Genomic DNA, 72,089 nt, shown 5'->3' on the forward strand with positions numbered 1-72,089 from the left:
GTGGGTAAACTCTTCTCGGGATTCAACAAAATTTATCCCTGATGATGAGCCCCGAGTCGGAGCTTGAAACGTTTGCCATAATAGAGAAATTAACCCGGTGGGAATCCCGAGAAGAGTTTACTCACACAGCAAGGGATGTTGGAATTATGCTTGTAGCAGAGGGATGATGCCTCCTTTTTGGACGTTATTCACGTGGTACCATCGCATTAAAATCCTTTTTAATTTTGTGTATCTAATTTTCACTCGGAAAGGAATCGAAAATCGCAGATTTTATAACTTTTGCTTATCCTCCGACGGGGGAGGCAAACCGCCAAAAGTGGGACCCTGTTTCTTCAACTAACACTACACATTCCCCTCTAAACTTGGATTGATAAGTCCTCTTGCCTTTTTTCATCTGACAAAAGTATAGTCTTTCATTCCATCAAAATGTAGCCCTTTGATACCTCTCTTTTCGTATTCACAATAATTATCATGTTAAAATAATTCTTGGAGTGCAGTTCAATGTATGTTATGCAAAAAAGTTTTAGCCAACGTTTCTGTTTATTTTAAACTATCATCAGGGCTATGAAAGAAAACATAAGAACAATATAAAATACAAACGAGGTCAAGAAAAGGGAAAAAATAATAATTAGTATCTTTTTCTGTCTATGTAAGTAATAGGGAACTTGCATATATTTAAGATATAATCAATAGCCCCAAAATTATATAAAAATATATGTTTGCATACCTCGGTGAAAGTTTTTTAAATTATTTTATGACGTGGTTTGCGATATTTAATGCATCAAAGTTCACGAGAATTTTCAAATGCAAGTGAGAAGCGAAAACGCCCGATGATTGGCTGGTAGAAAAGTGACGTCATAGTTCAGTACGAGGAGGCACGGCGGCACGGCCATAGTACTTGAATTGAATACATGCGACGGCGTGGTTATGATTCATTTATTGAAGTGCAGACGTATCGGAGTTGTTCATTGTGACTTCAGGGCTATTATTTGATCTATTTCTCCTCCATTGAAAGCGATAGATTGCGTAAAGATGAAGGAATATGGTTATTCTTAGGCTGATCCAATCAAGCTTCCTGTTACTGATTCCATCATGATAACAGGGTATTTTAGTGAAACTGTAGACTTCGTCGGCGCGGAAAGTCGATGCCGAGAAATGGAAAGGTAGCTGATGTGCATCTGAAATGTTTTATAGTTCATAACAAAGTGAGACTTGCGTATAATATTGACGAAAGCGTATACTCATGTAAAATGTGTATTCTTTTGGCAGTCCGGTAGAGAGTCTTATGGTGAACTTATTTCCACCTCGAAGCTGTCGATGATACTTTCAACTTAAAAATACCTTGCCTGGAGGGCGACAGGAAGCTCTGAGGAAGCCAGACTATTAATGTTTCAATTTAGTAGCGATAATATAGACGAACTTCCAACACAATCTACCATCTTGTGACTCAAAACCCTTAAGCCACTTCCTATTCTGCAGAAAGAATCGGTCAATCGCACTTCGATCAATATAATAAACACAACGTCTTCAGGTGTTACGAAGTTATGTTTGTAATGAAAGCCTTCCTAAAGTAGCATTAAAATGTTAATATTTTCCAAACAGAGTCTTTAATACATTTTGGGAGCTTTTCTCACGATATATCTGAAACCTACCCTCAAGACGAGCTCATCGCATTGCGATCGTTGTCACTTAAAAATTCCGTATCTGAAATCCTGGAGGGATAAGCTTCACCTGCACTCTCACTATCACTGGAATCCGTGGTGAAAATATCATCCCAACCCAATTTCTATTTGGTTTTAAGTGGGGAAAGAGCAACATATGAGAGATGCACATTCTTTGGGCAACTTTGGGTTTGACTTTCCCTCAAACACCCCATTTCCCCTGTGGTGCACATCAGTCCTATCTTTATACGATGGCCTGACAACCTTTAAATGGATCCTTGGTTTATCCTGACAACCAACTAAATGGAAATTGCTGAGCCACACGTCTTCCTCTATCTCCACAGTTTCCAAATCAAGGGCCGCGGAACATTCCTCTTGTGACTCAACTTTTTCTGAAAAGCAAGCAACGGCGTAGAATAAAATCAAAGAATGCTGCGATTCATTTTTTGTGACCACCTCTGGATTCCATTCTTTTTCCATCTACAACTTCCTTTATCTTTCGGGGTAAACTATGGGACAAGATAATTTTTAAATATTTTCATTAATTTATAACAAAATATAAGTTCTAAAAATACCCAAAAGCCATTTTATTAATCCGCACTGATGAGTGTAAATTAATGTGGAAGATGAATGCTGTAGACGTAGTAGTTTTCCTTAGGTTGAGTTGCAAAGTTCATGAAGTTGACGAAACGGCTAATTTTTCGGTGCGCGGAGTCATTTATTGCACTGGCCGTGTCTACATTTTTCAATTTTTTTGTAATCAAATAAATCAGAATTTAGGATAAAATTTCCTTTAAAATGACGTATAGTTCATTATTATAGCATGCAGTGATGCCAGGATATAAATTTGCAAAGTACAGCGGCACATCATTTTGACGCCGACAGTAGAAGAAAACGCTGTCTTCTTGGCTGGCACTGGAATGCATGAGGATCAAAGTTGCTCTATATTTTCATATTTCCTCCCTTGATTTTAAATATCATGGAATTTTCTATGTCCTTCCGTAATTGAAATTTAACAAGTGCCATAAATAATTTGAGTCCATCGTAACCATCGATAAACACCTATCTCGATTTTTGATTGTGAAGTTGAGTTTTTATTCTACGGCGGCCGAATTATCGAAAAATCTCAGTTTCAAGTTATTCAGTCAATGAAATATGGAAATATTATTTATATTAAAGTTATCTTCGCTCACATAGCACACGGGTTTATCATTCCGTTTATTATACTCTTATTTTTCCGTAACGCTCATCCCGACAGACGGCATGCATCGAGGCTTTTCTTCTAATTTCCTCCGTGGGAATGCAGACGAAAATTTTTTCTGGGGTGTTATTGCACAGAGGAACAATGCACCACTTGTAATTTTTCCTTATTTCACCCATGTTCTCCTTTAAACGCAACGTGGCTCTTCCAAACCTGCAGTTTGGGCTTGGATCTTGGACTCCTACTGAACTATGACGTCACGGCCAAAGATTAGTGGGGGCGGTATGTTTTTGCCCGCGAAACTCGGGAGACTTTTGGGAGTCATTTTCTAGTGTATAAACTGAATTTTAAGCGAAAAAAAGTATATTGCGGTACTAAGTGTTTACTGTAGTATATCAGCATACTGTTTATAAAAAGTATGCAATTTCCCTATTCTGGTACACTACCTTGGATGTATCTTACGGAGTCACTAGTAACTCGGCAAAATCTATAGGGAATGACCATAAAATACTATATTTCTCGACCCTCCCGACCTAAATCTGCTGAGCAGAAGATCTGTTGTTTGATTCCCGGTCAAAGTGATATTTTTTCCGTACATGTTTTTTTTTGACCGTCATTCCATCTCCTCACTGCCGCAGTATCCGCATCATGTGTTTGTGTTTCTATCTCTTAGTTTCACCTTCTTTGTACATTTCTAATTTTGGTATACATACGTAATAACATTTTTGTGGTAACAGGCCTGTTTTTGTTTGAAATTCTCTATTTTCTTGTAGAACCCTGATCCAAGCTCTAGTCATTTACATAAAATTTTGAACTAATTGGCAAATAAGAATGGCTTCCTCTACCTTTTGTTTTATTACGAGGTTGTTAATTAAGGTTAACTAATCTTCTTATCCCCCTAACAAACATCGGTGATGTTTGATTCGTAAGTGAAATACTTCATTAGTTATAGTAATTTATTTAACAGGATACTGAAGCCTTTTGCAGTCAGTCTCTACTATTTCAGCAAATTTGTTGGATATCTGTGACAATGTACTCTTGAAATAAAATAAACATGATCTATGTAAATCACAAAGACAGTATGGAAGGAGCATATTATAGTACGTACCAAGGAGGAAGAAAAGTCAAAATGACATCACTATGACCTCAAAATGACCCACGAAAAGTCACTATTCAGTCGATCATGACTGTGAAGGTGACTTTTTTCGGGTCATACTGATGTCAAAGTGACGTCATTTTGACTTTGAATTCATTCGTACAAGTCTTCACTAAAAGTGAGAACCTATAAAAAAAATGTCAAATATTGTCTACGTTACTCACTCTCCCCGCATTCCAACCTGAAGGTTGGTTTGGAAAGGTGAGGGTAGAGATGACCCCTGACAATCACACAACCGCGCATGCGAATATCACACCTTAAGGAGGGGGACCAGTTCCTTTCTTTGGGCTAGTTCTACAGATAATTATTAATTTTGGGGAGCCCAAAGCTTCACCCCAGGTTTGAATTCCTAGGACCCATCTGCCAATAGCCAGTGGCTACATCTAATAGGTCACTCAGTGGCATAGCCAGGTTTTAGATCTAATTTTAAAAGGCCCTTAAAATTCTCCCCTCCTTCCCTTCCCCTATTGGTACCCCAAGATGTGACTGTGCCACTTTAATCTACCAATTCGATCGATGGATTTTTCTTCCTCATAGGAAAATCTACTAGAATTGGTAGAAAATTAATCGCGTATGCTTGGTTTCGCTCTTTAGTGGGCCCTTTTCGCTTCTATAGCGTTGAGGTGTTTTTCCCCGTCCCCTCCCTTCCGCTCCTATCCCCTCCCAGAGGCGTCGGCGGGCTCCCATCGCGGCGGCACCTCTATCCTTTTTCCTACCTCTCCAGCCCCTCCCCGGGTGATCGGGCATATAAGCCACGGGCTTGGTTCCCGGCCCCGGTGTGTTGTATCCTTAAGAGGGTTCACCTAGAACCCTCATAGTTCTTGTGCCACTTGCCCTGGGCGATATATATCGTGAAATATCGCGATAATTAATTATATCGGGAATACTAATTTGAGTTTTGTACATTATCGATAAATGATTGTCCGATAAGTAGGACCCAATAAAAGTATCGGGACCGATAGAATATCGGAACCGATAAAATATCACGATATATCGTCCAATAAAAATATCGGGTGCGATAAATTAACTGAGTCATTAAAAATATCGGAATCGTTAAAAATAGTCTTCCGATAAAATACTACGGAATTACTATTATTAGGTAGAAATATCCTTTCTATAAAATATAAAGATGTATCATCCGATAACAAATATTGGGCCTGATAAAAATCGCCATCTGATAAAATACTACGCTTGATAATCCGATAAAAAATCGCCACTGCAAAAATATCACCCAATAAAAATTGCTGCTCGAATAAAATATCACGATTTATCGTCTCCTAAAAGCCGCAGCCGCAATGAAACATTGTGATTTATCACCCGATCGCGTCGTCGCGCGCGATAAATTATCATGTTTTGGCATCGGGAAATTAGTTTGGGAAAATACAGCTATGTATAGGGTTGGCCTTCGTTTATGCTAGACCATAAATCAGTGCTTTAAAAACTTACTAATGTATGGTGCATCACGATATTAAATAGGAGGCATTTTTTCATCGAATTATATAACGTGATATATTTTATCTGAAGGCAAATTTTCATCGGGCTGGAGATTTTTTTATGAAATGATACATCGTGGTGTTTTATCGATAGACGATTTTTATGGGCCCCGATATTTGTATTGGATGATATTTATCGTTATATTTTATTGGATAGCGATTTTTTTGGTCTCGATATTTTTATCGATTTTCGTCTGAGATTTAATGATGTTATATGATACATAATTGTTCCTTGAAAATGGTCTTTTATTCGCTTTTACCGCAAGAAAGTCCCCGGGAACGAGCCTATTTCGCCAAAATATTTCGAAGGAAATCCGTGACGCGCCATTTCTAAACTAGAATGCGCCGCGGTTTTTTTAAATAACTCATCCTCGCTGATTGCTATATTTGCGTAAGAAATAATTAAGCTTCTCCTCGTTTTCAATTATATTTTCGGTGAGAGCTCGTACGTGCGTCACTACGGGAATAATAGCCAATAATAAATATCGGTCTTCATTTCAAATCAACAATGGAGCGTTTCTTTCACTGTAATCTGCGATTTCTCGGATTATTTACGCTTGTTTTTACAAACGAGACAAGAGATTGCAGCCATACAGGAGAGGAAAAGGAAATGAAAATTTGCTTTATATCGCTCCAGAAGATGAGATGTTTGAAGCAGCTAATATGCCAAAACTTCTCTGGATGATGAGAAGGATTTAAACAACTTTGAAGAGCTCCTAGAAACCTCATCTCTCTTCAAATCATTTGTGAGTAAATTGACAGTTATCTGCTCTACATCATCCATCACAATTCTATCAAGCCCTTTCTATTTTCCCTTCTTGTGCCATATGTTAAAGCTAAAATTTATTTTGGTTTCCTCTCTCAGGTTTAATATCTTAGACAAATTGCAGTTGATCATATATGTACTGATGAGATGGAGTTTTCAGCCTATGTGACCAGAAATATGTGTACAAATGAATTTGCTCGCTGCATCAATTGTGATGGAGAGCTTGGAAAGATTATTTTCAACAAAACCTACATCAATAAGGCTATTTGCAGTTAGTATCAATTTTTCTATTTAATGTATAATGAAAATTAGAAACTTTCAGCTTCTTGATGTTATTTTTTCCTTTGTTTGTAGTCCCACAATGGAAGAATTTCCCTCAGGGTAAAGTAATGAAGACGAAGGCAAAGATTCAGCGGTGATTCAACAAAATTGCCTAAGCAATTAGAGGCAACTGAAGGGAAAGGAAATCTACAGAATCAACTGAAATGGCCAATGTAGATGATTTTTCTCGATTTGTATTTGAAGAGGGAGAAAAGGAACATTAAAAGGAAAATTATAAACAAATCCTGAGGAAATTCTTCTTGTAAAATCTGTTTTTTGTTGCAATAAATCCTAATAAAGGTTGAGTTTCATATCTGAAGTTTTTAATTTATCCCTAAATAACAATCTAAATACAGAAATTATAGTATGAATTGTCATTAGAAGAACAAATAGGTTTGGTCACAAACAGTCAAAGTTAGGTCAAAATGATAGGTAGTCATTTAAAGGTCATATTTACATCATCATGAGTCACGAAGGATGTCATTTCAAGGGACCATTTTGAGGTCACTGTGACTACCAAGCCATGACTTGAAAATGACATCAAGATTATGTCATAATGACTTTTCATTCCTCCTCGGGGTGTTTGCTGGTAATATATTAAGTGAGGATCCACGAGTGCATTCCCAGCCAATTACTCTCCATTCCTGCTTGTGGATCTGAATGTGTTTTTGTCTCTCTGGCCTCCTTATACTGCTTTTTCCACTGGGCTGTGCATGTTTATATTCCCCCCAACCAACCTAGCTTCCAGCTGATTTTAGTGACACTGTAAATGAAGATGATGTAGATGAATAAGCTAGTACACTTAGTTCAAAATGCTACCTACATGCTTATATTTATAAGATGCACTGTTTCTACTGATGTATTGCTTTCTCTGTATTCCGGAGAGTTTTACTCTCTCATGGTATATGGTATTTTGTTTTGGGGTTCTTTATCTTTGCTACTGCAATATTTAACCTGCAAAATAAAGCTGTTAGACTAATGTTAAATGCTCCTATCACTGCACCGTGTCGACCTTTTTTCAAGGCATTATAAGATTACTGCCTTTTCCTTGTGTTTGTATATATTATGTTTTAATGTATGTACTGACCAATATTTCTGAATTTCATAAAAACTCCAATGTACATTATTACTCAATGAGATTGAGGAATAACTTACATATTTCATTTGTCAGGACTAGTAATACTTCCCTTGGTCCCAGAGCTATGGGGATTCTTCTCTTTAATAAACTTCCAACAAAGTACAAAGAAATTAAAAAAATAATATTTTAAAGTAAAAATTAAAATTATGCTACAAGAAAAACTGTATTACTCACTTAATGAATACCTCCTAGATGAGGAATTGTGATGGTATACTGTACAGTTTAAATGTGAATGTGCTTAACTGATGTGTCTCATATAATGTAAAAAGATCCTTTGGCAAAAATAAATATGAAGATGAATATGAAAGTTATTACTGCCCATTGCTTTTCTGAAAATGTTTTACTACTGGGTGATTTCAACTTAACTTAAGGGATGCAATTTTGATGCTATATTTCATGCAATTCAAAATATCTACTACCCACGTACTGCTGGAACCAACATCAGATGTCGAGAAATATTTTAATGATTCTGCACAAATTTAAGTCATCTTGTAAGGGAGTTTACACCAATCAAAAGAATCCATTCATCTTCTTTTCCGATGTGGTTTTCGAAGTAATTATGAAAAAATTTGCTCACAAAAAGTTTAAATCTACTGGTCTTCCTTCTTACCTACAATATTTTCGTGACCTGAGAAAACAGTTCAAGGATCTAGCTGAAGAGTGTCTACAAGTTTACATTAGGAAATTTGAAAATACCATTCCTCATGACATCAAATCCTTCTGGTCACATGTCAATAGCCTTAAAAAATCTCCTGCCATTCCATCCCATCTCATCTTCGACTCATGAGAGGCTATGACTGCAGATGAAAAATGTTAGTTTTTCTCTGAGTACTTCTCATCAGTATTCCTGAATTCGATTTTGGCTGGAGCATGTCTATCTCCAACTGTGTCATCACTCTGGGAAATGTTCAACGTAGACAACAATCTCTTGATCCCAAGAAAGAACCTGGAACTGATGACATCCCTCCAGTAGTGCTGAAGTACTGTGCACCTGTCCTGGATTATCATCTTCCTGTTTTATTTTCATCTCTGCTCAAGGAATTTTCCCTTTGTCACTCAACAATGACTATGTAATTCCTGACTTCAAGTCCGACGATCTTGGCAGTGTATGTAACCACAGACTGACTGTCATCCAATCATCCATTGCCAAGGTCTATGAAAGTATTATTTTAGACCATCTCTACTTCAACCTGCATTAGGTGCATCTCCCCATCTCAACATGGCTTCCTCGTACACCGTTCAACTATTTCAAACCTGCCTGAGTTTCTTAACCCTCTCCTTCCTAAACCGCCCGAAACCGGCCGTAAACATTTACCTGTCACGCACGAAGTTTAAATACCCATTTGCCCCACTGGTAGACCTATTTTTCTCGGCGATGAGGAACTGACGCAGGTTTCTTCAATTAACTTACAATAACTTGAAAGATATTTAAGTGTTTTATTTTAAAATTTGTATACGTTCTAAGAATATATTGACTTATTGATAGAAGTTTGCCTTACCTTATATTGAATTTAATTCCCTCCTTCAACTCTATTTTCTTGGTGATATTGATGATAACATCCTAATTTGCAAACAGGTAAATCGCATCCTATGAATTTCCATGACGTTTCTATGCTCCGACCAGTAGGAGTTTTTCTTTTCTTGGAGCTGCAATAGGCACACACTTTTTTTCTCCCCACGAACTTTGCAAGAGAGTGTTGCTGTCTCTGTGAAAATGTGCCCATCGGAAGGAGTCTTTTACGTCCTACTACTTTACGGGAGGAGAATTTACCTATCTGCTGCCTGTAAAGTGCTAAGTGGAAATTTCTACTCTCTCCTCTTTGGAGTCTAAGTTTTTTTTGGATATTTTAATTCCTCAGGCCATTCTTTACTAGATGATCTTGTAGTAGCACATGCGTATGTGTTATTCGTAAGTAGTAATGTCATGAGCGTCACACTTGAAAAAAGCTATCAAAGTAAACGTGATGATTTTTCTCTAAATAGTTTTTCATTAAATTCATTACAACTTGCGTCCCAAGAAACATTTCACGGTTTCTTATATCTTTTTTTCCTAGGTACACATTTCCCTGCAGAACGTAGCCATGGGAGCTTGCTAAAACCCAAACTTTAAATCCCCACTTCCTTGGATGTATTGTTTCGTGTATTGACATCCTTTAAAAGCAACCATCTCCTCGTCAACACTTAATTCCCTACCTGGTTTATACTTCTGATGAAAAGTTTCCATTACATCAAGAACCGGCCTAATTTTATTCAATACATCAAAACCCTCCTCTCCCTGTTTTTTTCTTGAGTTATATCACTAATATGAAAATATTTTGAAATTTTTTAGTATCCTCCAAAGGTCATACAGCCACGAACAATTGAGATGTCAATATCATAGCTATGCCAGTAATCCCTGCTTTCAGGCAAATCGAATATTCCCATGTATACAAGCACTCCAATGTATGCCACCGTTTCATCGCACGTAACATCTACCCAGTCTTCGTCAGCCTTTCCTGAGGAATGTTGAAGATGCTCTGCATATTTGTTTGTGCTATTGACAATGTTGTGAAAAAAATCTTTGCCCCCTAGCATATATTTCAGGAAGGAAAATTCATTATCACCTATCGCCAAATTATGAATAGGCCCTCTCTCTTCTTTGAACTCCGACGGTTCTTCAAAAATCAGGGTGTCCTTCCAATAGTCATGCTCCTGAATATCACCTTTTAAATCACTCGAACTTGGGGTAACGTCATCCTTAAGTTCTACTTCACTTGATTTGTCACTATAACTGTATCCTTCTTCTCCATTCAAACAACTAGAACTATCTGAATCACTCGAAAATTCACTTCTGTTCACTTCTTCTGCAATAGCATCCTCACTTAAATAAGCCATGGTCAGAACTGAGGGGCATTAGGTTTCTTTTCATTTGAGCTGAGCTTCGCCTCTTCGCCATATGAGATAGGAAAAGTGTGAGAGTGCGTGTGACCACCCACAAACAGAACTGAGGGGGATTAATTTTCTTTTCATTTGAGCTGAGCTTCGCCTCCTTGCCATGTGAGATAGGAAAAGCGTGAGCTTGTGTGACCACACACAAAGAAATATCGCCATTAGATATGACAGTCACTCTAAATAACACAGGGCAGGCCTAGGGTTTTCGTATCACACCATTTCAAAACTGGCCTTCCTAAAAATCCCATCGTAATAGCTTAAAAATATTCTCTCACTACTTCCCAGCTAATGTGCCACGCTGGAACAAAGCACCTTATTGTATCGGGATTTTAGCTCATGGTGACGACGTTCTGCTTCTTCTTAATGAAACGAGAGATAGGAAGGATGCTTGTGCTAGCAAAGATAAACACTCTCAAGATAAAACAGATGCCTATGAAGCTCAAAAGGCTGTCCCAAACAGAGCAGGACAGGCCGGGCAGATTCGGCCGGTTTATGAAGGAGCGACTTAAATGGCGGCGGCCGGTTTTGGCCGGGTTAGGACGGAGCGGAGAATGAGGCATTTAAACTTCAATAGGGAGAGGGTTAAGTACACCCTACCTGCTACCAGTGATTCCGGCCAGGTTGATTGCATATACTTAGAGCTTTCCAAACCCTTTGATATGGTTCATCATAGCCTTATAATAACTAAGTTGGCAGGATATGGTGTGCATGGTTCCTTGTTGGCATGGCTGAATAGCTACTTGTGTGACAGGACACTGACAGTTAAATGTGATGGATCACCATCTAAGCCATTTCACATTTTATCTGGCATGCCCCAGGGATCACATCTAGGCCCTCTTCTTTTCAATTTATTCATTAATGATATGTATTGATAAAGCAGTTAACTCACACTTCCTCATGTTTACTGATGACATCAAAATATTTAGTAATGTCTCCTCACCCTCAGAACGCAGTATGTAATCTGCAACTGTCCCTCACTAACATTGCCAATTGATGTGACATTAATGCAATGGAACTTAATGCTCAGAAATGTGTCGTAATGTCTTGACTACACTGTGTATGCCACTGTTTTGAAAAGAGTTAATAAGTTTAAGGATCTTGGGGTCCTTATATCACCTTCACTCAGTCCCTCTGACCACATTTCTCTTATTGTTGCACATTCCAGCTCTCTTCTGGGATTCACATTTAGATCCGTGGTAAACTTTCAGCATTCCTTTCCCCATGATCAAGCTGTACAAGCCCTTGGTATGCCCGATACTGGAGTATGGGTCTGTCATCTGGTCTCCTTACCAGCTCAACAACACTCGTCAGCTTCAAGACCTACAAAAGACATTCGTAAGAACGCTTGGTGTCCGACTTGGCTATACCTTCTGTACTACACGAGTCAGCGATTTGGAGAGCCATTTTTATCTCCTCCTCCTTCAGCTGTGATGCCAACATGCTGACGTAATTCTGTTTAAATTGGTGAATGGCCTCATCGACAGTCTGGTACTCCAGGGTGGTATTGACTTGTCAGTGCCAAGGGGTCTTTGTTCAATGACCATCTTTCGCCGACGGTTCTCTTCTATGTACGAGGGACTTTTTTTTTTAACCTCCGATAGCTCATCAAAAACACCATACAAGCGACAGGCAGATACTGTGCACATGGCGACTGCACATCCTATGCACTACACGCTCAAGTCATTTCTGACCGTAAGTTGTTAGTTTAAGGTTGGTTGCAATGTCATCAACAACACTGCCTCAGTTGGTTCTCCCGCCAAGTGTGCCCTGCGATGCGACAGCCAGAAAACTTGCCGAACGTCTTCAGCATTGACATGTCTTCACCTTTATACTGATTAAAGAGGATTTTTAATGCACTGTGGCTAGAGTGTAAAGCAGTGTGAAACATTATGCCCATTCCCATTCAAAATAACAGACATGCTGACTTCTGGAAGTGTTCTGATCCATGACAAATCCTGTCATCTTAGTGCTGATGCAGCGCAACTGCTCTTTGAGCAATTTCAATGGGACGTTTTTGATCACCCCCTGTGCAATGCCGACCTAATGCCGTGTGACTTCCATGTTTGCGCTGAAATGAAGATGTGGCTTGGACGAAAGCGTTTTCAAACGGGCGATGAGCTTCAGGAAAAAGGTAACATTTTGGCGGCAACATCCTATGATGAAGGTATAGTAAAGCTTGTCCACAGGCACGACCAAATCCTCAATCGCCTAGGCAATTATGTCGAAAGGAAACCACTAGTGTTCTCAAGATTCACCTATGAAATTATTTTTAATCAATCTTTTCATCTTGTGTTCATGGCCCATTGGAGGTTGAAAAAAAAACTTCCCTCGTACTATGCCTGTCACTGTGGGCACTAGTGCTGCTGCTACATACTTGGATTTCTTTAACGAATCTCCAGCTTCAATCAGAAGTAAAGTTGGGATGTTTTCAGAGTTTGGTCCACATTTGCTTGGAGTTATTTGATTTTGTATACATATTTTTTAATAATTACTTGTTGTGCACTTAATTTTTTTTCTAGTTGTTGTTACTTTCTTAATCAGGTGAATATTGTAAAATGTTGTTATCCGTGGAGATTAGTATACAAGTGACCCTTATCGTAATTCTCTCTCCTGCATGTTCCATGCATTGTGAAAGAAAAATGGTGGAAGATGCTCATGTATAAGTTTTCGGTAACGGCAAATTTATGAAAACAATACGAGACAAAAATGAAAATTTATTCTAACCCAAACAACAAAGGTTACTCGAAGAAATTAATTATGAATTTTTAACATGATCATGTAGTTTTGGAGAGAATATTTTGTTACAACAGAATTTTTTAAATTGCCGTCATCTCTGAGCACAGGTGACAGAATACATTTTCTGCGTCCATGAAAGATAAAATATATCGGTAGATATAATTCCTCAGTTATATCACCTGTTAAACATTGTGAATATGCAACCAGTGATTGATTTGAAATCAACATTACAAATTGTGATCTAGGAAATGTTGCATTTTAAATTTTCAATCAGAAATCCCCCCTCACCACCTTCCCTTCTTCCCCTTCCTTCCACTCCCCTCCCCTCAACCAATAAAATACTTTGTTGAGTCGCACTGTGCAAGTGGCTCTCTGGCGTGTGTTGTGAATGGTCTGGCAGCTCCACAAAAAGAGTCGTTTATGCCATCACTAGTTTGAAATCATTATACAGAGGAGGTTGACCTGGCAGTACATAATTCTGTCACTAGTTAATTTTGGGAATATTTAGAAGTTATGTCAATAATTAATTTTTTTCTGTTTATGAACATCACTTTCATAAATCTTTCTTGATCATGCACATAAGTTTTGCAATCTTTTTGGACATATTTTACAATCTTATCGAAATATACACTTAAGTACTATTCCATAGTTTTCTCTAAAAGTAATTGTTACACAAATGGCATTGCACAGAAGCCATGGGGCTCCTCAAAAACACTGCAGTGGAAGGGAAAAGAGGGGAAATTTCTCAGGGTCCCTCTTGGGCAGTCGCCACAAGGGGCTGCTACTAATTTGGGGGGAGGGGGGGGGGTTTGGAGCCCCCAACTGGCTGTCTGCATTAATATTGTTTTCTTGGCTCTCACGGTGCTTTTATTGTCTTAGGATGACAGTTTCTCTTGCAATCGCACCAACATCTTCTAGTGAGAAGTGGATTCCCCCTATGCTAGTAAAACAATCATCCTCAGACTGCAAAAAATATGGTGCAAGTCTGGGAAACATTTACAGAAGTCAGCGTTTTGAACTGTTATTGCATAACATATAAAGGAAAATTTGACCCAAATTAGGTAGAAATAGGTGTTTCCCAGGGAAATATTCTATCATCAAGGTCAATCTCTTTAGATTAAAAATAAATGATGATATCCTCAATCATCTAATGAGGTCTCATTTCCAAATACGTATCACCAAACACAAATATAAATTGACCTTTAAGAGCCCTTTAGCTATGGGCTTAAAATCGTACGTGCCTAACTCTTTCCAGTGGCGGATACAGATGGGAGGCACAGGGGGCGCGCGCCCCCCCCCCTTGCGGGTCCGCTTGTAATGCCGAACATTGCAAAACCACAATTGTTACTTTTTTATATCATAAGATGGCATTGTCTTTTACATGTTTATAATCACTTTAAATAAAATTTTCATATACTTTGCCTGTGACTTGATCATCTTTTATTACGATAAAAGTAAAGACAACTCAAGATAAGTTGCGCCCCCCCCTTGAGTTTTTTCTGTATCCGCCACTGACTCTTTCCCCCATGAATTAATGTTTACTTCAATAAACGGGTTCAAAGATGGCCTAAAAAAGTATCTAGTGAACAGTTGTTTCTATTGCCTACAAGGATTCTTCTACACAGCCCCAAAAATCTCTACAGTAAGAAGTATTATTTATTTTTATGTAATCACTATATATGTATGGTGTATTGTCGGTAAGATTTGAATGTGTGTGCATCATTCCTTATTGATCAAATAACCTAGGTTGAGCTCGATGTGTCCGATATCTATGTACATACATATTATGTTCCCACTGTAACATAAGATGTCTGGACAAATGATTTGTATTATTATTATACAAAGCAATGGAAAATTTAATTTTCTGACTCTTATTTTACCTTTCCCATAAATGTAAATCATTCATATTAATTTTATCTCCTCCTCTTAAAACTTTCTTTTACAAGAATTTTCTGTCATCATAGTTGTTTGATATTGTTCAATTATTGTAATGCATACTGCTCACATTTATATACTAATTAGTAGAACTGTTGTGTTCTGGATTTCAGGTTAGGTCACTGCTTATATCTAGGGTGCCTTGTGTTGTTAAAATCACTGTCATATTTACATTTAAGGTAGGCATCTTTCGGAGAAGGTAGCAAAGTGGGTCTGTCCTAGTATGATGTGCATATGTATAAAGGTCAAGATTGTGATAATGGCTGTGCTGTTTTTTTTTCACAAGTGCCAATATGGATATGCAAAGTGAAGTGAAATAGAATATGTAGATAGATACTTGAACCTAATATAGGGATGACTGGTATGTGTACATAAGTTTCTATCATCTCTTATGTTACTAACAGCATTTTATTGAAATGATATATCATAGTTATAACTATCTCATGGTCTGTAATTTTTACCCCATGCAGCCAAATATACATATTAAAGACCCATGGGTAGCACCCAGGAAAAAGTACATAATTCCACCAAAGAAACCTTGAAATCTATGGGAATATTTAAATTATGACACAGTGGACACCAAGGTAATTTTTACCATCGATGTACTTCAAATCACACTTGAGTGGTCTTAAGCGAAATTTTAAGTACTTAAGAGCATTGAATAAGTAAATGTGTCAAGGCCAAATTTTTGGGGGGATAAGAGGGTTCATTTGAGAGGAGATTTGCAGGAATTTATAAGACCATGCCTCCCTAAAATTATGGGGATTGGACCCCCTGAACCTCCCTGCTCACCATATGTAGTCTTAGCTTCATTAAATATTCTGAGCAGAGTTTAATAATGCTAACTCACTCATCTTCTTGATGTGGAATGTTGTGAGAACTTAAAAAGGTTCAGGAGATGCATTAATTGTTTCAATATTAATGTTTAGCTATTTTTATGTACAAAGTGTTTTGGATTATATATTTTTTGTATCTCTAGCTTTTACGTGAATTGTCTTCATTAGATCAGCAGGCATAATGAGGAGAGAAAGCCTTTCCCTTCCCATTTCTGTGAAATTATGTTGAGTAATACCAAACTCAAGGAAAAGAAAGTCTATTAAATACAAGATATGAGCTAGCAACGACTTGTCAAAGTCTGGATACAGTATCATCACGAATGTAAGGAAGCCTATCTTGGTAAGTATGATACATTTTAAGCAACATAAATTTTTTATTTCCCAACATATATCCTATATAGTCTCTGTAAATGTCCACAGTTCCTTTTTCCCAAACCTCTGCACAATTAAACCAAACCATTGAGCAAAAATATTATGGCCCCAATTTTCTTCCAGTAGGGTAGTTTCCTTCATCAATGAAAATGAAAGGCATTGATGGCGATTCGTTACCCAACATTAATATATTCATAATATACAAATTACTTAGTTTTAGAAATCCCAGTTTAGACAAATGGCAGTGGTTAATTTTAACCGCATTTGAAAACTGCCATATTGGCACCCATGCAATGCCACTTCATGTGACGGCACAGGGATCCAGATGCTATACGAGTAGTCAGGAGTTTTACATCGTCTGAGATTACCAATGCATGTATGAGGCACAGAGCTCAGGGAAACATCTCTTTATAATCACTTATTAAATTTGTCGAAGGTCGGAAAGTTTCCTTTGTTTGATAGGGTATTAATAGTCCTTATTTAAGCCAAGCGATACCTGCTAGCAGCCTGCATCATAGTGGCGCTCACAGCCTCGCACCCAGGTAGCCTCACACAGCAGTGTTTGTATGTCATCTCTCATGGCATATTTCTCTCACAGTTTTTCTTAATTAACCACTAATTAAACTTCTGGGAGCCAACAACAACTATCAACTGATCATCAGCTCAAGTAACAAACTTGAAAATCTGACCACTGATTCAATGCCAGTACTGTAATGACTAATTGCAAGGACCCGAGTTAAGTCAGAGTGATTAATCATAAAGCCTCTATATCTTAATAGTCAAGATCTTTGTGCAACATTTTTATTTGCTGCATTTTGCAAATAGTGTATGCCATTAAAGCAGCCCATTTTCTGAATAAATATTGAAGGAGCATAGACTATTTGGATAGGCTACGTTTGCATCAGCTATATTTAAGTTTGATGTTGATAGCATGACAACAAAGGCATGATTGCAAAAACTAAATTAGGAAGGTAGCAAACTTCCTTTTTAGCACGAGATTTGGAAGATGACTTCAAAATTGTTATCACTGAAATTGTACAAAATATTTAGATGTGTTAACTGTACTATGGAGTTTTGAATCAATTTTTTTGCCATTCCTTCCGAAAGTTGTGCAAGTAACCTATTATTACAAGGATTGAAGAATCATTTCCATGGCCATCAAAACAAAACAGTAATGACAAAACCATTGCCTTTGTCATATATGGATGACTCACTGTGATTGGCAATAAATAGTTATAAATATGCAATAATTAACATTATTAGCCCAGGGTAACAAACTCTGATACCAATAAACAACGCCATTTTGACTGGGTCAAAAATATATATATCAGAATGAACAAATGGTAAGCAATCATAAAAAGAAAATGGAAAAATTGCAGAATGGAAAATTAGTTTTAAGTTAAACAGAAAGACTTGGAATTTTTTGGAAGGAAATGTATACATTATCCAACATTACTCCATATCTCATTGACTAAAAATCTAAATGTAAGAAACATGTTCACAAAGCAAATATAAATACTAGGTTTTGATGTAACATTTATTTAACTTTTTCCATATATTTCAGAATTTTACATGGAATGTTGGTTATTTCACCACATAAATGCTTCTGCCAGGCTTTGCAAAAAGTAAAATTCTGCTTTCAAAAGCTAAAGCATTCAGCAGAGCTACATACAACAAGTGGAGCATAAGAAATATACTCTCAAATTTTACTCCCTAGTGCTGAAGCTGAAATGCAAAACTGCGCCAATTTAAAGACAATTTGTACTCGAGCTTTAGCTTTGAAAATTTATTTGCACACAGCCATTTGATATTTTAAATGCCACAGAATATTCAAATACCTCAACTCCCAAAAATAAAAAAAAATTATTGTCAGAGTATAGATTTCAAAATAAGGAGTGGGAAAAAGTCTTTGAAAAAAAGAAAATGGAATGCACATAAGAAAAAATTCATGCTACAAATAATTTCAGTGAGTTGATTGCCATCTTCTTTGTTGCCCAGGACTATGTTTTCCATTTAATCAAAGTAGTCCACGTGATCACCTGACTTGTAGTTTCCTTTCTCCAGGAGATTAAACAATTTGCCTACAGTTTGCTCGCATGTTAAAACAGTTTTTTTCTCTTTCATCTCCGAAAAGACTTTGTGCTGATCATTGTCTGATACATTTTCAATAATTTCATGAAACATATCAGTTTCGACCGGACCAGGCGAGTAGTTCAATACTGTAATTCTTCCCTCTTCTTCAGTCGCTAACACCTGTAAAAATTTAAATTCAGATGAAAAATTACTTGCACCACACTTATTGATCATATTTATTTTTCAATTGGCGTGTCATCACATACTTAGCAGTGATAAATATTTCTAGGTCTAATAAGTTATCCACTGAAGATATGTGGATCTAGTGACTTATCCACACATCTTTGGTCTGATTTATTATGTTTACTTCGTAAAACTGCATATCATGAATTTCTTTGCAAGCAAGGCTTATTTTTTATTCATGATAAAAACATTTGAATAAAACATTACAATTCTATCCCTTCACTGAATAATAAGCAATATTTCTCGCCACTTCATTCATTTTCTCCTGGATAGAGCACTTCTCATTCTGGAGCACTAAGCAAGAGAACTTTGATGTAGTAAAGGAATTTTCCAATCAACTGATTTTTTGAAAAGAGCTATCTGGGATGAAAATTTCATTAACATGCACTTGAATGAAGTGCCAAGAAATATTGCTTATTATTCAGTGAAGGGATAGAATTGTAATGTTTTATTCAAATGTTTTTATCATGAATAAAAAATAAGCCTAGATTGCAAAGAAATTCATGATACGCAGTTTTACAAAGTAAACATAATAAATCGGACTGTTTTCATTGCAGCCATTAGCACTCTTCGGTTTTATCAAATACCTAGTTTTCTTCATATGGTAACCAAATTAAGGATTCATCAGTTATTTCTCATTCAATGCAACACTGGATAAGGATGGAAATGCTCCTAAAACGTTAAAGAATAAAAAATATATGGTTTAGGGATGTGTATGCATTTTGCTTGGGTTTCCATGATCCTAGTCGGCAGGTTGGATAATACTAGACTGGACCAGGACATGGTGATCATAAAAGGGCCACTATTTTCTTGTCTTTCAAAAGCCTCTATACACAAATTGGGATCAAATTCACATATTTTGTTACATGTTGTCAAGCTACTTGAGAATTAGGTTGTTTATTGTCCACTGTTTTGGGTGCCAAAGCAATTATACAATCCCTAGCTAAGACAAAGGGGATCAACTTGGAGTTGTGGATATTGAGTATTCTTACCATCCTGAGGGTCTGGGTTACTAATACCAGAGGAGGCAGAGAATTTTCAAATACCCCAGCTTGAGTGCTTTTGTTCAAAACAGGGTGATGACAACCCTAGGTTTCTTTACATCCTTCCTTCCTTTCAGTGCAAATGACCTCAACTGTTGCATGACTTCTCCAAATACCATGCTGCACCAGACAAGTACCCATTACATTTAACAACTTTTATTTTTTTCCTATTTTCAGTATTGTTTTGAATGTGAAAAGTGTAATAAATCCTAAACTTAGAGGCCATCGGGCAAAAACAGGCATTAAGGTAAAATCATTCTGTTCAATTACCACCTTTTAATTTCATCCAACAATTTGACTAATAATTAATTTCTTCAAATCGTCACTAATATGCAGATTTACTATGTGTAGATCATTTCATACCAGACGTGAATTCTCATGTATCATTGTGTATACCTAAGAATAGTTAATACAGACAACTGAAGTAACAAGAAAACAATCTGAGGCTTGGCAGACCAAGGTGCACCAGCCATGCTAAGAATGACCTACACTTTTGACGAAATGAACATAGTCTGTTTCAAATATCATACCCAAAATGGTTGTCTAACAAATTAACGGGGGTAACCCACATACTATGAACTCGAATTGACAGAGGATGAAAGCCATGGCTGGACTCACCTTAAAGTACATTTCTCTGGCAGCTTTCCCACAGCAGTAATATCCCATTGACTTAAATGCCACCAATCCGCACTTGGAAGTTATGTTGACAACCAATCTGTTTTTTACTACATCAGAGTTGAAGAGTTTCAGGAGCTCACTATTTAAAACGGCAACTGAAAAGACATTGAGGGCAAAGTATTCTTGCCACTTGGAAAGGCTTCCCATTGAAGCTGCTCGTTCCGATACATCTCCTACAGAGCCAACATTGTGGATTAAAATAATCTGATCAAAATCAGCAGGGTTTTGGTCGTCAAGACCATCAATGATCATGCTCCTTAAATCCTCCTCTTTAGGCTGAGTCAAATCCACTGGACTACAAATTATACTGATCTTAGGATTGGCAGCTTCAGCCAAGTTTTTCGTGTCAGCCAGACCAGAAGCTGATCGTGCAAGTAGAAGGCAGACAGACCCTGAAGGTAATCGCCGGGCTAATTCCACACTTATTGTTCTTCCAATGCCTCGACTGGCACCGGTCACAACACAGAAAACCTTCTCGGAACTGAAAGGATTTTTAGGAAACATTCTTCTCCCTATAATCAATAATTCCCAAAAATAAAAAAGAATGCGATAAAGTAAAAATAAGTAATTGGGTTAACTTTAGCTTACTGGCGGTTAACACACACAGCTTTTACTGTAAAGAACACAAACCTTAATAATTTTCTTGGCAGGTTATCGGCAGGAATTACTTTCCTCTAGTTCATCAGCCTTCGACAGCTCAACTAATTCCCCAGTGGTGAGCGCCTGCTTCTCCGGGGCAAGTTTCTCGAGAATAACACTTCTATCCACTGGACAGTCCAAGTAACTTAAGTCACTCGTTTCACTATCTTCCGTAGTAAGTCTCAGCATACAAGATTCTCTGGCTTCAGACAGAGACTGCACCAAATCCTTTTTCTCTTTCTTGTTTTTCAGCTTTTTAAGTTTATTCTCTGTAACAAAAAAGAAAAGATCCAAGATTAATACAATAAAAAACTAGCCAACGCCTTAAATGAACGATGTCACACATCAAGTAAACGACTTCTATGCATCGTGCAATTGCCATTTAAAAAGGTACAATTATGAATGGCTAATATGTAAGTGTTGACCTCATCTGCTTTTCCGTCCGCAACACTATGTAAGGAACCCTCACCGAGCATCGATATATACTCCTCCGAATCAGGTAATCTGTCAAATGGTTTGAAATTGTCCTCGAATTTCTGTTGAAATTCACTCTCTCCAATCTCCGTAACACTTGACTGCGCAGTCCAAGGATCCATCTCAATTATTGCAAAACAATATCCGATGGCTGATGAATAAGCAACTTAAGCGGAGATGATGATTGTACCTCACCTACAGTCATCGGCCAATGAATCCAACTTGTTTTGATATAATCGTCCTAGTAAATAAACACGCATCTACGATTATCTATTGCAGAATGACCATGTATTTTTAATGACGACGTTAGAACTTCTAATTGCAGACGTTCGCTTTCTTCAACGGCATCCATAACCATTCCATAACATAAAACAAAAGAAGTACGAATATCAAAATCCTCCACGAGTTTATGCCCGCCAATTATGAAGGGTAACTTATATGTGACCACTATGAATAACACGGAGAATGTATGCTGCCATACAATGAGCCCTTATAATTCTCGTTCAAACAGTCTCAATCTATTTCCTTAAGCCCTTTTTACACGTATGTTATTGGACCCGCACGAGTTAATGTTTACGTGAATGATTTTTGTGGACCAGATAAGAACATGTACGAATGCATGAACTGAATTAGAACAGGTTCTATTTTCTATTCATTTATTCGCACAAGTTGGATGGTTACACGGTGCATTTTCGTGTTAATTCACGCGTTCATATATTTTCACATTAACTCGTACGGGTTAATGTGCCCCGCAAACAGGCTTTTAGAAGTTATTTGTGAATTGATTTATGAAAATATAGACCAATAAATCTTTTAGAAGAGTACAACAGTGAATTTCACCATTCATTTCCTCTTTATAATAGAAAATTTCTATCACGCGAAGTGAGTTAATTTAAGGTTGATTAATATATAAGTACGATGATATATACAAGCGTAACGAATATAATAACGCCACGTATAAAAAAAACTCGTACGAAATTCACCACCAAAACTGAACTTTCTCTAAATCCATTTTTACTACATGGTGCGTACACGGCGCTGTAGTGGCCTCGCGAGAGTACTGAGGAATGTAACACTTGGTTTTCGGTATACTGAATTCAATGATGTGAATATAATAATAATAATTTGTTTGGGGGCAACTAGTTGGGCATACATTGCGATGAATTACTTATCCATAGTTTATTTTATTCATTACCGAGGGTAAGTCTTTGTCAAGCTACCGTACTGCAATAGTATCTAATATGAATTTCCGAAATCAAAGGTAATCATCTCTCATCAATAGACGCAGCCAAGCCTAAGATAACCGCGGCGCACGCCAAGCACACAAATTAAACTCGCTGGTACGTTTCAGCATATGCGTCAGATCATCATGACGGATGAAGGAACCAAACTATTTACAACTTTTTTTTTCGTGATTCCGACCGGTTTCAACGCTACAGCGTAAATACGAAGGGCCTCTAACCGAGGCTAGGAGATTATTCGCCGTTGAAGTATACTCTTGGCCTTGAGGAGGATGCGGTGGGAGAAATAAGATGGAGGAAGGGCCGAGAAAGGAAAGGAGTCGTCACTTGGGAAAAACAGGACGAGGGTATAATTGGGTGAGGACGGAAGGGGTGGAGGGGATGGAAGGCCATGGCGCATTATATTGGCGGTCAAGTCGAAGAAATGAGCCGCGGGAGGTGATACACATACGTGGGTCTCCTGGATGGTGTAAATAAAAACTTTACAAAATGGAACAAAAAATGGCTAAACATCAGTGAGAATATGTCTGTATGAAGATCCAGTTTGCTATGAAAGCGGTAAAGAAAGGTCGTTAAATAAAACCTTTAACGCGAACAAAATGGAAATTTTAATTATCCAAAAACAAAATGGCATAGAAGAAAACCACAGAAGTGGAATTAAGATGTGCGTATGTATTTATTTGCACGTATTTCACAAACAGAGACAAAGGCCTACATAATTAAAAATTCGGTCCTCAAGGTAATTTATTTAATTTTTTCGTATATACAGTAAAATTTCAGTAAAAAACTCAATTCTGAGCCATTATATTACTGGGGGCTATCGGGGTTCCCTGACCAAATTTTAGCTTGTGAATATAAACTCTGCTGTGATCATATAGAGATGAGGAAAACATTATTAACTAAGAGATTTAACCTGAAAGTTGGTTTGAATTGGTAAAGTTGTATCTCTTCCAGACTGAGCTACAGGCGAGAGAATAATACAAATTCCGGGTTAGGGGTAACAGTTCCTTGCCCTGGAAAACCTCGTGCCCTTTTTAATAGCTTTCCTAAATCTGAAAAATAGTGGCCGAACTCGCACTGATCACAAACATTTTAAAAGGCCACTCAATTTATAATTTTATATTTTTCCAAGAGGTATATTGGTCTTCATAAATGCTTCTTTTATATCGAAGTTTCAATGCTCTCTACAGTGGCGTAGCTGGTGGAAGGTTCGGACCCTCCCCGTAAAATAAAAGACAATAACTTTGCTTCAGAAAGTATAACAAAATATTAAAAGATCATGAATTTACGAAAGATTTCTTTGATAAAGTCAAGTTTTTTTTTCGATTATGAAAAGTGTTAAAATTAGTTTAATACTAATTTTTAACACTAATACTAAATAATAATAAATTTTCACCCCTGGTTTTGGAACCCCAAACAAAATTTCTGGCTCTCTAAACAGCTTGATTTTATTTTATTTTTGTAAAAATGCAATGAAATCTGTCGGGTGGAAGGTCCAGCTCCTAGAGAATCTTTCTTGATTGTGTTTAAAAGTTTCGCCAGGTGTTTCTGACTGAAAGCCACATACAGTCTATCCTAGTGTTGCAGAAATTAATTCCTATCAAACACATAAAACCCATAGCTAGCACACTCGTCAACTAGTTAACAATTTGCGGCATTCCGGTTCGGCAAGAACACTCGCTTTACGATTTGACTTTCACTTGAAACTAACGTAAAACCTCTCTCTAGATCGCCAAAACATCATGAAGTTAGCCTGAAGCGTATCGCTGGCACAGCGGCGGACGATCGGAAAGGTAGCCGCAAAAAAAGTAGCGCGCCGTGGCCATGTTTAAAAATCGAGTTTGAGTAACGACGGTCTCCCTAGAATAGGGCAGTTTCCTTCATTAAAGAAAACGAAAGGCATTGATTGCGATTCGTTACCCACCATTAATGTATTCATAATATACAAATTATTTGGTTTTAGAAATACCGGTTTAGATGAATGGTAAGGGTCAATTTTATCCTCATTTGAAAAAGGCCAGATTGGCGCCCATGCGATGCCACTCCACGTGACGTCACAGGGACCTAGTTTCTATACGAGTAGATAGGAGTTTTACATCGTCTGAGATTACCAATGCATGCATGAGGAACAGAGCTCAGGGAAACATATCTTAATAATCACCTATTAATACTGGTTAAGGTCGGAAAGTTTTCTTCGTTTGATAAGGTATTAATAATCCTTATTTAAGCCAAGCGCTACCAGCTAGCATAGTACTCTGCTACCTGCTAGCATCCTGCGTCGTATCAGCGCTCAGAGCCTCGCCCCAAGGTCACCTCACTTGCGGCAGCGGGAACCAGAACGACGTCGCACGGGAGTTTTCCCGGCATTCATACTTACCCGTCGCGTTTTCGCGCTTGATATTTTTCACTTTTCATTTAATCGCGAAAAATAGATATCGTCATTTAAAAATCTAAAAGCGTGAAATACATACTCCAGGAGTAACAATATTTCGATTTAGGCAATAAAAATATAATAGGAAACCACCCAATAGCGACTTTAAAAAACCATATTCGAGGGAGGGCGAACCATGTGAAAATTTTATTCTGTATATGCCACCTTGCTCGGACGTATCGTATGTGGACGAGGGGAGTTGCTCTCATCGCGCTACAGCAGTATTTTCGGAGTTACGAACTGAATACGTCCACTCATCGCCTCCTTCATTGCTAATTGCTCCTTAAGTATTCAGGGAGAGCGCTGAGTAATTTCCCGGGGCATTCTTTTCAGCTTTTATAGTTCGAAGAGAGAATATAGAACCCATTATTGGTAGGGTACCGGTAGCTGTTTACCGGTACCCTACCAATTGCCGCTTCATTTGATGGGGAAATTTAGGATGAGGTTATGCGACAGCGTCGATAGCGTTTTAATCCATGGTTTGAACTTATTTCGCGGAAGAGGTAACTACGACCCTTTTTGTGATTTGATATTTTAGACGTACCAAAATGATCAAAAATTCATTTCCAAATAGCGGAAAAAATGTTATAAAAACCAAAACCCTTAAAATCGCGTAAAAAACGAAATTACGATTAAAATAGCGAAAATTCGCGTTCGCAAAATCAAGGAGCCCTTGACATATGGGTCTCAGTAAAATTATGAAAGTCATGCAATGCGGCGACTGCTTAGAGAAAAGGGACTTCTCTACAGAATATTCCTATTTCAAATGATAGCCGTCATAATAAGTCTCTTTTACGGAAAATCTTTAAAGAAAAACTACCTAAATTTCTCGACCGAAAAGATTTGGATATAAGTTAAGAAAGAGGAACGATAGGAGATTTACTAAACGCCACTATAAACCAAAAGGAGAATAAATGACACGAGGTAGTATTCCAACGAGAACTAACGCGCTTAAAACATGGAAGCATTTCCTACGTATTTATTCTATAATGGCAGCAAAAAAGTTAGCCTTTGCTTTGTTGTTACTTTGGGGCATGAAATTCTCGAATAGCTTAGCTCCTCGTAGCTCGTATAACTCGTAGCCGTAGCCGTAGCTGCTCGTAGCCGTATAACTTTGATAGCTTAGCTATCAAAGTTATACGGCTAAAATTGCCAACAATTTTAACTTAATAATACGTATAGGATATCGGAGCACACTCGAAAAATCCATTTTTGGTTTAGCTGTTTATGCCGAAGAGAAAGCGAGGAGATATGAGGTGGAAGGGGTACACGATGAGCAACAGGAAATAATCAGTGATATTAGAGATGAGAAGAAATGAATCGGCGATGAAAAACGCTGGAACCCGAGGAAAAAGTAGGAAATTAAAAAAAATTTTATAACATAAAATGGACGCGGAGAGACGATGGAAGTTTTTTTTATTAGAGGAAAACCTAAAATCTCTGAAAACTTGTTTATAGGCATAATTACGGTCAAAGGTACTCATCATAGAGAGGATTACGGAAGATACGGAAAAATAAAGATTATCTGTGTCATAGAGAGACAGAGGCCCGGGCACTTAAGTTTGCCTATTCATCGGCGGATGCAGATATATGATGAACGTATCTTGCTACTGAAATGAAATATGACATTCAAGAGGCTGTTCAGATAAGGCCTTATAAGGGAAAAGTGGAAGCCGCTTGGGGGTTAATTAGAGATATTCTCAAGAACTGTATTGCCAAGATTTCTTGACGATTGGGCACTGATTATCCAATCGGCGATAGTTCCACAAGCACTTGAGGAAGTTGGGATAAAAAATGCGATAAATATGAAAACGAAGCATGATGATAAATCAAAATGACACCAAGGACAAGCACTTTTGATCAGTCATTACAGTAATGACAAGCATGTTCATTCAAAAGGTATTGGTTCTCAAAGTGGATAATAGGTGAAGCTCTGATCAGGTGGTATAAGGAAAAACGTGGGAGAAAACGGCAATGCTAACAATAAAGATGAGGCATCAATAGCGTATAACAGATGGAATTCCCTCATTTTCCATGACGTATTACTCTTATGAAAATTGTGCGACCATCTTGAAATTCTCCGGTTATGTGCAATAAATCATTTCCATAATTTAACTGTGCATCAAATGCAAAAATTGTATATTCAAGAAAATGTTTAGCGAAACCATTAAAATTTTGTAACTGTAAAAATATAGTCACGGGTCCATTCTATGGACACTGAAAAAGTCAGGATAATAGCTACCGTTTTAAAGACGTTATGCGTTAAAAAAAAGCAGGTCAAGTGGGAGTGACGCATTATTTTAAAATGTATCACAGAGAAAATCGCTGGCGAAAGAGTTGCTCAGCGGGAAAGGGAAGTATATTAAAACGGTTCGTTCATTTGACGTTTGTTTAAGGCAAGGCTGTTAAAAAACTTATATAGTGACGAAGCCAGGATAATAGTAAAAGAAGGCAGATATAATCCTAGACTTATCCGAGAAGCAATAGAGTGGTTTCCTATTATTTTTTTGTTGCCTAAATCGAAAGATTATTACTCCTGGAGTACGTATTTATTTTTAAATTTTTAAATGACGATATCTATTTTTCGCGATTAAATGAAAAATGAAAATTTTCAAGCGCGCGAAAACGCGACGGGTAAGTATGAATGCCGGGAAAACTCCCGTGCGACGTCGTTCTGGTTCCCGCTGCCGCAAGTGAGGTGACCTTGGGGCGAGGCTCGGAGCGCTGATACGACGCAGGATGCTAGCAGGTAGCCGAGTACCATGCTAGCTGGTAGCGCTTGGCTAAAATAAGGATAACACTGTGACTGAGCCCTCCATTTCTCATTCCGACGTTTCGATGTGCAACTCAGCCATCTTCCTCAGGGATTCAGGAATCTAAGTGGATTCGTTGGATTTCTGAATCCCCGACTGCGACGGGCAAGTTGCACATCGAAAAATCGGAAGGAGGTAAGGGTGACCTTACCCGGTGAGAGACCCGAGAAATCTTCACTGCCATTGTTCGCCAGGAAAAAAAAACCAGACATTGCATCACTACGACAGATTACCGACGGTTGCGTGGAAAGCGGAGTGTCCTGCGATGACGAAGCAATTAATCAACAGTGATATAAGAACAGGCAAAGAGAGGAATCTACCAAGAGGTGAGAATAAAAGCGTTCAACGAGGGGAAACGACTTATGGGAACTTTATCAGAAGCGTGCTCCTGTTGGCAATGAGCCATGGGCGATGTTAACAGCTGTTGCTTAAGAATGGCGAAGGTCAAATGGATCGACTGAGTGAGTAATGAGGAAGTCGCAGGAAGAGAGGAGGACAAGTCTTAGGAAAACCGAAGAAGAATACGGGATAACTTGGTAGACCATATTATGAGACTTGACAATGACAATCATCGAAGGGCAAGTGCACAGAAAGAACGGCAAAGGCTGGCCTCTCATTCGACAAAGGGAGAAATTGACTAATGATGGAAAAGAGAAGTACGAAAGATAAAAATTTGATAGCTGAACAGTTGAGTGAAGAGCTACGTCAATCTTACTTCCCAATTGTGGATGTAGAAATTCACACGTATGCTCACCACATGTATTTCGTGATCCACCGATGGTCCCTCCTCTACAGGAATATTATCGGATTATGGTTGCACACAATTCCATTTCGTTTAAAGCTTTGAGTCCGACCTGCAGTTGGATCGGAGATATCAACAATCCCCTGATTCAAAATTTTGAGCTCGTATTTTGAATACGACAAATGTGTGTATTCTGAGGGTATCATGTACACATTATGAAGTCCAAATTTCCAGAGTGGATGCGTTAAAAAGGAAGTAGGAAGGAAGAGAAAAATGGGATAAAATATCCACAAACGTTTAGATTCACATATTAAATTATCCGCACGCTACCAAAGAGCACAAGCCTAAGGCAAAGATTTTAATCCATTGCCAGGTAGCATATCCATTTCGTCAAATCCTCATCTACTACAATTAATTGATGATAGTATGCTCCATTGTTCAAACAGTAAGTCACCAGCTCACTGAGAATGTCTGTAATCGTCAAATGGATTTATAATTCACAGTCCCACTGGTATACATTGTGTCTGCATTGGAAAATATATGCGCGGTGAATTGTTATCTCAACTATGCGTAGAAAATAATTGCCAATGTTGTAGTTTCTTTTTGTAACATTACATGTCAAGAGGATGCTGGAAATCCGGGTGGTGTAAGGATAGTAGATAAGGTGTAGTAGATGTACGCTATTACGTCTTTCATAGAGATGATACCCAAGTTCATGAATTTCCTTATACAGAAAACTCTAAAGGTACAGTAAGCTTCACTAAAATATTAACAAAACCGTCTTCAAATTTAATTTTTATGCATGCCAATATTGCTGTCAATCCACTGTCAATATTTAGAGGTATGAATGACCAAGATTTTCTTCCTCCAAGCTCTGTAATTTTTCATTAGGTTATTAGTCACTTCATTCCCTTCCTCATAAATACAAAGTAATGGTTATTCGCTTTAATTCCCACGCCTAACCCATCACTCGATCATGGCTGGAATGGAAGAAATAGTATCCTTGAGTACCGTAACCACCATTTCTCATTAAAGCATTTCGCATGCCACTTATACAACTTTATTCTGAACATGGGACCCAATGCAATGAATCTTTCATTTCGAATAGCCATGTAATTCCAATTATGTATCGGGCTAGTCTGATTAATACGTATGCGAATCCATGACTTGAGTATGGGCACGTCCGTATCATTGATGCTCAACGTGCAACGAAACATTGCAGGATGTTCATCAAGATAGGAGAAACCGTATCACGTTCATAATAGTTGACGAGGTATTGCGCCACCACTTCACTCCAAGGAGCAGAAACAGCCTTGCTCGACTGCAAAGATTCATCCTGAACTGAGAATACAATTAAGACTTAAAGAGGACGTATAATTATCGCTCGAATGGTCTTTTTTATGACTGATTACCCAAAACTCATACTATTAGCATGAAATTTTCATGGTATGCTTTGGATACCCTGCTCAAAATTTGTCTTTCTCTCAAATTTTAAGACTTTACTGTATTTTTTCTCAGATGTGAATTACATATATTATAAATATAGGCAAACGCTGAAAAAGTCTATACTATGAAAATTTGAAGATAATCGTTTCAAGGATAAATCGTAGTTGGCTCAAATTTGTGGAATATAGTCATATTAATTGGAGTATTTACGAATTGCTAATTTTCTTATTTAACGCTTATTTAACTCCTCAAGCGTACTACAGTTGTACCCTTAAAAATGACACTGTGAGCAACGAAATAGGTTGGGTAATATAAACGTTGTGAAGAAAGTTGCATTGTATTCATATACGTGTAAGTTATAGGTTTTAAGTAACATTAGCAACAGTTAGTTACCCTTTATAATCGCTTAGTGTGCGCCGAAAGCGTTCAAGTTAATAATTATTATATACTCCGCGGAATATTACTATTTCTATGACATTATTATTCCCATCACATATTTTTAGCACCGATAAATTTTCTCTAGCCTAAATTTCCGATGCGTAGCCACTTGAGGTTTCTTCGGTTTATTTGAAAGGCAAGTGTTTCTTAATCCCTGAGGGAGATGGGCAAGTTGCACATCGAAAAATCGGAAGTAGATATGGATGACCTTACCCGGTGAGAGACCCGAGAAATCTTCACTATCATTGTTCGCCAGGAAAAAAAACCAGATATTGTATCACTATGACAGATTACCTACGGTTAAGTAGAGAGCGGAGTGTCCTCCGATGACGAAGCAATTATTCTACAGTGAAATTATAAAAAGCAAAGAGGGAATGATTCAAAAAGAAGAATCTACCAAGAGGTGAGAATAAAAGTGTTCAGCGAGGGGAAACGATTTATCGGAACTTCATCAGCACGCAACTACCAAGATGTTTACCTGCTTTTATTCGTTTTTGAGGTCACCACCCATTTTCTTATTCACGGTCTTGCACTCTTTCGCTCGTCTTGCACTGACGCGCAGTGGCTTGACTTAAAGGCGGCAAGCGGATCAAGGGTAGTAATGGTGGTGGTTGCTTTGACTCTTGCATCTCCCACGTCACCTGCTGTGCGTAAAAGTGCCAGGTTGCGAGGTGGAATCCGGACTCGCTCTCGCAGTTCATCATCGGTCTGCGGTTTCCCTCCCGCTCGTGGTTTTGGAAAATGACAGCCAATGACAGCCGTGGAACGTCGGCGTGGACCGTGTGTCATCGCACCCCCCCGCGATCACCGCATATTAAATAACTCCAAAAAGCCTCACTGCAGACCATCACGATATTCCTCCATGTTGCTGAGAGTTTTAGCCAGGGATGGCAAGTGAAACGAAATGAAGGTCGAAACCAGTGAAATTTCAATATTTTCGTTCCCGGGAGCGACATTTGGAAACGAAATGAAATGGTTTTAAATCCGGGGAGCTAAAATCGGGTTAGAGACGAAATCGGAGTCAAAACAACTTCGGGTCGAAACTAAACTAAACCTCAGGGACGAAATAAGGACCATGGACGGAACGAAACAAAGATGTTTCACACCAGAGGGATCACGTGCTTCACCTTCGAACAGTTTAGTTTCGACCCACACACCGAATACGAAGTATGGTTGAATGAAGTAGATGTTCGGCTTACCGCCATGAGATACGTGGGGCACTCATATTTGCATACAAAGAGCAGAACGGTGAACGTAAACTGACCATTCGATTTTTCAGGTACCTCTACCCTGGATGTTTCCGCGGCTGCCATTGTCCATGCTTAACATTCGTAGAGAAGCACACTCCAAATGTAAGTTATAGACAAAAGACTGCAGAGAGGAGGCCCAATTTCATCTCATAGAAGGCTGATTTCTGTTGCCACTTCGGTCGCATTTTAATCGGCATCCAAAAATGTCGGCGGCGCGGTGATCAATACAATGCTATCCACTTTTTTCCAATATTTTGCAGTCTAATATTTTAATAGCGAGTAATAGCATTGCAAAGTTATGGATTTGATATGTCACGTCATCATGTATATAAATTTCGGTTGATAGCCCAAATTATAACTTATTAACCCGTGAAAATCGGATCAAATTGTCCGTTAGCAGCACGAGTGGCGACTTCTGTAAACCCATTTAAATGCGCGGCGGGTGACAACACATTCAGGGGGCCACTTGAGGAACCTCTTTTGTATTCGTGGTTATAGAAATGACAAGCCAATGGGAATATGAACAATCATGGCACCGGGAGCGACAACGTTGTTCACGTTCCAAGTTTTTAAAAACACCAACTACTAGTAGGGGAGACCGCAGATGGATGCGGAACTGTCGGAGCGAGTCCGGATTCCTCCACGTCTAGCTCTTAAACGCACCGTAAGCGAAGGGGGAGACGCAGGAGTGAAAGCAGCCACTACCACTACCACCCTTGATCCACTTGCCGCCTTTAAGTCACGCCGCGCCGCGGCGAGCCAGTGCAAGGCTGCCCAAAGAGTGCAGGAACGTGAATAAGGTAAGGGTGGCGACTTCGAAAAGAAAAAATAACACGCGAAGTTAGCGGGAGTCACGGTGGAATAAATATTGCCTTTACAAATAAGCCGAAGACCTCTGAATTAGCTACGCATCGGAAATTTAGTAGGATAAAATTTATCAATGCCAAAAATATGTGATGGAATAATAATAATAACAACTTAGAAATAGTAATATTTCGCAGAGCACATCATTATTACTACTAACTCGAACGGTTTCTTCACACGCTACACGATTTTATCAAGGGTAACCCTAACTGTTGCTAATGTTTCTTACCAAATATATTTATTTAATAAAAATTCTATGTAAATAAACGAAAACCATTTAAAAATGAATTCAAATGTAATTAATTTAATGATATTGGGAATACATATGCAAAACTAAGTTTCATGTTAACGCTGAAAACCCTAAATATCGCGCTGACACGGTACTTTGAATTGGTTTGGGCCATCTACGACGTAGACGTTAGTTTCAAGGGATTGGTGCCAAACCCCAAGGACACCGTAGGAGGGTTATTCAATCCATTTAGCGATAATTGTGACTTGAAAACTGTATATATGTTAAACTTAAGCAGCTCATACATCTATTTATGATAGAACCGCAGTATCCACGTTTCGCTTGAACCCAGTGATTCAAATATTACGCATGATGGAAATTCTTCTTCTTCTTCTTCCTTCCAGGATTAGGCTACTAAGCCTGTTCCGGCTCCACATCACCATCTTTTCCTTGGTCTTCCTATACTTCTCTTGCCAAATGGTTGATATTCCATTGCTTGCTTTGGAATTCTTTCATTTGGCATTCGAAGTAAATGTTCTTTCCATCTATTTTTGTATTCTTTTAATTTGTCAGTGACTGCTTGGACACCCAGTTCATCTCTTATTTGAGTGTTTCTTATTTTATCCAATATTGTGCAACCTTTAACTGATCTTAAAAATTTCATTTCAGACGATTCTATCTGCCTTAATTCCTTCTTTTTTGTTACCCAACATTCTGATCCGTAGAGTACAGTAGGGACTGCCATCACTTTGTAAAATTTTATTTGTGTTTCTTTTCTTGTTTTGTTCTTTAGAGTTCTTCTGATAGTGCCACATATTCTCTGGAAAGTGTTAACCTTATTTATAATATCTTTTTCCTCGTCATATGTTATGTCGCATCCTAAGTACTGGAAGTGCGACACTTGCTCCAGGACTTGATCCTCAATAACAATTTTTGTTCTTATCGGGTTGCTTCCTAAAAATGCCATAGTCTTTGTTTTGTTTTTTGAAATTCTCAGGTTGTATAGCTTGCTCAACTCGTGTAGTCTGTGTACTGCCATCTGGAGTTTGTCCTCTTTATCTTGTATTATAACCTGATCGTCAGCAAACAGCATCGTATTTAAGTATTGAGATGGTCCTATTTCTATGCCTGGTGATACATTATTCTCTTTCCACATTCTTAGAACGTCATCTATGTATAGATTAAACAAGGTTGGGGATAGGCTGCAACCCTGTCTAACTCCTCGGTTAATGATAATTTCTTGGGTGATCTGTTTCCCTGTGTCAATTACAATTCTGGTGTCTCTGTATAGACTCTGGGAAGCTTTTATCAGATGTCTAGGAAACCCTCTTTTCTGCATAACTGACCATAACATTTCTCTATTTACACGATCGCATGCTTTTTCAAAATCTATGAATGCCAGATGCGTTTCCAGATTGAACTCTCTTCGTTTTTGAATTATTTGTTTTTAAGTAAAAACATCGTCGATGCAAGATCTTCCCTTCCTAAATCCAGCCTGTTCTTCTAATAAAATGGCATCAGAGATAGCTTGTAGTCTAGTATTTATTATTCTACTGTAAATTTTGTATGCAGTATTTAGTAGGCTTATACCTCTGTAATTCTCTGGATTATTTCTTTTTCCTTTTTTAAACAATGAAACAACCTTCGCCACATTCCAATCCTTTGGGATTTCAAGCTTTTTCCAACACATGTTGTATAGATGGAGGATTCTTATTTGTAGGGATATACCTCCATATTTTATCAGCTCTGATTCAATTCCATCTATGCCATCAGCTTTCCTATTTTTTGTCTTATTCAGAGCACATTCTAGTTCTTTCAAATCAATAGGGTCTACTCCTATTGTTTCCTCTGGAGTGTTGATCGTATCATCTAATGATGGATCATACCATAATCTCCTATAGTGTTCTATCCATTCTTCCTTCGGTATAACATTTAGTTGGGCAGTATCTTTCTCTGATTTGTTGAGTTGTTTCATCAGTTTATATGCTATTTCTTGCCTACCATGAATATCATCCTCTACTCCACTTATAAATCTATCCCATGATATCATATGTGCATTCCTTATTATTGCTTTCGTGCGGTTTCTGACCCTGTGATATTTTTCTTTCGTTTCCTCTGTTTTTCTCTGTAGGTATTCTCTGTATGCTTTGTTTTTATTTTCGATGGCCTGTGCTATTTCTTCGCTCCAGATTTTTAAACCTCTTTTCCGTTTCTTTTTATTTCTGGTGCCCAAAACTTCATTAGCTATTTGTAAAATAGCTTTTTTAAGATTTTCCCATTCCTTATTGATGTCATGTTCTGGTTTTATCTGTTCGAGCAGTTGTGTAATCCTGTGTTGGTACAGTTTTCGAATACTACTCTCTTTCAAAAGGTATGTTTTGAAGATTTTCTTTAGTTGACATTGTTTCTTTTCCGTATTATGCTTCTTCCACCTTGCCCATAGTTGTATTTTTGCCTTAACAAGGAAATGATCGGTGCATATATTTGCTCCTCTATATACATGTGTATCAGTTATCCTCGAGGCTAATTTTCGGTTAACAATTATGTAATCAATTAGAGATCGGTGACCCCTGGCTGACCAGGTGAATTTATTGATATCTTTTTTCTTGAAAAATGTGTTCGTTACTTTTAATTCGTTGAAAGTTATAAATTCTCTTAATTTACTTCCATTTTGGTTCAGATGGTCTTCTCCATGTACTCCAATCAATTGTCGAATTGGCTCTTTCCCAATTCTAGCGTTAAGATCACCAGCTATTATTACGTAGTCCCTGTTATTTAACTTCCCTATTTCTTTTTGCAGTTGCTCATAGAAAATCTCCGTTTCTTCCTTTTTCCCATCTTCAGGTGCATATGTTCCAAGTATTGTTAAATAACCCCTATCAAATTTGAGTCGCACCGTTATTATTCTTTCGTTTATGAAAGTGTATTCCCTGATATTATTTTTCCATTTTTTGTCTATTAAAACACTCACTCCACAACGTGCTCTTTTATTCTGATCAACTCCACTGTATATCATTACGTAATCTTCCAAGTCTTTTGTCCCTTTGAGTTTCTTCTTTGTTTCAGTGATGACCGCCATATTCACTTTGTATTCTTTAAGGGTGATGTTAAGTTCTAACTCGTGATTGCCTAAGCCTTGTACATTCCATGTGGCTATGTTTAATATATCCGTTATACCCGTATTCATGTCCTTACTTTTGCCTAGTCGTCGTCTGTTGAATCCTAACCTATTCCGAGGCTCTCTGTGAAGCTTATGAGTTAAAGAAGGTTTTACATGGGCAGGTTACCGGCCTGTCGCACAACCCCCAACCTGGAGGACCAGTGGGCTACACTTAAGTCAGTCCCCTACCCTTCGACCTGTCTGGCTTGGGTGGCCCTACCAGGAGCATACGCTCCCGCCAGCATAGCTCTCCGGGTCATTGGGGCACTCAAACCTCTCCACCACGATAAGGTGGTAGCCCTGGGAGAGGTGATGGAAATTCAATGTAAATAATTCGTAATTCATTCTTCGCAAAGTTAGAGGTAAAACGAAGTAGCGGGCATCACTCGAGCCCCTATCTGTTCTTCTACAGTGAGGGCAGAGGCTTTCTAAGTTTAAATGCTTTCAAGATAAGTATGAAGACGAGGTAGGTTGCCTTGACAGGGTGCTTGAGTTTGGTTTCTGTCAAGGTGCCAATAGAGAAAATCATACGTCTCTCATACAGTCATCTCTTTCGGTTCGTGTCTTCTTAAGCCATCTCAACGAAACCGATCCGATTTCGACGCCCATTTCCGCAATAAAGAAAAAAGTTCTGAAGATTTGGGCTTCACCGTGTAGACTTGACGCATAACGGGGTTGAAGAAATGAGAGATTTTTTCCCAAGGGTGGAATTCTCATGAAGACTTCCTCCAGAAGGAAAAAGGACGCAGTCAAATATTTTCATAACTACAGATGCTGTGAAAAAACTTCTCTATTTTTTCAACCTCATTGTGGAATTCTGGAGAAGAGTAGCTGGAAAATCATGAGAAGAAAGTAGAAGGAGTCAAAAGGATGAGGAAAATGATAAATGTCAACGTCGCAATGGCGAATGAAATAAAAACACAGCAATTGAAGCGGTACGGACAAGTGCGGCGAATGATAAATGAATAACTGAAAGAATGGTGCTGGAGGTATCTTGGAGTTTTACCCAGAAGTCGATGCGACGGAGAGGCAGGCGAGGAAAAAGCTTGATACATGGGTGGAATAGATGGGTCAACAACTTTGCTGTTTCCGCATAGTAATTTATTAACACCGACCATTGTTTCGTTACAGAGTAACATTATCAAGGCAGGCGAGGAAAAAGCTTGATACATGGGAGGAATAGAAGGATCAACAACTTTGCTGCTTCCACATAGTAATTTATTTACTTTAATAAATTACTATGTAGAAATAGCAAAGTTGTTGATCCTTCTATTCCTCCCATGTATCAAGCTTTTTCCTCGCCTGCCTCTCCGTCGTATCAAGGTGATAATGTTACTCTGTAACGAAACCATGGTCGGTGTTAATAAATTACTATGTGGAAACAGCAAAGTTGTTGATCCCTCTTTTCCTGCGATTATTGATTTCCACCAAGTTACGCCCGCTACGATTAATTATTGATGCATGGGGTTCATAAGTAATGGATGAAAGTAGATTAGATAAAGAACCATGGAATGATCGGGGGGCAGGGAGATTGCGAATCGGAAGATATAGAGTCACGAAACGAGATTTAAAAAGAGTGCAGAAGGGAAGGTCAACATAATAACCGAAGTTATACGGCACGGAAGGAAAACCAACTGTGAGAGAAGAGAAAAATCCAAATAAAATGCCGGAAGGAAGGAATCCCTCCCTCCGAGTTCGACTGAAAAGCTATTCGATGGGAGCAATAACGGCAGCCTTTATATCCGAGCGCGATTTTTTTATGAAAGAAAAATATTTTTACTTCCAGTGAACATTTTAAATGTGCCCAATAAGACATAAACACATCAGTTAGCATCTAATTTCCAAGTAACAGCCGAGATACACGAATTTGGATTGTTGAATATCGGAACTGATCAACCGGTGGCAGCAAATAATGGATTTAGTTATGAGTTCTCTCGATATCATTACCAACTCATTAAAGTATTAGTATTTTTCTTTGTCCGAATTTTTTCGAAAAAGATAACGTTTTTGATACCCTCAAAATGGTGGCTCCTCTTTGAACTCTATTTTTTCTCCTTAATTCTAGTTATTTTACAAACTTAAAGCTCCACATAAGTGGTAAAGAGTTCTCGGGATCGCCACCGAGTCAGGATCTCCATATCTGCCATGTGCTCCCGGTGGCGATCCCGAGAACTCTTTACCAAGTCCATTCGCCGGGAAAGCACGAAATCTTTCTTCTCCACACAAGTTCTCTCTCTTCTAAGATGTATGTGTAGATCCACTAATGACAAGAGGGTATGGTATTTAGAAGAGACGTAGGAGAGCTAATAACATCTTCTGCGTCATTAATCTATTATGACCCACTGTTTCTTCGAAGTAACATCAAAAAATTATATATTTTCAACTCTATTCAGGAGAGATTTAAATTACGAGCTGTTTTGTGCAGTAGAATTTAATGAAAAAATATGTAACTGCCACAATAATTATGATTGAGTAGATAATTTTCACTTTTTTAAAGTAGGAATTCTAGACATTTAATTTCTCCCAGAGGCAGCTCTGGATCAGAAAGGGTTCATGGATGCGAAGGCGGCATTATCCTAGATTAACGAAAGGTAAGGACTTTAATTGACGAAAGGTGCCGAAGGGAACGCAGGTTAATGTCCCATCCGACGGATGGAGAGGTGCCCTTGATACTAATGAGAGGCCTTCACAAAAAGCCACATCAGGAATCAGGCTTCCCCTTGAAAAAATCTCCGCCGCCGAGATTTGAAACCAAAGCCCGCGATACGGGAAGCTAACACTAAAACAAACACAATAAACAAATAAGGAATGTTCCCCTTAGATTCGCGAGGTTACTTTATTAATCGGAAGACGTAGAAATTCACGAACCAAGATATAAAGAAATGTGGTAGAGAAGATCAACATAATAATGGAAGTATTGTGACACGGAAGGAAAACCAACTCTGAGAGAAGAAAAAAAAAGAAAGAGAAGAAGGAAATTTAGTTTAAGTAAGAAAGTTTGGTCTAATAAAATCTAGCTAACCTTCACAGAAAACGTGACGAGATCTCTGCGTATATTTGGAAGGGCAAAATAAATTGGAAGGATCGGTTGGAGTGTGTGAAGAACAAGGCGCTGGTAAGGGCGGCGTGGAGATGCAAACATAAATTTAACGTCACGTCAGCGTGAGAGGAAAGTTGATGAGGCACATGAGATATGGATAGGGGGACAGCTGCAGATGTGCTCGGAACCACGGGTACCAAAGGGGGCCGGGGAAGACTACTTCTGGAGCGTGTAGAACAAAGCACTCAGGAAATTATGTAAGGGCGAAGGAGGAGCTGAGGATTGCGCCGATGAGAGAATTGGAAGGAGATATCAAATGAAATGGAAGTCAATGATTGGATCCCGAAGACGAAACTAAATTATGAACCAACGAAAGAAACTGTATTCCGTACCTAAATAGTCAAACCTTGTTTTTTTTACTTTCGTAAACATAATTAATTTCATAATTAATGTTTCTTTTTTTTATATTGGAGGTTTCGTAGACCTATTTACTTACTGTTGTTTCTCTTAGTCACGGTTTGAATATTTTGGTACGGAATGCAGTTTCTTCCGTTGGTTCACAGTTTAGTTTCGTCTTCGGGATCTAATATTTGACTCCGGTTTGATCAACCTTTCGCCGATTACTACTGGAATCTTCAGGGATGTAATACACTATGCTTGTAACTGATTATGAACGGCATAAGTTTAGGTGCAATAAAGTATAATTTCACCATATTCATACTCAGGTTCGCAGCCAAAAGTTTTTAGTGGCGGAGCGGGGATTCGTTTGGAGAGGGAGTACACTGCAAGCAGGGTTTCATTTTAAAGGGTACTCCTATGAGCATATTTCCTAAGTGTTTTAAGGGGAGGGGTTCGAACTCCTTGACTTCCGATGTCTACGAATTACATATTCATATTCATTCAGTCCAATGAAAATTGTTGTATTATGGCCCAGAATATACCAATGAAAAATGGCGAAAGGTTGGTATAAGTATAAGGAATTGGCACTTATTAACCAAGTCCACGACATTAAGAAAATACATATTCAATTTTTGACCAAGAGTAGGAAAAAAATAAGTATTAAAGAAGAACAAGCAAAAGATTTAACTCATTTCACTAGCAGAAATAATACTGAACGACTAGCGAAATGCATCGTATCCACAGCTGGTAGGACCTTTCTAAAATGGTCACGTCTCATGAATGGAAATGGACGTGGGAATCAAAGAGATTGAAGTTCTTCATGACACCCCATTATAAACTTCACCATTGAGGCAGTTGACTCCAGCATCAACCCGGACCACTGACTGTCACAGTTAATATTTTCACCAGATGAGCCCCCGTTTCCGGTTCATTATATGGTTATCGAATGACCAGCATGACTCATGATGCATGTGACCCAAGTGGTCCAAGGTAGGGTTCTCACGAGACGTTACGGGAATGTTATAATTCGGTAACTCCAGGGTGTAAATAAACATGAGCGATTTCCGGCTTCTGCGCATGCGACCGAGATTTAAATGATATTACCCGTGATGACTTGATTGGCTGATTATGGCGATAGCGTTGGCATAAATGTTGTTTGCGATCAATGGGCATTCCTTTTCCATTTAAGTTAACACACATAAAACATCAGGATTTGAATTAAACATTTTTACAATTAAGTATTGACTTTGCTAACGTTTTCCATTTCCCACAATTATGTTTGCACTGGAGATTTTTTGGTGGGCCTGGCTTTTGGTTACTGCTCACTCACCTTGAACCCTCTGGTTAACATTTATGTGAGGCTGGGTTGGGGCCAATTTTTTGATCTAACAAACCATCAACTGTTTATATAATCTAAGGCAAATTTTGGGAGCCAACTGGCAGCCGCACTGTGCAATGCAGGTCATGGAGTACAATCACAAATGGGAGGCTGGAAGGAAGTGGAGAGAGAGTTTTGTTGGGATTAGCAATGAGTAGAATTTGAATGGGGCCAACACCAGAGCAGAATATTCAATCTCACTCACAGAAAAAGAAGAGCCCGGAGGAAATTACGTAACTTGCACCGCGGGAGTGGAATGGTTCCGCGCAGAATTTGTATACGATTTTTTTAAACCCGAGTCATGATTTTCAATTCCGTTCGGAAATTGTTACATAAGGTAGTAAAATCAAAAACAGAATTCAAACAGATTCCAAAAATATCGGTTCAATTCGGAAGAAATAAATATTGAAACGTCAACAAAATGCCACCTTAAATTCTAAAGAAAATAAGGGAATAAAAAATCAACAATTTAAACATGCTAAGTCATGCTCTTAAACTAATAAAGCACTTATTTTTTCATGGGTTAGCATGCCAAGAGAGTTCTCTCATGGTGGTTATTTTTACAGCAACACCTTTATTCTAGTTTAAAAAAATAATATCTCAATTTTAATCCAAATAAGTTCCGGGAAAATGATTTTAAAAACATCAGCTTCTAGTGAAAGTTTGCAACCTAACATGAAACTCCATGAAGCGCATACACAAACCCAAGAAAAACAAACCAAAACGTTCCTCCACGTAACTTTAGATAATAGAGCATTTTCAAGTAATTAACTGCCTACTGACGTGAAAACTCTGTTTGGCATTAATTTATTAACAGAGTATACTCGCAATGTGTGTGTAAGCACGGTGAAATTTAAGGAACTGCTCGCCACAACAACAGTTGGACACAAGTAATATATTTATGAACTGCAAACCAAATAATTATTAGTCCCTAAAACATATCACTGAATTCAATTAAAAATCTCAATTAAGTAGAAAATATTAAGAGGAAAAATATAATAAACGCCACAGGTTAAAGAACCCGCGATCTCTAGAGTCGAAGAAAGTTAGATAAATATTTGACTAATTATAATAATTTGTTTTATTGGGCGAGATTGGAACTATAAAGTCACATCTTCCATTTAACCACTCATCATACCTTAAATATTTGAAAAGGAATAAATTTTCAAGTTGAAATGAAATTAAGTCAAATTAGAACAAAAGAGACATATAAGTATGATTTAAAAAACGGAAAAAATGCTAAGTGAACAAAGTTACAATTACCGATTTAACTTGTTTACACGGTAAATTAACCCGTACGAGTTAATGTCTAAATGTATGAACGCACAATTGAATATGAGAATGCAGCGTGTAACCATAGTGACCAGCGTGTATCCTCTATGCGTGTAACCACGGTGTAATTTTCCGGGTTAAGATACGTTTGGTGGGGCCATGGAGCAGGTAGTCCCAGGATGGGCTTGGTTCACCCTCCGAACGGTCGCTAATCCTGAACCCCCTGAACCCTTTCCTCGACGCGCTCACCCTCGCTGGCCCGTCTCGTCGATCCTCCGAGCATAGGTGCCTCCCTCCCCAAAAAAGACCGCTCTGACTGCAATTTGAAAATCAATCAATCAATCCGATCATCAAAAAAAATTGTTTACATCGTACTCCTACCTTTAGGGCGATCAATTACGTCTTTCAACCGTGTTTCTGCTATGAAAAATAACGATTTTGTTAACTTTGCTAAAAACTTGGCTGCCGACCACCGGAAAATGGCAACAGCGCATTGGAATGGGCAAGGTAGCGGGCTATTTGAGTGAGTTTCGAGCATGATTTGGCCGTCTCGTAAGTATATTTCTCTATTATATTACTCTCATTTTTACTGCTCATATCCACGCCGAGGCTTCAGTTACTTTACCAGAGTATTCTCTCAGTCACTAACTACTGATACTGAAGTGCACCTATCAAGGGTAACAACATACTTGACCTCTTGGCAGCGAATATTTAGAAGTGCGTTGTCAGAACTAAGGCTGTTAGTAGTGACCTCAAGACACTTAGTTCATAGCTCATGGTTCCACATAATCTACATCTACATACACATAATACCCTGCGAGCCACTCCTAGGGTGTTTGGCAGGGGGTGATCAAAATTCACTAACTCATTACTAACTTTGTGGTATTCCATTATAAGTTTTCTTGGATCACTATTACTTGGAACACTATTACTTATACCACTTCTTTTTTACATAGTTAAATTCGTAAAAGTATTAGTGTTATATATCTAAGAAAACTTATAGGGTGATCAATCACCAGCATGCAAAAGGATTCCCATATGCACATCACACGGTACAAAAAACGTTACACATAATGAAAAAGGATACTACCATATTCATAAAAAGACAAAACGTGCGAACTACTCATGAAGATTTTTTATCAATAAAGCTATAAAACACATAACATGCTGTAAGAAATAATAAGAAAATTCGTAAACATCTTTAAAGTATACATAAGTTTAAGATTGTTAGTTACTCAATCCCCTCATCGTTGATAAGTGAAGAGAAAGTCGAGCTATTTCCCTGTACCTCTCTTACGAATTATCAGAAAGCCTTAGGGTTGACGTCTAAGTATTCGCCCAATATTTTTCGTTTGAATCCATCATATGCCTCGATTAGAGTTTTCTTTGTCTCATTTTTCGATTTTAATAATATTCCCGCATTTTTTTTATCATCTCACAAGTAAGACCCACATGTGCCTGTTTCATTTCAACGTGGATGGATCTTTAACGCTTTAGAGTTTGCATAATGTAAACACACTCGTTCCATGCGTCGGTGGCCCCATGGTTGAGAGTGACGTCTTTGAAATCAGTGAATTTATTCGACTGCTTTAACCCTTAAAAATCCGCCTTATGGAATAAATAGACCCTTCTTCTCGACTCAGGTTATCTATCGCAGAATATGTGGAACTATGAGGCATGAATTATGTGCCTTGTGGTCACTAATACCAGCCTCATTTCTGATTACGCACTCTGAAATATTCGCTGCCAAGAGGTCAAAGTTGTTGTTACCCCTGGTAGGTGTATATACTTACGAGACGGCCAAATCATGCTCGAAACTCACTCGAATAGCCCGCTACCTTGCCCATTCCAAAGCGCTGTTGCCATTTTCCGGTGGTCTGCCGCCACGTTTTTAGCAAAGTTAACAAAATCGTTATTTTTCATGGCAGAAACACGGTTCAAAGACGCACTTGATCGCCCGAAAGGGAGGAGTACGATGCAAACAATCATTTTTTTTGATGATTGGATTGATTGATTTTCAAATTGCAGTCAGAGCGGTCACCAAACGCGTCTTAACCCATTTTACGTTCCTGTCCTTAAAAATCGTTCAGACAAACTAACATTATAACTCGCACGTGTTAATGTATCGTGTAAACAGGCCTCAAAAAGATGTGAACAACTGTGGGAAAAACCGAATAATGACTAATGAGAGAATTCGGCGGAGAGCCTCGTCAACCCAAACTCAGGATTGTAGACAATCTAATTATAACTGCTGTAAGGCCAAAAATCAACATGTATACAACATTCATCGCGGTGCAGGGCAAGGGGATATCCGTGAAAGGGTTGATTTGCGTCAGGAGGGCGGTGCTCGAGACGTCTAGGAGTGAACATCGGACGGAGGCATTTGTAACTACTAATTTATGTTTATGGTTGCTGGGAGAGCCGGTGTAATTGAGGGGATAAGTAATGAAAGGAGGCGCGACGGTGCCTTGGCAGGGGTCGGACGAGAGGAATGTCTTCCAGACAACGGGGAAGGGCGGGTGAATACGTCAAGAGGGGCGGGGCGCACTGCAGAGGAGGCGAAGGGAGGAGGAAATTATGAAGAGGAGAACGGAGACCAGGTATCTACCCCACAGCAAAGCTTTAATACTTGGCCTTGCGCTAGACCGAGCATACACTCGAGTTCCAACATTCCATTAAGGTATGATTCTGAGGTAACATGCTGGTAATTGCGTCATACCGAGCATCTAAGCTGGCGCGCTTGTTCTCATCATGCGGGTGCGGTCTAGATAATTGTTATTCAAGTGGAGCCTCGTAAACTTCAAAGCACTGAATGAAAAAAGTGACTTTGTACGCAGTCACACGCATGGGTGCAAAGTTAAATTAGTAAGGATTGCGTTCGCCATGAAAATATATTTGACTTAGCCGGGATAAGTCAAATATTATAAGTAAGATTTCTTCATGGCGAACTTCACCCTTGGTGTATTTTCTCTTAAACTTTGAACAGCCAACTTTGCTAATTTTTTTGTCATTTTTTTGTATCGATGTCTCCATTCTGTTATTCATAAAACAAAGTTTCCACCGTAATATAAAAGAAAGCCTTGAGCAAGTTCAATTATCGTGCGATACGGCTATGTACAATTTTCGAGAATTTCAGGAGTGGTCCAGGTAATCCTGTACTCGCCCGCTTCCACAGACTTGCGCAAGGTCAGATATTGAGTGATATGAGTGAGAGTGAGTGAGGCCTTAAGGATATAAAAAATGGTGATTTTGGATGCAGCCAAGATTGAAATGGAAAACTTAAATCACGTGATTCCAGATCCAATACACCCCATTCCCTGCCGACCTTTCCGTGACAAGGAAGACCCATCACTGATTGGCTAATTCGGTCGATAGCATTGTTTGGATTGAAGAAGTGAGTTGGTTTGCATATTGTTTAACTCGATTAAAAATTTTAATTACATAAATTCAACACCCAAGTAAACCGAGAGGAATCAGGATTTAGATTTAATTCTTTTTTTAAAGGTTTTATTCACTTTTTCCAATGTCCAACCTCGTCGACTAGACTTGATAGTAGCGGGCGCAAATTTGTGGAAATTCCTGGGAGACAGTGATGATAACTCTTCCTTAGCAATAATCGTAATTATTAAACACGAATAGTTCCATGCAGTGCAAGGCTTAAAATTCGCAAAATACAAACCGACAGGAACTCTGGCAGCCAGAAAGTCATTGGAGCTCACGAAAAAATCATTTTCAACTAAATAAATCAACGAAAGAAAGATAAATATGCAATAACACGCTATATTCTACACTCTTACCTTCGAGAACAACATCTATTTACAAACAAACGAAATATATGTGGCGCGTAACCAAGGACAATAATAGAAATAAGTGAAGCTCAATTTCTCTGAAGGAGCAGAAGTGGCGCCGCTCAATTTGTTAAGAAACTTTTGTAAACCACTGTACAACAGTTGTAATTTGAATTGGTTATTTAAAACCTGTACAACGTCACTAAGGTGATTACTTAAATTTCACACAGGTAATATCATAATCAGATGTAAAAATCCACTCAGATGAAAACAAGAAGTGACGGATAGTATTAGTGTACAAGACATTTATGACAAGAACTTACAGCAGGCTGCAATTATTTTGTACCAAACATGTTGGATCCGCAAAAAATATACAGTAATGACGCCGTCATTCATGCGCAACGCAATATCACATATTCAAATCAACACGCTGGTTCCCTAACTTTAACTTAACTATTTAACTATTTCTATGCCCTGATGTGTTAGTTGTGCTGAATTCCATTCGGAAATATCTGATATATTTTGTACAAGTTTATTTTGTGATCTCTTTTGTATGTAATATTAATCTTATGTTCTTAATGTACAATTTGTCCAAGAACAATAAATATTATTATTATTAACTTAACACATTGCAACAATACTGGGCATTGTCTAGGAAAGCCAAATAAACGACCTCTCTCAGAGCGACCAAAATAAATGACTAAACACCTACCTTTATATTTAAACGGATTATAAAGTTCAGGGATACATGCATTCCTCATTTGATATGCTGAAAATCCAGTCCGGATTCTACCAGATGAACTGAACTAACTCTCGAGAAGTCCGGTTATGGAGCGAAAAGAAGACGGCAAATACCACGATTGACTTCTCAAATTTCTAACTGCAACTATGTAAGTTTCAAGAGAAGTCATATTGAAATGAGCACTTGCAGTTTTCCACTATTATGGTCCAAGAAAATTGCATATGTATAAATTAAAATGGAAAAATTCCACTACATCACACTCCGATCTTCGGATTTTATTCGAGATAAGTTAGCCTAGTAGCCTATTGCAACAATATTATTTTAAATTATTCATGTTGAAATAAACTCTAGTGATACTCAACACCATCATTATCATAAGTCAACAATCCTAAGATTGGCTCAACGCAGCTCTCCATTCCTCTCTTCTATCCGCTAGCCTTTTCATAGCAACGCATTTCTTTTCTTTTGAATCCTTAGTAACCTGTCCCATGCAACTCATTCGGGGCCGTCCCTTGCCCTTCTTCCGTTCCACTTATCCTTCTGCAATTGTTTTCATCAGGCAATCATGCCTCATTATGTGGCCAACTAAGTTGTCCCGTCTTCTAATCACTCTTGAAATTGACGAAAATCTTGTTCCGGGGCGAAGGGCCTAGCGGGGTAATTATACAATTTACGATTTCTAAGTTTGCTTAATTGCATAGAAGAAGGATGTAACTTTGAGGTGACTGAAAAATTTCTCTTGTGTTTGCTTTCTGCGTTGCAGGTGTAGGAGGAGAAAATGAAATCCATTTTCGTCGCCTCTACCCTAATTACTATTAATAATACGAAATTGCTAAGATTAAAGAGAGGGAATAGTTCCACTCGCCTCTTTATGCATTTGTTTTTTATGGATATATAAAATATGAGCACTATAAAGGTAATAGCTAAGTCACAATTGGCCGCGTCAACACAGCCTGCAAAAGCCGCTTTTTACGGGGGAATAGAACAGCCTTAAGGTTTTTCAAAGACTTCTGTTTTTTCCCACTCTTCTTACCACTTCCTCGTTACTAACTCGGTCAATCAATTTTATCTTCATCATTCTAGGTAGCAACACATTTCGAATGCTTCCATTCTTGACTTCTCTGCTGCTAGTGATACTATAGTTGAATTACTGCAGTTACCCATGGGGGGACACGGAGGTACGTTCCTCCCCAGACGCTTCGCTTAAAAAAAAGATTTTTAATATTGTTATCAATACGTTCGTTTTGTTTCGTTATACTAAGCCACGATTATTTAAATCCACATTTATAACTTTTATATTAAAATAGTATATTTCGTACAGTAATTGTTGTACGTAGTTTTTAATCTCAAATATGAGAAGGTCGTTTGCCTGTCAGACCCTTGTGCCCCCTCCAGAAAAAATCCTGGATCCGCCCCTGGTTGGTGCCGTGTATAATATCGATATCTCCAATGCAAAAGCCCACACCAATCAGCCACCGAATCAAATCCGCTCATCTAGGAGCCCAGCTATACGAATGCGCTCAGCTGGCCAATAGTCGTAGCACAAACGCTCACCTTCAAAACTTGGAGAGTTGGAGGAGAGCATTTATGCTCCGACTACAGCCAGCTGAGCGCATTTGTATTGTTGGACTCCTATATGAGCGGATTTGATTCGGTGGGCGATTGCTGAACGCTTGCGCAGTGGAGGTATCGATATGATAAAAGGTGGAAGAGAGGAGTAGTAATTATCCTTCCGTTTTTAATGCATACACACCAGGCACGCCGACTTACAAAAAATACTGGTGGGGCCCAAACCGGGGATCTTGCCCCGGGAAATTTTATAAGAAGTGAGTTTTAAGTTTTTTAAGCATTTTAGAAGAGTCATACGATCAACATTAGAATCCTGATAACTTGAATCTCGATATCTGGACACTCGGGGGAAAATCGACAAGCCTGACACATCTTTTCCTCAAACCCCTAAGGAATTTTTGAGGGGGCTTGGGCCCCCTCAGGCCCCATGGAGTCGGTGCCACTGATACACACCCATCCACCAACTCTATACCCATAAGATGCCGTTAAATTTCCGAAACCAAGATAGATTTTTAATAAATTAGTTTGGTGTATCCCTTGCGTTAATTCAAACATGAATTCCAACACATTCTACAAATTCACGTGGTAAACGATTCCATTAATTTTATTGATGGCAAAGAAAGTCAAATTTTCAAGCCGCCATATTAATATTTCCTCCTTTTTTCGCCAGAAAACCGTTGAAATTAGTTTCCATGATAGAAATGATCTCAAATAAAGGTTGACCACAAAACCTCATCTTCGACCAAGATGTCAGAGCAATGTCATACTAAGGGGAGCTAACTAGCGAGATTATTTCTTCACGATCTTCCCATACCTCAAAAAATTCGATTACGGAGGTTTCGAGGAATACGAAGCACTTTGGGGTCAACATTGAGCAGCCGATTATAAACAGGGGATGGTGGCACTTGATGGGCCCGGCGTATCGCGTAGTGGAGGAAAAATCAGCATTCTTCATTGTTTAAATCTGAACTTTTACAATATAAATAATAAATTCATATGGTAGTAGAAAGAGTAGATATTTTCGCTAGGACGAAGTACCGTGAAGAGTTAGCAAGAAGAGTATCATTGGGATCAGCAGGGAAGGGAAATAAATACTGTGAAACTCAACTGCGCTTAATATTTGCATATCCGGTTTGCGTGCGAAAACTTACGTCGGTAAAAAAACATGACGGAAAAACTTACCGTCGCGTTTCCCTGAAAAAGGGCAGTGGTTCACGCACTATAAATTTTTTCTTATCTCGCTCACCGCATCTGAATGCCAACATAAAAGATATAATCCAATGCCTGAAATAAGTCATGTGGCTCTGATTTTGGAAACTTAACATTAGATAAAGGATATGTGGCTGAGACGGGAGAATTTCCATCTCACGACCTCACGTACACGTTTATTTAAATGGAAACATTTTGAATAATTATGCACTGATTAAGTAAGCAGACGCTAACGGTTTTTTCACTTGATTTCAGATCCTAAATGGGAAAGTAATTTTCATTCCCTTTGTCTGCATAAAAATGCAAAAAAGGAATTTTACTGCAACATTGGCGAATATGCGAACGCACCAAACCTCATCGAGCAATTACACACAAAAAGAAAAACTCACAGGGGGAAATAAAACTTGGAGCTTTCGAAGATGTAACTTCTTTCTCAGCCACAGAGTGTAAATGGGGAACAGGGAAGGAGTGCGTTGGAAAAGTAAATGAGGGGCCTAGAGGGTAAGCATTAGATATTCCACCCAGGGAAGCTTGCAAATGCCAAATGCACGCCAATTCGAGGGTGTGGAGATTGAAGGCGGAGTCAGTGGGGGGAGGGAAGCAATAACTGATACTTTGAAACATTCATTGAAGAGGGAGTCATGAGATAAAGAACGTGAGGGAACTGGGAGAGATGCGTGAGGGATGGGGGATGACGGACAGCAGGAGGCGTGGTGATTATTTATTCTGAGGTTGAGGGAGGTGGTACATTGGCCTACATAGAAAGCGGGGCAGAAGTTGCAATGAAGGAGGTGAATGACATTAGTGGAAGAGTGGTAGAGTGAAATATCGAGAGGCATTTCAGTTTGGGGGGGAAAGAGGCTGGGGGTGGAGAGAATATCTTATAGGTATTACATCTGGGACGGTTGCATGGTGAGGATGGGTTGACGGTGCCCGCCGTCGTGGACGTGCGAGCGATTCTGCAAGCCAGCGTCGTGAGATGTCTGACGGGTTGCGAACGACGACTTGAGTTTCTTATGTTGGTAGCTGTGAGGATGCGAAGAACGAATCAAAATCTTCGACACAAACTTACTTCAGCGGCCAACTACAACTTCAGTTACCGTAGAGGACCATACGCAATGCCATGGCAAATTCACTCCTTAAGGAGATAAGAATTCTTTACTCAAGTTTGAGTAAAGTCTTTTCTTTTAAAAGTACCTATAAATAATAAGTTATGGTTGCTTAGGTTATAGCTATTAACTGTATATTACCTCTTTTCTATGTTGTCAATTGCTGGCGCAGGCTCGTAATTGCACAATTAGCAGCAATTTTCTCATAATCTGGAGCAAATACTAACGCGGAATGAGACCAAGTGTTATTTTATCATCTCACAATGGTTCATTCTCGCATGCGTTTGAGCTGTTCTCATCATTTCAGTACACAATTATAATTGCGCTGTCATGCATATATCAGATTGTGCAAGCACATGCCACTATTTACTATTTTTACTGGTGAAAATATTTTAGTGCGAATACGAGTTGATTATTAATAGTTTTTGGTCGAGGACGAAATGTTTACATGCCCTAGTATTTCTATTATGTCAACAGAAAAAAGAATCATGATGGCCGTGTGATGAACGGCAGCAATAATGCATGGAAGAGCCTCAATGGATGATTAATGTTTATCTAAACGTACTAAAGCATGCCCCAGCAAGCCACTTGAACTTCTACGAATTAATTGTGGTGTGAGCTCTGTGACAATATCCATCGCTAATCCTAGAGGTACGCGGAATAAAACTTTAAAATCCTCTTCCCGCATCTCGAAGGGATTGTTGATATCGCGTATCTGCCGCCGAAGTATGCGCATCTGTTGCCTCCGTCGACGTTGATGCTCATGCAACAGTAGCGGAACTGTGTAAAGAGCTTCCATTTTCCTTAATAAAAATGAATCGAAGGCTTGAACTTACGAAATAGATATTAAATGCATCTGTTAATATTCCATACCGCACAGTACTTTTTAGACAACACCTTGTTTAGCGCAGTAACCATTGGTTCTACTCCAAATTATAATGAACATGAAGTTGTGAGTATTTGACTTTTACATTCTAGTAGATGCACAAATATAAGCTAATTGTGAAACACTCAGCGCCAGATTTTACTTCTCACCAACTTCAATCGCAATAAAGGCGAATCAATTCAAATAGTACGCGGATGTAAGTTTAACTTTACGCATTTCTTTTATTTATTTTAAATACATTTTATCTATCGGAAGTGACAATATAAAATAGCCACCATCGTAATTAATAAATAATGTGCTATTAATAAACAACCATAGCGTAAATTCATAATGAAAAATTTGAGCGCATTGCCGCGACGAAGCTACCACGGACCCTCTTGGCCGTGAATACTTTCACAGACGCGGCAGTCAAGAGTGACGTCACTAAAAAGTTTCAAAATCGCTCCAGCGTCGTAGCCGTCAATAAATTGACGAAATCCACTTGTGACGGCCATATGACATTAACGGAATCGAGCTGCTGAAGGTTTTTTTTTTGCCAGACGACGAAGGTGACGCACTGTCCGATAAATAAAACTGAAATTGTTTGCGATGAGAAGGTTTGGAAAAATAATGGACTACTTTCAATAATGCTTTGGATATAATGGTAGCAAAATAATGTTCTCCTTCCGAAAATCACAGCGCCGTCGTAAATTACTAAATGAATAGATTACTACTGTGTGTGTACATATAATATACATCCGTATCCACGGATCATTATTTATTTTTGACCATGGTTTCCATACTCGATGTCACTTTCAATGCCCTCGAAAATGGCATTGAGTTTCAGACCACGATAAAAAAGGTAGTGGAGTAATATATATTAAAGTGGGGAAATTACCATTTGTTGTTTATATTTTATCATGGATATATCGCATTTCCACCACGTCAAGCCTGAAACGATTTCATGAGAGTAAGTCGATTTTTCTTTTCGTCCATTCACTGTAACTGATACTCCCCATACATAGGAATATTTAGAGGGGGCGCGGGGTACGAGCTCCTCGCAGATACTTGAAAAATATACAAAATTTTTAATACGATTATCAATACATTCACTTTGTTTTGTCTATTACGAAGTCTCAATTATTTAATTTCATATTAATAACTTTCATATTAAAATAAAGCGAATATTTCGTAGAGTAATTGTAATATTTTGTTATTAATCTCAATTATGGGAAGATCGTTTGCCTCTCAGGCCCTTGTGCCCCCCAGAAAAAAGTCCTGCATCCGCCCCTGCACACATTTCATCACTGAGGCAACTGGTCCTAAATCCTGAATCACACGATCATTTTTTCCGTCCCTCAGAGTGATAACTCCAGCGATAGCTCTTCAGGGACCAAAAACTATCGCTCGAGCCATCATTTTCTGAATCACACTGCCATTCCGCCGTCCCTTTTTCCATCGCTTCTTCCGTCGATTTCAGTAAATACGACTGCCATTCTAACAGAAGTCTAACGTGGCGGTACAATCGCTATTAGCGGCCGCGCATTCCATAGGCCGAAAAACAGTGCCAGCGATGGTTTCGGCTACAGAAAAAGAGACGTGCCGAGTGATAGGAAAAGAGGTTGAATTCTCATCCGTGGAAAATGATCGGGTGAAACGGTCATTTTTCCGCCACTATTGGAGCTCAAAAGAAATGAAAAAAATATCCTGTGCTTCAGGCTTGATTTCAACCAGAACCAGTATCGCCATACTATATTTTATACTCTAAGATCAATTAACGATATCGTATCCAGCTAGTTGATCCCGAATTTGCATGCGCAGCAGGATTCATGAGATGTTTGGCGCTAGGAATCCAGATCAAGCTCCTTATAAAAAAGTTTCGATGTTTTGGGATAAAACTTTTGCCTTAGCAACGCACCTTCTGTTACGTAGTCCTAGATGTCTTCTTCTTCAATGCCTTCAATCATTGGAAACGAGTACCCTGGGCGGGCCCGCCGGATAAAGCACCTCCAGTCCGAGACCAAGGCCGCGCAATGGTCCCAAATCGAAAAAAGCTGGCCAAAATTAATTACGCCGTTATTATTATGTATATATTTGTCCTAAAGGTCTACTCCCATTGTTTTTGATCCAATTATTCTGGATTTATGACTATTTTTATGAATTTGCAATACTTTTATTGCTATTTCACATTTTGTTGAAACAATTATTTGTTTAAACAATGGAATTTAAGATTATCCACGCGATAGTAAATACAAATTATACATCTTACAAAACTGAATGAGCTATTAAAAACATATATGTGCTCATAAAATCAACTGCATTGTTTATTTTTGGACAATCTTTGAACAACTAATTTTGAATGAACCAATAGAACATTTTCTACTTTATCATACGTTTGATCGTATTTGATATAAACAATAAGTTAATGTTATTCGGATATTTATATTATAAGTCTATTATTAATATAATTGTACAGCATTAATTGTTTAAAAAATTATAACATCCAATTCTAATTAAGTAGACAATTTTATTCTCTCTTGAAACGTGCCATTGATTTGGAAGCAATTTTAAACGCGGGTCCTTATTTCTCAAGTTTCGATGGAGGCATTATTACAAACATTGAAATGTCATAAAAAATATTTTATAACTCCTATAACTCAAGTTAAACGCCAAAGAGCCTTGCAGGTTAAGATGGTGTAAAGTGCCCCCGGATGTTTTGAAAAATAAAAAATATACACTTAAAGTGCATCCAAAATGATGTGTTTCCCCAAAGTTTCAGGCCTTAACAATGGATAATAACCCCAAAAAAATTGAAACGCGATTTTTAGTTTTTTAACCATGTCTCAAGTTTTTATTTTTGCAAAATAGTTTTCTTGTTTTTAAAATGTAAATACAAATATGTTCTACCATCCTGATTTTTTAAAAATTATTTGACCGAAAACTAAACTTTTACATAAGTTTGAAATTTTCAAAATTAAATTAAAAAACTTAGGAAACAATAGACACGCCGAAAAAATATATGTTGTTACCCCTGCTCTAAAGTATATTCCTAATTTTTTTCAGATTCTTAAAAATGGTGGAACACGGTCAAAAACACGAATAACTGCTTTGCGCCATTTACATCTATATTCCCGGAGGATATTTGGTTTGATTGTTGAGAGCAACTATTGTTGATCAGTTTCTAATATTATTGATTACGAATAAACATTAACATTAACAATGATTATCACACCTAATTAATCGTAATTATTGTTTAAAACTATACTGTTAAGCTTTAACCTTCCGTCGGGAGCAATGTATCTGACAGGCTCAGTGCTTTTCTTGCCAATAGGTGTCAAAGACCCTTTATACTCATAGTATCTGTTTGCTTTGATACGCTATATGCAGCCTTTCTGTTTTCGCATTCATGCCAACAGATCAATGGCGGATTATTTAGCATAATTAAGCAAAATTATGGCAAAATAAAGCGAACTAAAAGCATTTTGGATATATAATGAAGCTAAATAAAAGAACCCTAATCATAAAATTCACATGATAAAATAAAATTACATATAATAACACTCAATAGCCTAAAGAGCAGATTAAATCGCACCTTGCTGTATCGTTTTGGGGCATGATGACGGTGTTTATAAAGGGAATATACAATATATATGTATACCAGTGCCGCAGCGAGGGGGGGTTTTGGGGGTTAAACCCCCCCCATAGCTCAGATAAATTTTAAGTTTAATCCATTTTACTTATTTGGATCAGTATTACTTATAGAATAGTGTTAGGATTACTCAAATATATCAATCAGAAAGCCGTAAAACTCGCCATTTTGAACCATTATTCTCAGAATGTTTCTAATGGAGGGCCCCCGCAACTCCTGCTTACCCTTGTGGGTATGCAATACCCCCACTCCCCATGTATTATTTGTGCCTAAAACCCCCCCTAGCCTTAATTCTTCGCTGCGCCCCTGATATATACCCCTTATATTATACATAGTAAATAAGAAATAATTTGTTTGTTAGTCTACACTAATAATGGTGCTTTTGAGTTTGAATCTAACATTCTAATCTAATCAATCTTTTTTAATCTAACATTCCTAGAAAAACACGTAAAAAAAACGACTTTTGGCCAGCTTTTTTCGATTTGGGACCACTTTGGGCCCATGAACTTGGAGGGGGGAGGAGGAGATAGGGAAAGAAAGAAGGGGTAGAGGGATCCGCGACGACGATGAGAGCTCGACGAGGCTAAGGACACGGGTGGACGGGTAGGGAATGGGAGAATCTCGACGCCGCGGCCAAAAAGGCGACGCGAGCTACCTCTAGCAAAACCGAGTTTGCCGTACCTAAACAAATGGTAGATTATTCTATGACGAAGAATAAGCCAGAGATTTTCCTATCTACTAGCGAAACCAAATTTACTGTTCCTAGACAAATGGTAAATTATTCTATGAAGAAGGTTAATCCAGAGATTTTTTTCTATTTACTCTTGGATCATATTCGTAAGCAGAGATGCCCATTTATACGCGGAGGTCGATACCCTCTTTGCGGGTAACTCAAGTTCACCGCAATAAAAAGCTTCCATTGCAGCGGGTAAGAAGAGAAATCTCCAATGCGGTGTGACGCATAGAGGAGTTTGCGATTGAGGAAGTTAGTTCCACATCACCCGGGCCACTTACGCCACGCTGTCTACATAACATCCATGACGTAGTTTTCAGCTAGTTCTTTCCAGTTGCGCATGCGCAGCGCGACTCATGAGGCGAGTGACGCTAGTGGCCCAGATGAAGCTCCGCGTTAGAAGTGTTGGTGCTGAGACCAACACTCAACGCACGCAACAAGTGGTCTGCTATTTACATAATCGAAGATGTTTCTTTCGAACAGCTGAATTATCAAATATGGCGGCGCGATGTACAGGGCATTGGCCGTGCATCAAGAGGGAAGATATTCAAGGTCGCCGAGAACGACAGCGGTTACCTAACACTTTCTGCCTGACTATGCGTTACACCGCAAGAGAAGATTGCTCTTCTTACTCGCTCTAATTGAGTGTGATATTGCGGTGAAATAGAGTTCCCGCAAAGAGGGTATCAACCTCGACGAGACCAAGGAAATGGCACTCATTGAATTTCCTAACCGGAATGCTTTGTATAACAAGACCCATTCACTACATACGGGCAAAGCTCTAGGAAAAATCTGGAGTGAATCCAAACTAATTATGAAAAGTAAGCAATGAAGCGGGAAATATTTTTCGCATAAAAGAAATCGCTGAAGACGACGTTGTATCAGAAAATCTAAATACAAAACAGAGTTCATGAATATTCTGGTTATTTAAGCAGAAGTCATTCTTGAAAATTGTATGACTCTCACAGTGTGTTGGCATTAGACACAAAATAGAATTCATTCTCAAGTTTTCCAATTTGAAACAAGCATTTGTCTACGACAAGCAGCATGAATGGCTCTTTTATCCTCTTCAATGAAAAACTTCTTTCTCCGCCACATCGACCTACAACCCGCAGGCATGTGCTGATTCCAGATTCAACTCTTCTGACACAACGTTTAGTAGGAACGTTCGAGAGGGAAGAGGATGCGGGCGGCGGAGAGACTTGGGGCACTTGATAGAGGAAGGGGGAGGATCGCTCACAAATAAGGTCTGGGGTCAACGTATCAATTTTCTGTCGAAAGGACAGCATATCGCTCGACAACAAGTCATGCTCGGCGTCGATATCTCAATGAACGTTGGGCTTACTCCTACCACTACAGATTGGAGATAGCACAGCACGTTCGTTTGCTTTGGCGTGTGCTTGGGAGGTATGCGGGTTGCCTGTGTTAGTAATTTGTTTTCGATTTGTACGCATCGGAAAACCTAACATTGCATTAAACAAGGAAATAATTTCGTTTGCACGAAACTGAAATTTATAGCATCCATTGTTTTTTTTTACCGAAGGGACAGTGTACACTCATTCTACCTGTCCGGAGGCTCGGCAGTAAGTACGCTAGTGCACCTGCATCTTTTCTACGCCTCACACATAATGATGTTATTACTGCCTGTGATTTAAATCCATCAGTTTCATGCTTCATTTCTTTCCGTGTATTTATCCCTAAATACTCCTCTGTTCCAAAGGAATTTGAACTATGGACCTGTTTCTTCTGCGTAATTAGGTGCTATACAGTGGCGGATCCAGGATAGGGGCAACGTGGGGGGGGGGGGGGGGGGGGGGCTAAGTATTGGTAACCTCTCAGCAGTATTGCGGATCCAAACAAAATTACCATTCTATCTATTGTAAATTGTACATTCAAGGGGGAGCTATAGCTCCATTAGCCCCGCCCCCATAGATCCGCCACTGGTGCTAGACATTAAATGTAACAACATGGAAAAATGGAGTGTCACAGGATAAGTGCCCCTTGTGTAGTGGTCTCTAAGCAAATATATCGCGGCAAGGGTGTATCCAGGATCATATCTATGGGGGGGGGGGGGAAACCAAGTTGTGACATTTTAGCATGTAAAAGGTGAATGAAACCAACATTTTAAGAAAATTATCACAGCGCTTTATTAGTTTATGAGATTATTTGCTAGAAAAAATAATTTTATGCTAGTTACACATATCTTATACTAATACTTATCATTTTTCGTGGGTTAAAAGAAAAATTGTTGAATAACTTCGTTTCAATTCAGTGCTGATTTTGCTTAAAGACTTTTGCGCTTTTTGCTTCTAGGGGGGGGGAGCTCCCCCCCCTACCCCTCTACGCTGGGTACGCCCATGTAACCATGTGACGCGGACAGTCGCTCCAAGGGAAAAGCTTAAAGGGATGATGCTCAATCCCCCCAATTCCCCCCCCCCCCCCTCATCCCCGGCTACGTGCCTCGAGATTGCGCAAAGCCATTCTGGTGCTGGAGACGCAACTGGATCGGAATTCAACTTCTTGGGGAGTCGTCGCGTCGCAAAGAATAACGATCCCTAGCTCAATGCCGGATTTGGCAGATATTCATTCCACCTCGGTAAGAGTATCGCTTTAATGGTCCGGCAAGGTTCTAGCAGGTATCAGCCAAGTTAGGGCCAGAAAGAAGAGGCCTAGACCTTTAACAGATGTGTATTTGTAACATACATGAAGTCAATTTTTCAATAGAAGACAAATATTTTCTAGATTTAATGCCAGAATAGTTGGTCATGAATGTCGGAAATTTCGTCATTGAGTCACCAGACAAGCCAAATTTACAATATTCCACTCAATTGAATTCCGAGTACTGCAGAGGTCAAGTCTAAATTTTAGTGGAACGGTAACCTCCCGAGAATGGGTTTCGCGTGTTGCTTAAGATGCGATGGACAGTTTGAGACAGAGCAAAAAAGTGTTGAGCAAAAACACCGATGCATGAAATAATTTCAAAAGCAGAAAACCTTCATAAAAAAATGTATTTCTATTTTTGAAATCTTGGCTGAACTAATCGACTCTATTATAGCAAAGATATTTCGTGACATCATATGAATGCCTATGTATTTAATAATATACAAATAATGTGGCGAATATTTTACACGAGAAACCTTCCCAGCATTCGTTTTATGACGTATTTCAGTATTTCATTAATATAAATTCCAATTAAAATGTAATCTCCCCAGAAACAAAAGCGTCAGAACCTTGTCAAATCAATAGAGCGATAAACTCCCTATTTATCACATGAGCGGTCACAGATGGGAGTCGCTCTTTGCTGTGAATGGACGTCCGTATTATGGTACGGAGCAACACCATACATAATATCTCTATAACTGTATCGAAAGAAAGTATTTTTCCATTAAATCAAAGCGATAGGTAAGTTTGCATAATAGATATTCAGACAGCTCTCGCCGCATCAGAAGGCGTATGCCGATTACACAAGGACGACTGCAATGACAGAATCGTTTTCTATCTTTTTACCATGAAATTGAAAGGTCACACCTACTAAAGGTGTCAACGCTTGTAATGCTATTGAGTAGAAAAAAATCTTTCTGATTATACACGGAATGTTAACATTTCATATCCTTTAGTTCTAATGATCAGGAGTTTAAAAAAAATCTCTTGGAGTAGTAGAGTTGTAATGCATCCATCAAGATATTCATATGCATCGTATTTATCCATTAAATGAGATTCCAGTATAAACAGGATCGTGAATAAATATCATCAATATTCAACTGCCACAAGCCTAGGTAATAGCTCTTACAATGTAAAAAATGCAGTGTTCATTAAAAACATTATAGTATTAAGAAAACACGTTCATTGAAAACATAGTAGACTTTTACCATAGAAATAAAAATTCGCCCGTACATTTGCATTATTCATTTAAGCCACAATTTTAATGAGATGTAAGAAAAATGAAATGGAAAAATTCACGTACTGAGTTGTCAGAATTAAGTGATTGAATTATCAAGAGATCATGAATAATGAGCGAGCCGCTATCCATTGATTAAGCAGGGTATTTAGCAGCTGGGAACTTGAAAATTTCCTGACTTAACCAGGTTTTCCACATAAAATTTATAATTTTACAGAGATAATGTTGATTTTCCTCGTCACTTATGAAAAAATGAGTACTTTTTATGTACAATTGAACCTGAGGATTATTTTTAAATTTTGCTCACTTGGAGGGAAATAACAGCACATAAGCAAAGCAAAAAACTTGAAAATAGCTTGAGTTAAAATCAAATCATACTTTCTTCGATTCTCATAATTTCATCCTGGCGCTCAGGAACACAAAACCGCATTCACCACTCCACTGATTTAAAGACTATGAGCAATGTGAAAAAAAAATTACAAATATGTATAGAAAACGTTGTACCTACTTTCGATGATTTCATGAACACAAAATGCTAGAAAAAGGCAATTCGACTTAGCAACTTGCCGAAGAAGGCAAATTGCTTCCGTTACTTCTTTGTATACTGATAAAAATTATAATTAAATTTCGGAGCCAATTCGATATTCCCCTGAGGTTTCCTTGATATTTCCAGTTAAAATAAAATCTTCTCAGAATCCTCGTGGTTTTAAAATAAAGGACAGCTATCATCTCCAAAACACCTTAAAGAACCTATTCGATCCCGCCTCGTTATAGACCGAAAAGCTATCTCTCAGAATACGTAGAGATGAGAAACCTCATATGGTGGCCAAAACATCAAATACTTCGACCTGAAGATGCCTGTCAGAAGATAGGAGAAATAATTGTCTTTTAAACAACTACGACATGGTGGACTCCGAAAAGTGGAGTCTACATTGAAGATAATGCAATTATTATTTGTCCCTTGTTGAAAACCACCCGTTTTAAAAGGCTAAAATGAGCTGTTTTCGATTCGATGGATATAATGAAAATTCCCTGGGGTTTACCAGTCATCCCGGTTTTCCCGTGATGGACATCCAGACAAGTTTCCTATGCATAAGTCTGTCACCCGAGTTTTAAGACCGCTCATTCGATTTTACAACAAATCAAATCACACAGTGTTAAAGTTACATTATTCCAACGCAGACTGATTGGTTATGAACTATTTTTTAGAACAACAGCTATGTCATTATGCGCTCAGTAACGGAATTTTTGAGCACTTTTATGGTTGCCGCTCGTATACTTCGCTTATACGGCTTAGTAGAAAAAACGCGTCGAGATATCAAAACTTCCTTCCACTTCCACCATTGTCATATGAGCCTTCGTATTATTATGATCATTAATATTTTTAAAATGGCTACAAATGTAAAAAGTCATTATTTTCCAATCCGCGCATTCTACGAAATCGCCGTTTTGACCGATGAATAAGGAGTTCAGCATTGTAAATTTGCTTATGATGCATTTACGGAATCTCTTTTCATTTCGATATCGTCTAGCATTTATTTTGGTTTAGGGGTTTTCAGTAACCGGAAAAAAGAGCATAGGGAATCACTGTTGTCCTGTCAGTATTAGGGAATCGCTCTCGGCTCCGATTCCTTCCTCATGCTCCTGGCAAGGAAAAATATTCTATCGCTTAGCTTGCAGCCCACCCGTAACAGATGCGTTAGGGTGGTCTGGCCGACCGTCTACCACCTGCCACCTCAAGATCCCACTCACGTGAAGGCGATACCTGTTGACCAGCAGCCTGGACTCTATTCGAGGCTCTAAGCGCCGCTCAGGTTACACAGCATGATCCCGAGCTTAAAAATCTTCTCAAGCTGGAAACTATTATGTGGGAGACCGCAGGAGGATAGAGCGAAGTATTATGCGGGGGGAAGTATGAAAACGAATCCGACTTAATTTTTATTAAAGTAAGAGAGCGAAAAAATAAGTGACCCCTCTGAGCAACAGTGTGTCTCATTATTAATTCGAATCGATGGATATATATGGTATGAACAAAGATTCAAGAAAAGGTATACATACGACATTTTCCCGGAAATAATTAAATAAAATTACTAAATATCCGAGGCTGAGAATTTTCATCGGACCGCGATAGCTGCCTGCAACACATTTCCTTATGATATTCCGTGCCTCGCAAATCATATAATTCCATCGCAAATTTCTGGCGGCAGAGTGTATTTATTAATCGTGGTTCGATTACTTAAATAGCGCATGAACTGGTGGATTTCAGGTGGAAGCATTAGCCGCATAAAAGAAATCTTTTTAGGGATGATAGCCGGGTCAGGACTTGAAATTCCTGGATTAGGAGAAGGATACTTTAAGCACACTGTTATCTCAAGATAATTTCATTCACTCTATCTTCCTGGAAATCACCAAATCTCATGCATCATAACTGTCTACTTGCAAACGTGTTCAAAGAGTCCTCCAAAACGATGTGTTTTTATATATATGCAAATGCTAACGTTCTAAGAAAAACATCCTTCGGGAATCTAGCGTAGTATCAGGAATTAGTTTTTCATGGTCGAGAAGTTCACGCGGAAGATCAAAGATTTCATGCAATCTTCATGAAGATTGCATGTTTCGTGGGATCTATCACATTTTTTATTAAATAGAGAGGATTCCTCCAGGAAATTAAACCAGAATCTTGTAAAAAACTTGAAGAAAAGAAATCCTGCTACCTTGGTAGCCGATTTACTAGTAATAGACGAAGCAAGAAGAAAATAGTCAGTGGAAAAGATGAAGTGAACAGGGCATTCTTCAAAAAGAGGAATCTACTCACGGCTCGGCATATAAGCCTTTAGGTAATGAAGCAATCCAGCCCTTCCGGCACCGATCTGAATTTTTACGTAGCTTTGATCTAAATTCATTACTTTAAAATTAAGTAAATTCTTAAAAATGGGAATGAATAAATTAACTTCAATAGGTAATCATTAAGCCAATATGGCAAAACACTTGTTTGTAAATAAGACGCGATGGCGTAATGACGACAACCGTTGACGGGAGGGCGGAAGGGAAGACCGGCACAGGAAGTCCTTCGGGTGATATATGTGGAGCAAGTGATAAGGGATGTAAAACAGAGTAATTATGTAAGAGTTAAATCTTATGGGAGAATTGAGCGGACAACGGCGCCAAACCAATAATAGGATGAGGAAGCCCAATCAAATTTATTAAACGAGAAATACGTTATTATCACAAAATTTCAAATTTTTATAATGAAAGTACAGGCCACGAATATTACAAAAGAGGATCCTCAAGTCAAATATTAAGTGCAGAAATATTTTTTCATAAAAATGCTATTCATTAATTTTATTCAGGAAAATTTCGTGCGTTACTACCCGCAGTGGTATGCTATTCAATCTGATCCAACCCCTCCTCAAGTTCAAGCCAAGTGCCAGTTACGCTACTGCATCACAGGACATGGAGTTCGGATTGCTGCAGTGTCTGGAATTCATGCCATCAATAGGGTGGTTTCATATATTTTTATATTGCATAAATCAAAATATTATAACTCCTCGAGTGCGTATTTCACGCTTTTAGATTTTTAAATGACGATAAATATTTTTCGCGATTAAATGAAAAATGAAAATTTTCAAGCGCGCGAAAACGCGACGGCTAAGTATGAATGCTGGGAAAAGCCCATGTGACGTCATTCTGGTTCCGTGTGAGGCCACGTTGGTGCGAGGCTACACGGAAAAAAAAGATTTGATTAAAACTATCGAACTGGTGTGATAGGGAGTATTTTTGTTAAATATACTTAAACTTTGATGCAAATTATTAAGCACTTGATTTATTTTACCAAACGCTAGCGTGAGCTCTTGATATATTTCATCAAACATTTTGGTATTGCATAATTTGGTCAATTGTACGGAAGAGTTTCGTAAAAATAACCGAATTAATTCAATACGATTCTGAGTTTGATAACTTTTATCGAAGTTATGATTAATTTTACGAAGGTGATTGCTTGTTTGGTAAAAATTATCAAACTCTACATTGCTATGCAAATTTGGTTTGATAGAATTTACCAGGTGTTTCGTAATCCATCGAACGGTCTATCGTTACTCTTACGTTTATACCAATACACATTTGCAGTTGAAAGATTCTTAAACAGGCCTTACATAAAAGATAAGTTGGTAGAAATGCTTTTGATTTCATTATTTGTGATGGCGATAACGTTTTAATTTTTTTACGTTCATTTTTCTGTTTTTTTCCTGCTTTAAATTGCAATACTACCCGTTAGCTGGTGCATCAAAGACATTGATTGAATCGCATATTATCATAGATATTAAAGCTGTAAGGAGATGTTTGTGTATTTCGACACATTAAAACTTTAATTATAGGTATTCCTGAGGTATAATCATTCGCGATCATGTTTAATAACGTGATAAAAGCCGTGATACTACACCCAATCCATGCTAAGGATATCACCCAGCACGTTAAAGCCATCTCTATATCGATGTAATAAGCCTGCAAATAAAGTTTTCTTGTGCATCTGCACTAGATATTCATATATGGAGTAACTACGTAATGCAATTGTGTGCATCAAGTATTCCTCTTAAGCATACAAAGGGAAACTGTAGCCACACCTTATTCACATTTCAAAACAAAGGTTAAATACTTACAATAATATTATATTAGAGCGTTTAAGTTAGCAATCATTATGACAACCGATTTAGACTAGTTGTTAGAGTCCGTTGCTACCACGCGGAGGGCCCACGTTCAATGCTTCATGCAGGCTTGTTATTTTTCCACTTTTTTTTTTATTTTTTTTTTGCAGAAACTTACGCCAAACTCCTAATTTTATTATTTTCAATCATAATAGTGTTTTCTGGGTTGAAAATCTTTCACATGTGCACGCTACGTCGATTTTATTGCCCTTTCGATTTTGATAGTTTTTATCGAACTGCTGTAGCCATTTTGGTAACAATTACCAAATCAGTTTGATAGAATTTATCAAACTGGTTTGGTAATAATTACTGAATTTTTCAATGTGCCATATGAACCCAAAAGTTTGATAAATTTAATCAGAAATCGATAGTTCTAATCAAACTTTTTTTTCCGTGTATGATCACCGTTACGATGCAGGCTGCCAGCCGGTAGCAGAGTACCCTGCTAGCAGGTAGAGCTTGGCTTAAATAAGGATTATTAATACCCTATCAAGAGAAGGAAACTATCCGACCATAGGCAATTTTAATAGTAGATGATTATAAAGAGATGTTTCCCTGAGCTCTGTGTCTCATGCATGCATTGATAATCTCAGACGATGTAGAACTCCTCACTACTCGTAAAGAATTTGGGCCCCTGTGACGTCACGTGGAGTGGCATCGCGCATCGCATGGCCGCCAATCTGGCCTTTTTCAAATGAAGTTAAAATTGTCCATTAACATTCGTCTAAACTGGGATTTCTAATACCAAATACTTTGTATATTAGGAATACACAAATGATGGGTATCGAATCACAATCTATGCCTTTCGTTCTCTTTGATGAAGGAAACTACCCTATTTTGACAGCTGGGACCAGAATGAGCGTGGACTTTTTGAAGGAAAACATGGATGCCGCCTCAAATGAAGCACTTCAAGTGCCAAGCTCCGTCCGGAAGGAAAACTGGATTCATTGGGAGGACTGCCAACCGCTTATATTTACGAAGGAACGCACCAAAGTTACGACCGTTAGGTGCACGGGAGGATTTAACATGATGACAGGGATGATGACCCTTCTGGTTCTCGAAACTACCCACATCGTGAGCGAATACGAGAGGCGCGTCGAGCAGTGGACTTGATTTCCACCCAGTAGATTGGGATTGCGATTAATGAACGCAAGGTATGAAGGCAGGCCCGCACAGCAAGCGACGTATCCCCTGATGGCAGCTACTATTTTGATAGTGGTGACAGTACCGAGTGATATAAAAATTAGCACCCAAAGGTAGCTGTTAACGAAGACAGGTTCACTTCGTGGAATCGAGGAGTGAGGATAAGAAAATGTATTTCTTAATTACGTGCTCACTTCATTAATTGCCGCACACGGATAGTTTAAATTTTATAAGCTCATTTGAACTCAATACGTCCACTTGAAATGACCGCTAAAGGTTGAGGTGGACTTGTGCGCCAATTAATGCAGGTTAGAAGGCATTAAAGGTATTATTAGCATCTTCACCCAATTCTTAACTTCCCCGTATAATTAAACCTCATAAGACAGCCACTCACGCAATTAGCGGGGAGCTATTTCTGCGAACGATCAAAGACTTCACCGGAATGCGAACGCAGCAGGTAGGCAAACTACGGGCCTGAATATGAAAAATAAGCGATCCGCTGAAAAGCATTTATTTACTGAACTTAACAGCAGCAAATTAGTGGAAATGTATTTTTATTTGCCAACCAAAGAAAAATAATTACGCCGATAGAAATAATAAAACAACGTCAACTATGGGGAAAAATGTAAAAGTAAATTCACATAACCTGATTCGCATAGGGTAACCGAGTAAAAAAATAAATCGACATAATCGGTGATTTCAGACGAGACAGCCTTATCTGGTGGCAATCCAAACGCATTGGAGGGACTAGCCTGTCTGCTGTCTCGAGTTAATACGCCTTCAAGGTTATAATGACTGAATCAACCATTCGTACATCCGTCATAAATTCATCTACAGTTATTCCTTGTTAAAGACCTCATTTAAACTCACTGTCGTCATAGAAAAATATGTACATACCAGGTTTATAAGTTTGGTTGCATCGAAATGTGCCGTTTCCAAGTTACGAGTCCCCTTCTCGCTTCTTTCGCTTCCTTGGAAAGCCTTAAAAAACAAATATTTTTTTCGTCACAACCGAAGTAAATAGTAACAAATGCCTGAGCCCCCAAAGCGCGGCGGGCATTTAAAATCCCTTCCCAGCGGCCGGATTGGATTTAAATCACTTCGCCTCTTTCGCATGCTATCATTCAATAATTTATAATTTTCATTATATGCTATCAGTATCGTTGTAATTTTTTTTTAAGATTTTGTAGTAAAATGCACTAGAATATGGTAATTTTTAAGAAATTTGAATAAATATTTATTTTTAATGTATCTCGTTCTTTAAACTAAGGAATGCATTTTCAGTTTTCAAAGATTTAAATTTTAAAATCAACCGATTTATTGATAATGTCTTGATAATGACGGTGTAAACGTCGACACTAGTAGACTGCAAAAATATAAGTTTTGTGGAATAGTACTGTGTTTTTATTTCACCATGGATTTAAATTTTGTTTCGATTACGCGGCGAGATCTCCAAGTTTCCATGCATTTTTTTAAATAATGTACTTCAGTGATTTGGGTATTGGGAGGTTGAAAATTTCATAATCGATTGAATATTTTCGATAGGATTACCCGTTCCGCTCACTTGAAAATTCTTAGCTTCGCCCATTTCTTTGACTTTGTTCTATTATTGCCGAATAATTTCATATGGGTACTCACGTTCTGCTGTTTCAAACGTCAAAATGTAAATGTTCAAATGGATTTATCTTAATAATTATGCTTTGTCTGGCATGATTTGAAGCAATCCAAGCATAAGCCCACTGCACATGGTTCACACCGGTACACGCTGTCTCTTAGTTTCCCATCATTGGCACAAACTACACACCTGCAGCAGGAATTCTCCTTAGGAAAGGTCTTTCGGTGAGTTTGGTACTAAATTGTCTAAGGAATGACGACCAAATCCGAACTGTCCTTGTGGAGTTGCATATTCCAAAAATACTACCTCGACCAGCTGAACAAGAAATGGTAAGAGGGACAAGTTTTTATACGTGTTTTCCCTGTGAACAACATATGAATTTGGGACTGCGGCATTCAAAAGGTTCCTAAATAACTTCATATACCACATAACATATGGCGTTTTCTTTCCATTAGGTACGGATGCAATAACAGGTCCTTGAGATCCACCCCACCAATGAATTAATTAAAACCTAATACAAAAAAAGACTTCCTAGTCTCTTTTTGTACTTCAATGTTATTCCCATTTGGTAGGATCCATAATTATAAATAAAAATAACCACACACAGGAAGTACACCCGACGAGAATTTCAACACACTGTCTGAAAGAATACCACACAGTATGAATGGTTCTAGTGGACTGAAACGCGTGGTTTCGAAGCTTCATCGAGAGACGAGAAAATACCTCGAAGGGGTCTTGGGATACGCTGACTGTTTAGGAGGAATCACATCTTCGTTGATTATTGTCCAAAAAAGAAGAAAGAAATAAATGCAGAGCGAAGCATATGGCCCCGTCGCTTAGGACTAACGAGGCAGACCAAACATACTTGGGGCTCGAGGTTATGAGACACAAGGAGAAGACGGTGAGAAGGCTTATAAGGAGGAAATCGTATCTCAAGCTGAAGTAGCTCACCTTACTTGACGTCTCACAAGCAGAATAGGCAGTAGTTTTTAAGATAGTAAAGTTGAAGAAAGGCGTTGATTTTCTCGACCAAATTCGTCAACTCCCTGGTTCAAAACGGAAATCCAAAACGAAATTCATCGAAAACCTGAAGGCATAAAATCGCTATGAATATTTTAGCGGAGAGAAAAAACATTTCTTCACTAAGCAAAGCAATTGGTTTTAATCTAAAATACAATATCTGACGGAGAATAGATATTAGATACAGAAAAGTTCAGGAAGCGTACTGAGTATGCATGACGGCGTTGAAAGGTTAATAAAGTTAAACTTCAGCCTTAAAATTCATTGGAACGAGGAAAATAATGATAACATTAGGTATCTTCTTTAGCGTACTACCGCAACACAGTTTGAAATACCTATCGACATTTTCACCTACGCTGCTGGATACCATGACGGCAAGAGTGAATAATACTTGGGTGTTAAAAGACTATCCCTTGAAGCCCTCATTGCTCGACTTCGGTTTAGCAAGCGCGATAATTAAATTTATAAATATTTAAGTAAGTAGTTTTTCTATGTCCCTTTTCATTATTTAGTTATTCGTTTCCAAACTCGACGACACACAATTTCTGCAAGGGTAGTAGCTAATTCACTGGGGCGACATGTTTCACGAACATACAACAACTCACATTTTCTGCTAGGCCGGGCGGTTCTTTTGGTCAAACGGCGTCAGCAAACCGCCTCAGGGAGTCGCGCACAGAATAAACCTACTTCGGTGGAGGCACGAGTAAATATGGTTCGGTTGTGAAGAGACGGCAACCCCCTTAAACCTTTAATCCCTCCATCGCCTGACCTCCAGTGTCGCAATCGTTCCGAATACAAACTCACAGTCGTTACGTAAGGACAAGGTTTCCTCATTTAATATATAAAAAAATGAAGGGTAATTAACTACGGAAGGTTTTGCCAACTACTGCCAACTCTTTAAGTAATGTACCGTGGGAGGAAACCCCTTGGAAGGGAAAGAAAATCGAGGATCATACGCCTAGTGATTACGCCGAGCTCACACGAATTAGAGATGAGATGAATTTCGCTTTGGTGCGTAGAAAAAGACCTACGGATTGCTCACAAGCGCGATATTTGAAACAAATCCATGCCATTGAGATTAAATAAAAATTGGAAGTGATGAGGCTCCATTTTAGCAAAGAAGTACATTTAATGGGGAGGAAATTCCTGAGGAAAATTTCATGAATGGCTTCATCAATACGTTTTCCGTAATTCTGTAAATCACTAAAAAACGTAATTCTCTCTTGCATAACTTCATCACATTCGTTCTCTTACAAGAGTTTCCTACAGTCCTTAATCAAAGACTAAGCCAGGGTAATGCATTCCTAGAGAAGACCATTGTGGTTTTAATTGCATCATCGCGTCAATTTCGGCAGAGAGTTATCATAAGAATAAAAAACTGCAGAAAATATATTCAGAAATTTACTGAATAAATTATAAGTAATAAGTTACTTACATAAAACACCTATTTTATGGAAATATTTTTAAATTCTATGGTATCTACTTCTTATTCAGAAGACTCGATTTCCCAACAAAAACCATTACGCATTTATTTAAAGTCTGTGATTGGTTTACGGCACTAAATTTACCATTAAAAAACCTATCCAGCAGTAACAGATTTTTAAAAATCGCATCCGCGACAGGACTTCATTGACTTTAAGCGTGTATTTATACGCCTACTAATGTGTTCTATAATCTGCTTTAAGTACCTTGGCGACAAGGGAGGAAAGCCATAAACTTTAATGGGTGAAGATGGAAAGAGTCGATTGACGTGGGAATTAAAAGGGTCAACTGAAATGCAGCACTTACGACATTTCAAATTTCCCACACCTTACTCGTCAGGTTCCCGGACCGCAGAAGTAGTCAATTTGCGGCCCTTTCATCATTGATTTTTCCGTCATTTTTACGAGGCAACCAACCCCTTCAGCTATCTACAATACCTTTTTTTCCCAAAGAATTGATTTTATATAAGATGCACCACACCTAAAACATATGGCCCATGAATCTGTCACAAAATATACCTAAGTTACCAACTGTAGGTATGTTCTAGTACTTGGAGGAGGCGATCGACAGCTTAAGCCAGAACCACCATGACGGAAGGGTAAAGGAGGAATTGTGGAGAGAGACCAAGCGTCGGCTGTAGCGTTCTCAAGGGGCCGCATCTTAACGTCTCATTCGACGGAATCAATGTTTCACTAGAAATAATATCCGCTTAACACTCAATCAGGGATTTTAATACGTGCCCGCTGGGTATAAAGACAACACTCTGGCTACCACAGAAACTCCTTTAGTTGGCCCGACAACTCTTTCCTTTCTGTGATTTAGGATTGCCTCATCCTCAGGCAGACTGCTTCATCGCGTCTTATTTAAACGCAAACGTCTTTAATCCCGTAAATTTCAAGCCCTTCGATCGATTATTTACTTTTATTTCCCACCCGGTCCACATTCGCTCCTCCCATTCTCGCTCACATTTCATCACATAAATGGGCGAAGGACTTCATCAGCTATAAAGAGATGACTCATTGCGGTTCACTTACTCATCTTGTGTTTAGTTTTGCCCCCAACGCTAGCGTTTCTTTCAGCAGCATACTTTCTGTTAATTCGCCTTCGGCCGTCTGACAAATGATTCAGGAAAGAGCAATCGGGGATATACTTACAGAGAACAACTAGTCCTGCCCCGAATATAGAAATACAGGAATGTAGGCCACAAGTTGCAGACGACAGGAGGAAAGAACTGTCGCCATAGGTGATACCACGAGTATTACAAAAGAGGATCCTCAAGACGGCCTCTGAATGTGTTGTCAATCACCACGCATTTAAATGGCTTTACAAAAGTCACCACTGGCCTCGCTGATTGTCAAATTGATTCGAGTTTCACGGGGAATTAAGGTATAGTTACGGTTAATAACAGAAAATTATACACATTTTGGCGTAATATATCAAATTAGTTAATTTTCCATGCTATTTCTTGCAATGACAAACATTATCCTGAAAAGTATTGAGAAATAGTGGATCGCATTGCACTCATCACCGCGCCGCGGACAATTTTTGAAAATCGAATACAATGCAACCGAAGTGGCAACAGAAATAATCCTTCTATGGGGTGGAGTTGGGCCTACTCAAATCATTCCCCTTTGGTTAAACGCTGAAACTTTATATCATGTAGACGACCTGGTAAACATGGAGTTCAAACAGCGTCTTGTCAGACAGTTGTGGGGGATTAAGCAGATGGAAACGAAATGCAAAAGAAATTAAAAAAACATAGGGAAAACATAGAGGAGGACCCATTCTATCCCATAAAATATTGACCTATGCTACCATTTGCGTGAATTGCGTAATTTGCGTAAAAAAAAATATCCACAGCGCAGCTATTAGTGAAAAGCGATCCATTTTCTTCTCAGCATGAGAGTATTCGCTCTCTCGCTAGGAATAGCACTGAAAAGTTTTATACTTGATAAATTATATCATCTGAAACATGAATTTCGGTTATTCCCTAATTACGTCCTTATTCCTTAAACAAACCAAGTGGAGAATAGGATTCCATCCGGTAAGCGGGGTCGGTTCACTCCAAATAGGAAAGGTAATGTGATAGCCAGCCAAAAAATAATTCATCAATTACCGTCCGTAAAACTTCAGAAAATTTAACAGGCATAAACATTTAGTTTGAAGTA

At 38.5% G+C, this 72,089-nt stretch overlaps 1 protein-coding gene and 1 long non-coding RNA gene across 3 annotated transcripts; one reads left to right on the forward strand and one right to left on the reverse strand.

The window, feature by feature from the left end:
- The first annotated feature begins 4,761 nt into the window (after window positions 1-4,761).
- LOC124154151 lies at window positions 4,762-8,036 on the forward strand. The gene is made up of 2 exons (XR_006863845.1): window positions 4,762-6,548; window positions 6,632-8,036. It is a non-coding gene; the product is annotated as an uncharacterized LOC124154151 (long non-coding RNA).
- Window positions 8,037-18,065: 10,029 nt separating this feature from the next.
- LOC124154152 (sepiapterin reductase-like) lies at window positions 18,066-22,063 on the reverse strand. 2 transcript variants are annotated; one of them, XM_046527690.1, is made up of 4 exons: window positions 21,692-22,063; window positions 21,214-21,491; window positions 20,524-21,095; window positions 18,066-18,799 (listed from the first exon to the last, which is right to left on the reverse strand). In XM_046527690.1, exons 3-4 carry the CDS (start codon window positions 21,085-21,087, stop codon window positions 18,560-18,562), a joined length of 804 nt encoding a protein of 267 aa, XP_046383646.1. In that variant the 5' UTR covers window positions 21,088-21,095; window positions 21,214-21,491; window positions 21,692-22,063; the 3' UTR covers window positions 18,066-18,559. The 2 variants fall into 2 exon arrangements, with proteins under 2 accessions (XP_046383646.1, XP_046383647.1); XM_046527691.1 differs by having other exon boundaries at window positions 21,648-22,063.
- Between the last annotated feature and the right edge of the window lie 50,026 nt (window positions 22,064-72,089).

The sequence above is a fragment of the Ischnura elegans genome, chromosome 2, assembly GCF_921293095.1.
Source record: "Ischnura elegans chromosome 2, ioIscEleg1.1, whole genome shotgun sequence".
In the NCBI taxonomy this organism is placed as follows: domain Eukaryota; kingdom Metazoa; phylum Arthropoda; class Insecta; order Odonata; family Coenagrionidae; genus Ischnura; species Ischnura elegans.

What these genes read in the sequence shown, in the direction of transcription:
- LOC124154152 (XM_046527690.1), bottom strand. Translation starts at nt 21,087, where the DNA reads ATGTTTCCTAAAAATCCTTTCAGTTCCGAGAAGGTTTTCTGTGTTGTG. An exon ending in CCAGAGAAATGTACTTTAAG is followed by an intron (nt 18,800 to 20,523) that starts GTGAGTCCAGCC and finishes AAATTTTTACAG; the next exon opens with GTGTTAGCGACTGAAGAAGA.